Genomic DNA, 72,089 nt, shown 5'->3' with positions numbered 1-72,089 from the left:
TGCTTGGGGATATCCCAGAATCATCTAGTCAGCCAGTCTAGGGAACAGAATGCTGGACTAGATAGATCTTTAGCCTGATCCAGGATGCTTTGTCTTATCTAGTTATGTTATTTATATTTATTTATTTATTAGATTTTTATACCGCCCGACTAGCATAGCTCTCTGGGCGGTGTACAACAAAGTGCAAATATATACAAAAATTCCATAATAAAATACAACAACAATGTAAAAGAATAAAAAACTAAAAGCAATTACAACACATGTTAAAACTAAATTAAGTTAGATTAAAATGCCTTAGAAAAGAGGAAGGTTTTGACTTGGCGCCGGAAAGACAGTAACGTCGGCGGCAAGTGCACCTCATCAGGCAGACTGTTCCAAAGTTTGGGGGCCACCACTGAGAAGGCCCTAGTTCTAGTTATCACCCTCCAAGCTTCTCTATGAGTCGGAACTCGGAGGAGGGCCTTCGATGTAGAACGTAGTGTACGGGCAGGTTCATATCGGGAGAGGCGTTCCAGCAGGTATTGTGGTCCCGCGCCGTATAAGGCTTTATAGGTTAAAACCAGCACTTTGAATCTGGCCCGGAAGCATATTGGAAGCCAATGCAAGTGGGCCAGAACAGGTGTTATGTGTTCGGACCGCTTGGTCCACATTATCAGTCTGGCCGCCGCGTTTTGCACAAGCTGTAGCTTCCGAACTGTCTTCAGAGGCAGCCCTACGTAGAGCGCATTGCAGTAATCCAATCGCGAGGTTACCAGAGCATGTACCACTGATGTTCTTGGATGTATCTCTGATGAAGCAGGAAGGGCCTTGCTTCTCCACCCCACTCTGACTACTAATAGGGTCAAGCTTCCATTAGTTTCAGTGAGATATCTGTTCTGTAACAACAGAGCCACCACCAAGTGGACTCTGCCTTGATTTTCAACAGAAGCAGCTTTTTAATTTCCTTCTCAGATTGTCTTAATAAACAAGGGAAAAACATATGCTCTCTATTCGAAACTTATGTATAGGCTGAACTCTCAGTTTTAGGGGATTAAAATATACTCATGGGGGTTATATTTTTAAAACAATTCCTGTTGAAATGCGCTGTGCATTTTTAGCATTGGCAGAGTTTGTTACTGGAGACGGATCAGGGGGTCAGGGCGATGGAAGCTGGATTCTTTGCACGTCTGACAATAATTGTTTTCTTAAACGATTTTTCTCTTTCCATTTATAAAAATATCCATAAATTGGCTGCCATACAGTTTACATTTCCTGCTGTGGAGACAAATACTTTAATTATATTTTTTTTTCAAAAAGAGAGAGAGAAGGGGGGAGAATATTCTTTACACGCAAAACAAGGGGGATGGGAAAAAAGCCTCTCTGAAAATAAAACTGGATTCCAGCATGAAAAGCTTGAGAAAGAAGAAAAAGGGTAGGGACAAAAATGAAAAAGAGGAAGATTTCACTGCGCAGGAGGGAGCTGGCATCTTACGGTTGGAGATTCAAAATTTCCTCGCCACCGTTTTGATTTCTAAAATGCCAGTCTGATGTAGTGGTAAGAGTGATGGACTAGCACCAGGGTTCAAATCCGCACCCAGCCATGAAGCTTCCTGGGTGACCTTGGGCCAGTCACTGCCACTCAACCTAACCTACCTCACAGGGCTGTTGTGAGGACAAAATGGAGAGGGGGAGTACATCACTTTGAGCTCCTCAGGTAAATGTGGGATATAAAATTATTGTTGTTGTCATTGTTATTATTGTTATTCCAGATGGTCATTTTATCTTTGGCTTTGCCTCTTCCACCTCCCATTTTGGAAAGGGATCTTTCCAGGAAACAGGAGGCTTACACCATCACCTACACCATGGCTGACAGACTGTGATGCTTTCAGTATCCTCTTTAATGCATCTGGGTCCAGGTCTCCTGGGCCCATGGACACTCTGTACCTGGAAGTGGCAGGGAGGAAGGGAGGAGAACATAGTGGTGGTGAAGGCAGCTTGGGAGCTCTTGCAACACTTAAAAATAAAACAAAACAAAAACCATCAGCCACATTATCTGAAAAGAAGATAAGAAGAGACCTTCTGGATCAGGCCAAAGGGCTATCATCCTGTTTCCCAGAGGGCCCAACTCTCTGGGAAGCCCACAAGGAGGACATGATTGCAACAGCCCCCCTCTGCAGTGGTTTCCAGCAACTAGTATTCAAAGGCATTCTGCCTTGGACAGCGGAGGTAGAGCCTAGCCAGAGTAGCTGGTAGTCTTACCCTCCATTAATTTGCATAATGCCCTTTTAAAGCCATCCATTAGCTTCTCCAAAATGGCAATAAACATCCCTTTTGAATCTTTCCAGCCTTGTGAAATGACCAATTGGGCTGCAACCATTAAATAAATTACTAGCTCTTTCCACACAATAGTTACATTACTTCTCTTAAGCACAGACAATGAACACAGTTTGGGGTCCAATATCACATTTCCCCCAATAATAACCCCATCATTTAAAGACTCTTAGAGGCCAATCAGACCCAGAGGATTTTGTTGCAATTTGGCGGGAGTTTATTTGGCACATGAACAAACAACTGTTTCATTCCATCTAAATGTGAGTTTATTTGGTGGAATTTATAATTTTCTGCTTCTTGTCCTCTTGGTCTTTGCATCTCTTAGCCCAGTGGATGCCCCCAGGATTCCTAGATGGACTGGCAGTGCATGGTACAATCATTGTCTTGGTCTACTTGAATTTATTTCTCATTATCTGCTGAATGTATATGACCTTCCTGTCTTTATAAATAAAATTAATTAAAAACAGCTATCCAGGTTGGTGACCATCACTACCTCTTGTGGGAGCAAAATCCATAGTTTAACTATATGTTATACTTTTATTTTGAATGACGCAATTTGTGAGCATGCTCATTGTGTTTTTTTCCTTGATAATCCTATAGTGTATTTGATGTTTATAGTCTGTAGACCAAATAAACACTTGTAAATAGTAGTGTAGTGGCAAATTCAGAAGTGCAGGGCCCCTTCAGGATAGTCACGACACCCCACCTCACAGCCACGCCCCCTATTCCACATTGCCCCATCTCCCTTACTCTCCCTGTCATCTCACGAGTCCACACTCCACTACAACAGAAATCCTTAGAAGCCAATTGCCATGAAAGGGGAGGCTGTGTGTTACCTACTGAGGAGAGTCTGACTCACCTCCTTTCACTCTGATTGGCTCCAATCAGCACAAAAGGACAAGGACTCTTCTCAGTGGCCAACACACTCCCTTTCCATGATGATTGGCTCATACATAGAGACCTACCGGGGACCCTGCTCCCAAAAAAGTAACAGGTCTACAACTCCCTGCGACCCTGAACAACTGCACCCTTGCTTGCAAATGTTTAAGCAACTTTGGGTGATATTCAATACTAGTCCTACTCAGAGCAGGCTGATTGAAGTCAATAGATTGACTAAGTTAGGTTCATTAATTTTAGTGGGTATACTCTGAGTAGGAGCCAGTTGAATACAACCCTTACATTGTTAGACAAAGTTCCTCCTTTCACCTGTTCTGAATCTCTCGCCGTTCAGCTCTATTTGATGGCCCCAAGTTCTTGTATTATGGGAGAAGGGAAAACACCTTTCCTTATCCACTTTCTCCACAACATGCATAATTTTCTACACCTCTAGCATGTTCCCCCTTGTTCACCTTTTTTTTTAAAAAAAATCCACTAGAAATCCACAAATGTTGCAACTTTTCCTCACAGGGGAATTGCTTCAGCCTCTTGATTATTTTGGTTGCTCCTTCCTACATCTCTTCCAGTTCCATCATTATACTATTTATTTATTTAGAGCAAATAAATAATTGTATTTTTTTTAAAAAAAACTAATCAGTTTACAAAGGCTATAAGATATACATTAAGATTGTCACTAAAAATCAACATTAAAAACAAATTTGTAAAAAGCAAAATGAATGAAATCAACAGTATACATTCTAAGCTAAAATTAAAGCTTAAAATACCCAGCAACTTTACAAGTCTGGGTAGGTTTTCCTAAACAAAACAGTTTTTAGCAGGTGCCGAAAAGGATACAGCGAAGGTGTCTGTCTAAGGTCAATGGGCAGGGAGTTCCAGCGGGCAGGAGTTGCCACACTAAAGGATCAATTTCTTGCAATTTCAAAATAAATATTATGTGGCACTTGTAGACGTGCCTGTCCCGCTGATCGCTGTGTGCCTGGCTGAAATATGTCCTTGAACTCTGATAATGCCTCTTGCTTGCCTGGAGAGAAGAGTGTGTGTGTGAGAGAGAGTGTGTGTAGAGTCTAGTCTACTGCACAAAGGTGACATTTACATGTGTTGCCCCACCCACTTTGCCTCTGGCCATGCCCACTTATTGCACGTGGCCCTTGGAGAGTTGTCCAGTAGCACATATGGCCTTTGGGCTGAAGATGGTTTCCCACCTCTGATCTAACTGGAGATGCCAGGGACTGAACCTGGAGGGTCCTTCATGCAAAGTAGGTGCTCTGGCACTGAACTGCAGGCCTGTCCTGCTGGGACAAAGCTCAGGAAATAGGCATTATTCCAGTGGAATTGGGGCAGCTGAAGGGCATGAATGATTAACATGTGCCACCAGACCTGTGCATCCTGTGTATGATCTAGCGGGCCATTGGCTCAGAACATTCCTTGAGCCAAGCCACCTTGCGTGGCTTTTTGGGGCAGCAAAGATGCTTGTGAACGGTGCAAAGTTTTTCTGTTGTCTGAAATCCTCTGGCCTCACCAAAAACACTTGGGAGGCACGGTTTTACGGGGGTCCATTCCTTTCTCTCCGATAGGCGTCAACAGGTAGCATTGGGTGATGAGGTTTCAGACCCTTGGCCTCTCAATTGTGGTGTGCCACAGGGTTCTATCCTCTCTCCCATGCTATTTAACATCTATGTAAAGCCGCTGGGAGCAATCATCAGGAGATTTGGGCTGCAGTGCCACCAATATGCGGATGACACTCAGCTCTATCTCTCATTCAAATCTTCACTGGAGAGGGCTGTGGAGACCGTATCCAAGTGCCTGGAATCCGTGAGTGGATGGATGGGCAGGAACAGGCTGAAGCTGAACCCTGACAAGACCGAGGTACTACTTGTGGGAAACAAGGGAAGGTTGGGAGATGTTGACCTGGTGTTTGGCGGGATGAGGCTGCCCCTACAGGACCAGGTCCATAGCCTTGGGGTCATTCTTGACTCCAGGCTGTCCATGGAGGCTCAGATTTCGGCCGTGAGCCAGGCAGCTTGGTATCAGTTACACCTTATACGTAGGCTGCAACCCTACCTCCCTGTTCAACAGCTCCCACTTGTAATACATGCCTTGGTCACCTCTCGATTGGACTACTGTAATGCGCTCTACGTGGGGTTACCCTTGAAAACGACCCAGAAATTGCAACTTATACAGAATGCAGCGGCGCGCTTACTTACCAACAGCCGCACCGTGATCACATTACACGGTGTTATTTGATCTACACTGGCTGCCGGTTGTTTTCCGGGCCCGATTCAAGGTGTTGGTCTTAGCCTTTAAAACCCTGTATGGTTTCGGTCCAGTTTACCTGAAAGAGCGCCTCCACCGCCACCAATTATGCCTCCCGACCAGATCAGCCACGCAAGGCCTTCTCTCAATCCCACCAACCAAAACAGCTAGGTTGGTGGGTACTAGGGAGAAGGCTTTTTCTGTGGTGGCCCCCACCCTCTGGAACTCCCTCCCGTTTGATCTCCGACATGCCCCTTCCCTGGATGTATTCCACAAGGACCTGAAGACGTGGCTATTTCAACAGGCCTTTGAGATATTTGGGATGGGTTAATCTCCATGATTTTGTCATCTATTATATGCTGTATATGTAAATGTTTTTATAAATGTACTGATGACTGTCCAGTATTTTTTTTATTGAGATTAATGTGACTGCATTTGATACGATTGTATTTTATCCCATTTTAATGTACGTCGCCTAGAGTGGCTATCTGCCAGATAGGCGGCACACAAATTAAATATTATTATTATTATGATTATGATTATATTCTCCGCCTCCGTTGCGAGGTTTCCACCTGCCAAGCTTGACGAAAGCTTCCCTCTTGCTCTCAGGGAATAATTAGATGATCACCTTCAGATGGGCAAGATGAGAGCCTGCTTTCCAGCCTCTTCCCGTCAAAAGAGGAATGGATTATCCTAATGTTCTGAGCTTTGCCAGATTGTGCCTCAGCACTGTCCCCATATAATTAAGCCTGTCAGTCAAGCCTCGCTACCTTTGCAGCTCACCAGGATGGCACAAAGGATTTCACTGCCTTGCAAAGACAATATACCATGCATTCTGTCCCCCCTTGTCCCCCCCATCTATTGTTCAGCTTCTTGGTGGTACTTTCAGAAGCAAACTTCGGAGTAACAGAAGTAAGCAGGGCGGCAGTCTTTTCCAGAGTGGGTTATGGATAGAGATGGGGGAGAAAATTGATTCAGTTAACATTTAAAGGCTAATCTATCTAATTTGCAATTTCCAGAACAATTTAGGAACTGAAACCCAGACCTCCTTTCACATTTGCACTTCTCCCATCAAGTGACATGTACAAAAAGGGGCAAAGTGTGTGTATAAATGCATATTTTAGTGAAAATAACATGAAAAATGCATTATGTTAGGCGAAATGGCTTTGCAAAAATGTGTATATTAGGAGGAATTCGCAGTAAAATGCTGATACATTTTCATGAGGACTTTTTAAAAAATAGCAAACGAATGTAGAAATATGGAAAACTGAATAGACACAGAGAAAGTGGAACAGACAGATTCAACCACCCCTATTCATTCATTCATTCATTCATTCATCCCACCCTTCCTCCCAGTAGGACCCCAGTGTAGCATATCCCTAGTGGAAATGAGGGGTGGCACCAAGATTATGAAATGCCCTCCTAAGGGAGCTCTGCCTGCAGATGTCTTTGTGCACCTTGCAGTGAATTATTATTATTATTATTATTATTATTATTATTATTATTATTATTAATCATCATCATCGTCATCATCATCCCACCCTTTCTCCTGAAGAAACCCAGGGCAGCAAATGTAAACATAACCATTTAACAGAAAGAAGAAAATCATATTAAAAACAGCTAAAAACATTCCTCAGTACAGTTATAGTTAAAAACATTCTAAAACACAGTTAAAAATACATTAAAACACAGCTAAAAGCATTCTTTCATCAGTGATCTTCAGGTTGCCAGGAACAGTTCTCTTCAGCCATGACATGCCCGGATAAATAGGAATGTTTTCAAATTCCTCCAGAAAGTGAATAGTATTGGAAACAGACACACCTCACTGGGGAGGACATTCCAGAGAGTGGGGCAACCACTGAAAAGGCCCTGTCACGAGTCATTGACAACCAGGCAGCATTAAAAATAGATTTACCCAAGTGAGTTTCGAGGTGCCTTTTGATTGACAACTTTCTTGCTGAAGCTTTTTTTTTTTGTAATTGTTCTACACTTATGGTACAGTAAACTGTGCACCATGAGTGTAGAACCTGTGTACTTAGAAGCAAGCTGCATTGAATGGAAAGGAACTTACTCCAGCAAATTGTATCAGGACCAGCTGCAGTGGAGAGTCATTGTTGCCCCCACTGCACTGAACATTGTTGCCCCCACTGCACTGAATGCCTTATTTCTGAGTGCAATTGTAGGCCATTGCATTAACTTCAGTGCACAGTTTGTCAACATGTCCCTGCTGTGTAAGATGTAGTAGACACCAACGTGTGTAGACATCTCCTCTGAATGCAAGAGGTCCTCATATGAATCCTCAGCATCTCCAGGGAGAAGAATCAGGTAGAGGAGGGGCGGGGAACTTCAGGCCCAGAGGCTAAATATTTGGCCCTTGGGACTCTCCCAGGCCTACCACATCTTACAAGGATGTGCTTAAAAGCCGTGCACTGAAGTTAATGAATGACGTTAAGTGCATGGTTTGCAAGTATGTCCCTGCTGCGTACGGTGTGGTAGGCACCAAAGCATGCAGACATCTCCTTTGAATGCAGGGAGAAGAAACAGGTAGCAGAGGGGTGAGGAATCTCAGGTCCGGGGTCCAAATGCAGCCCTCCATGCCAACCCTCTTTGGGTGTTTTTTGCGTGGCTGGAATCTGTCCTTGAACTGTGATGATACTCTTGCCTTGGAAGGAGATTGAGAGATGTGAGATGTGTGATTGCTATAAGAAAAGTTTGCTTCTTTACTTGCAAGTAAGTGCACCTATTTTGGGCAGGAGCCAGGACAACCTAAGTAGATGCATTTTGGGGTACATATTACTTGGTTAAAGAACTGCACTGCAAAATTCAAGGAAGTGCACATTTTGAAGGATGGCTGTGCTTCGGCCTTTAAATGCGATCAGAATTGAATTCCTCTCCATCCCTAAGTGGAGCCCAGTTGGAGCCCCAAATGTCCTTCTTCAGACGCAATCAGAGCAAGTCTGCTTCTTGACTCTAGAATATCCCTAAATCAATGACGACATAGGAAACATGAAGGCCAGAAGGACAAAATTGCCCCCACCCTTTTGGAAAATGAAATCTAACCATAGCCTTAGCACCATTGGATGCATTCTGTTCCAAAAATGAATTAACCATGATCTGCAGGACTGAAATATGACATGAAGGCGCTTAAACCTTATCCCTTGCTCAGGAAATCTAGCAACAAAGGGCAAAGCTAGATGTTAGCTACACAGCTGTGTTTTCATGTGTAAGGGTTTTTCTTACACAAATTGCCAGTTTGGGACCAGAATGTGGGGTGCTCCACACCTAGAATTTGCACTGGAGAAAAAACCCTCCTTTTCACTTCAATGGGAGTGTTATTTTCTGTGTAATTTCACCCAAACACATTCCAATCTGGATCTGTGTTCATAGCGGGGTGAGGAGAGGGAAAGGTTTACAGCGATTTACCAGGGATGGTGACCAGGAAATAGGAAATGATGAACAGGGACAGTTGAGCATATGTATTTCCCCAGTGGTGGCTGGTGTCCATTGGGACTAGTAAGATGGAAAGCAGGGAGCCCAAATCTGGAGCCAGGGCCAATGACAGAGTCAACTAATTCTAGTTTAGCCTCCATCCTCCTCCCTGCTGAGTTCTACAAGGGCAACACTGAGACTGAGGAGGAAGAAGCTGACAGCCAGAGCTATCCCTTGGACTGGTTGCAAGTAAGAAGGCAAGTGAGGGCTGGCTGAGGGCAAGGTGAGGTTGGTGGGGCAGTGCCCCAGTCGCCCCAATGGATCAGCCTCCATTGGGTGTCATAACTCAGTACCTAAATTTATTATTATTATTAGTGTATATATAGAATTTTGATACCGTTGACCACAGTATCCTGTTGGACCTCCTGGAGGGATTAGGCATGGGGGGCACTGTACTGCAGTGGTTCCGTTCCTTCCTCTCTGACAGGCACCAAAGAGTAGCACTGGGGGATGAGGTTTCGGATCCTTGGCCTCTCACTTGTGGGGTGCCGCAGGGCTCCATTCTCTCCCCAATGCTATTTAACATCTGTATAAAGCCACTGGGGGCTATCATTAGGAGATTTGGGCTGCAGTGTCACCAATATGCGGATGACACACAGCTCTATCTCTCATTTAAATCTTCACCAAGGTTGGCTGTAGAAATCCTGTCCGAGTGCCTGGAGTCAGTGAGTGGCTGGATGGGAAGGAACAAGCTGAAGCTGAACCCTGACAAAACCGAAGTACTATTCATGGGAAATAAGAGAGGGTTGGGGGATATTGACCTGGTGCTCAATGGGGTACAACTGCCCTTGAATGACCAGGTCCACAGTCTGAGGGTCATTCTTGACTCCCAGCTATCCATGGAGGCTCAAGTCTCAGCTTTGAGCCGGGCGGCGCTGTATCAACTCCATCTGATACGGAGGCTGCGCCCCTACCTTCCCAATCACCTGCTCCCATCGGTGGTACATGCCCTGGTCTCCTCTCGCCTAGACTACTGTAATGCACTCTACGTGGGGCTACCCATGAAAATGGTCCAGAAGCTGCAAGTGGTACAGAACGTGGCGGTGCGCCTGATCAAAGGCAGCCGCCAGCGAGATCACATAACAGTGCTAAAAGATTTGCACTGGTTACCAGTTGCTTGCCGGGCCCAATTCAAGGTGTTGGTTTTGACCTTTACGGTTTCAGCCCAGTCTATCTGAAGGAGTGCCTCCAGCATCATCAGCTATGCCGTCCAAGATCAGCCTCAAAAGACCTTCTCTCTATCCCATCAGTCAAAACAGCCAGACTGGTGAGGACTAGAGAGAGGGCTTTTTCAATTGTGGCCCCCACCCTGTGGAACTCCCTCCCAAATGATCTCCACAATTCCCCCTCTATAATGAGTTTCCACTGGGCCATGAAGACCTGGCTCTTCAGGCAGGCTTTTGGGGTGGGGTAGATTTTATTCTTGTTTCCAGATTTTTAATGCTTATTGTGTTTGTATGTTTATTTTGTACGTCGCCCAGAGTGGCTGGATAGCCAGCCAGATGGGCGACGAAGAAATTCAGTAAATAAATAAACAAACAGATCACAAATCAACTGTATGCTGCTTTTGGAGGGGTGGAGGTGGGGCAGCGAAGCACACCGTAACAGCGTATTCTGAAAGCGAAGGTGCTAATGAAGCCGTATGGGTGTCCCTGCGATGATTTGCAAATCTTTGAAGACAGGCGGAGCCAACTTATTCTACTTTTGCTCCCATCCTCCTCCCTGCTGAGGTCTACAAGGGCAGCACTGAGACCGAGGAGGAGGAAGGTGGCAGGCAGTTCTATCCCCTGGGCGGAATGTAAGTGAGAATGCAGGCAGGTGAGGGCTGGCTGAGGGCAGATTGAGAGGGGTGGGGCGGTGTCCCATCTGCCCTAGTAAGGCAGCCTCCATGGACACCAGTGTTGCTACAACCTCTAATTTTGCTTGACCAGCATCTGGGTGATCAGGCTCCTGAGCTCTTCACTCAATGGTCATCAGGAAGGAAACAGCCCAGGGGGAGGGCGTAGCTCAGCGGCAGAGCACTGCCCCATTCCTCCAGACCCATGGTAACTCGGGGCTTGTGTGGTTAAGAGAACCGTCAAGACTGTGTGTTGGGGTTGATTCCTCGTGCAAAGGGCACCTGCAGTCTTTCTCCAGATCCTTAGACTCGTCCGTGCAGTAGAAAAAATGCCCTTTGAAAAGCTGCACAGCTGTGATGGCGAAGATTTATTTATTTATTTATTTATTTAAAACATTTCTAACCCGCTCTATTTTCCAGGAAACTCAGAGTGGCGAACAATCTGACAATAACAAACATAGGAAAATAAAACACAATGCAATTTACAATCTCTATAAATAATCAGTATACTAAAAAGTTACAGTCAATAAACTTATACTTACTATCAAAAACAATCAAGTTAAAAAATCTTATTCCGTATTCAATTTAAACGCAACCCGAAATAGAAATGTCTTAACCAGGCGGCGAAATGCAAAAAGCGAAGAGGCGGATCGTATCTCCAAAGGTAAAGCGTTCCAGAGTCTAGGGGTGATGACAGAGAACGCCCTATCTCTGGTCCTAGATAAACAAACTTCTGTAGCAGAGGGGATCCCAAGAAGGAAGTCATCAGATGAACATGTAGAGCATGTAGACAATGTGGATGTTGAGGACATTCTTCAGAGAATTCACCACACAGTCGAAGACTGCCTGCACAAGAGCAAGGGAGATAATTCAGAATTGGAATGCAAGAGAAAGAGAACATCTGGCTCGGACTGTACAATGTATAGGGATCCTGGAGGACAGCCTTCTGCTATACCATGGCAGAGCATCTTCTTTGCATGCAGAAGGTCCCAGGTTCAATCTCTGACATCTCCAAATAGGGCTAGGAGAGATCCCTGTGTGACAGCTGCCAGTCAGTGCAGAATATACTGAGCTAGATGGAACAATGGTCTGACTCAGGACAAAGCAGCTTTTTTTATGCTCCTGTAAATGGTGCATGGGGGGGTTGATTTTGAGAGACAATTCTAGTATGACCACATGTCTCCCTACTCTGCAGACAGGGCCACTTCTGAGAAGACTTTCACCCCCTGTGCTGGTCCTATGTGAGAAGGCAGGCAAGTGGGGGCAGACTGAGATTGGTGGTGCAAGGCCCCATTCACCCAAATGACCCAGCCTCCATTGTCCCCCGTGAGGAACGGTTACAACATTTGGGGCTTTTGAGGGGAAAAAAAATGAGTAAGGAGGAAGGACATAACAGAGGTGTATGAAATTATGCACGTTGTGGAGCAAGTAGATCGAGAGACATTTTTTTCTCCCTCCCCCATAATATCAGGACTCTGAGCCATTCAATTTTATTTTTATTTATTTTATTTTATTTATTATTAAACTTGTATACCTCCCCATAGCTGAAGCTCTCTGGGTGGTTTACAATAACTAAAAACAAATACAATTTAAAATACATCTTTTAAAAAACAATTTAAAACACAATTTAAAACTTTAAAACAATATAGAACACATGCTAAAATGCCTGGGAGAAGAGGAAAGTCTTGACCTGGCACCAAAAAGATGACAGTGTTGGCGCCAGGCGCACTTCGTCAGAAAGATCATTCTATAATTTGGGGGCCACCACTGAGAAGGCCCTCTCCCTTGTTTCAATGAAGCCGAATGTTGGAAGATTCAGGAGAGACAAGAGAAAGTCCTTCTTCACACAGTGCACAGTCGAGCTATGGAATTCACCTCTACAAGAGGTGGTGCTGGCCACCAACTTGGATGGCTTTAAAAGAGGATTAGGCAAATTCATAGAGGACAAGGCTATCAATGGCTACTAGACCCAGCGGCTATGTTCTACTTCTACTGTCGAAGGCTGTGTAACTCTGAATGCCAGTTACTGGGTATCACTAATGGGGAGAGGGCTGTTGTACTGGAGACCACCTTGGGGGCTTCCCATGGGCATCTGGTTGGCCATGGTGAGAACAGTGTGCTGGACTAGACCGTCTGATCCAGCAGGGCTCTTCTTATGTTCTTCCTTGCAAGGTTAAAGTAGGTGTTTTCATGCTCTCCATTGATCTTACAGGGTGAAGAGCAGAGGAGTAGTCATCCGGGGTCTCAGGGGGTCTTAGACCCCTTACTTTTTTGGGAGCAGGGTCCCAGTAGGGCCCTATGTCTCCAGCATCCTGCAAGACAATCAGCTTGAAAGGGGAGTGTGTGAGCCACTGAGAAGAGCCTTCTAAGATGCTTCCTTGTCCTTTCTTGCTGATTGGAGCCAAGCAGAGTGAAAGGAAGAGAGTCAGCCATTGCAAAGACTTTTTTCAGTAGCTAACACTCTCCCCTTTCATGCTTATTGGCTCCTAGGGACATGTGTTGTTGTGGGGGAAAGCATTAACAGGGATCTCATTTTCATCCCAGTAGCAAAGGGGGAGACATGAAGGGACCCTGCACTTCTGAATTTGCCACTGTACTGCTGGTGAAGAGTAAGCAAAGGGTTTTAGTTCACAGTCCTTTCTCTTTTCTTCTACAGTTGGAGGACCCTGTGGAGTGATTCACTCAAGGTAAGACTGGGCCATGCATCAGCACATATTTTGCAAGATGACCAAACTCCGTTTGGGAGCCATAATCTAGATATATTTTGCACCATCTCTAGACTTGGCAGATGATCCAAAGATCCTTGGCGCATCAGCTACAGGAGAACCAGAACGTCCTGTATAGGGATGGTGAAGAAATTCAGTTCAGTTTACATTTCAAGGTGAGCTTACCTAATTCACACTTCCCCAAACAATACATGAATCGAAACATAGCTATCCTTCAAGTGTGCAATTTGCAAAGTTTTCAGTGCAGTTCTCCAGACAAGTAATGTGTACAAAAATGCGTATACATTCATATAGGTTATAGTGTGCATAAAACACATATATTAATTAAAATAATATACACAGATGCATTATGTTGGTGGAAATGACATACAAAATGTGTATATTAGGCAAAATTACATAAAATGTGCATATTGCATTAGGCAAAATTCACACTAAAATGCTGGTGAATTTTTATGAGTACTCTTTTTTAAAAAAAAAAAACTAACTTATTTAATTGTGGAAGTGCGAAGAACTGAATTGAAGATTAGGACTGCTTCCGGCTGGCGCTTCCGGTAAGACGACTTTTACAATCCCTCTCCGGCTCGTAAACTTTAAACACTCTTATTTTTGTCCAAATCTCTATTGGAGCTTATTACCTTGTGCATAAGCCAGACAAGAACTGCTGCCTTATTCTGTCCTATCTCCAGCTTGCCTTAAAAACCAACACGGGCTGAAGTTTATATTACCGTGGGCGGCACCCCCTCCTTTCCCCTTTGAACTGCACAATTTACGGCGGCTGTTGTTGACTAAATGACTCCTAAAATCTCGAATTTGCAATTAAGGAATAACATCACTTGGCACAAGCCTTAAATTCCTTCCTTTGAAAGAAAGGCTTATTGCCACGGAGGTGAGCGAACCCCTCCTAAAAGCAATATAAAGCAACCCAAACATCAACAGCCAGTTTCAAATACAGGGGGCCACTTTGCTTTGTGAGTTTCAAGTTGTTTAAAGCCGAGTAAATGGTATATACAAGGAAGAAATGCCAGGAGCTTGGTATATCCCTTGGGGAGGGGGAATCCTCGCCAGCAAGCAAACAGGCAAAAATTACTCGGTATTTCTCTCCCAAGTCTGACACTTTGCATACTCCACAGCAAAATGCTCCAAAGAACATCTCCCAAATAGAATGCTCACATGAATGGTTGATAGACCATCAACTGCCTTATAAATCTTGCAGAGTCATACCAGATGCTAAAAGCCTGGCTGAAGAACTATTTGATGCTGGCTTTAATTGTTCCTTAAGCCTGGAAACTAATGGCCTCCCTTTGGAGGTGATTACAATCGACTCTCTCCAGGAGTCTCAGGGGCCACTAGCGCCCTCACCCATGAAACCATCGAAGATGAAGCCTACGACTTACTCATCTCTATCTGAAGCCAACCCCTTCCTCCTTGGCTGATGCGCACTGATGATGGAAGAGTTGGGATTAGTTAAAACGTTAATCGCAGTGACAAACAGCCTTTTAACAACATTAGTCCAGGCCATGGGGCCCCTCATAAGAGAGGAAACAAAAGATCTTGGCACATCAGTGGGCTCCTCATCTAACAGTCCACACCACAATCAGCCCCCTAGGGGAAAAGGCAGCGGCAAGGGCCGCACGAAGAACATACCCAACCACAGGAGGCCAAAAAAATCAAAGGTTAAAAACTCGAAATCTGGCCCCATAAGGAAAATGAACTTTAAGCCACTTTTCAAACTGCTGGACTCTCCAACGCATAGGGTCACTCCAGCCCAACAGCCCCGTGCCCAAGCTCACAAAAATGCGATACCAAAAAGGGACCCAACCCAGGCGGAAGGGATTAAAACCCCTCCCCACGCCCATGGAAAATCTCCTTTTAGGGACACCTCTTCATCTCCATCGCCTGTGCAGAGTGTAATCCCTTTTGTTTCAACAGCCTCAACAAGCTTACGCAAACCAACTGCGTGGAAACTCAAGCAGTGCCCAGAAAAGCTTGCGGTTACGTGCCTTCCCTGGGCACCTGGATATTGGCCCTCTTTTCCGAGCATATCACACCTGGACACTTGCCTCAGCACGGCCTTATCTGCTCCATACCGTATGAACTATATCAAGCATATGACCAATTTATCTTCCACCCTAAATCGCTGGCATCTTATAGTTACATTTCAATCTCCGTCCATTGCCAAACAGATCTATCAAGAAAGGACGAAGTTAAGACTCCGTGGCATAGTGGTACAGCATTACTTCATTAATGTAGCCCCTCCTACGCTGCTACTTTACCATCCTCCTGAGCATTCTAGTCAAGCCTGCACCACCCCAGAGATGTTTCTCAATCGCCCACCAAACAGCGAGTCTACTCAGACCAGAGACCTAAAACCACAAAAGTCCTTCAAACTTCTCCGCCTTCCACTCCTGCAAAAGAGAAACCATCTTCACCGCAGGAACTTGAGATAGAAGAAATGCAATTGCTGGACTTGTTCAGCAACCTGTCAAACCCAGAGCGGGCATCTACCATCAATAGACTATGCCAGCTGATAGAACGCTTAGCAGAGGTCCAACCAGACACAAGCCCGTCGAACTTTCCTTCACCTTTAAACACAAATCTAGAGGGGCAAACTGAAATGCCACCACCACATCTAGACAACCTATTCTCTCCAACATTACAACCTTGGCTTCAGGCCAAAAATCGCCCAGCAATGGGTGGCATGGAGGAAATAGATAGACGCACCTCTTGCAAAGCAGCCTCAGCGAAACTGAGAGACCCTACTTGGCTCGAAATGTGCTACCTAGAGCCAGAGGAATTAGGCTCTCCGAATAAGTCAAACCAGGTAATGTTACACCTGCTGAGCTCGTTATTCCCGGCCACCCGGGTCATCTCTAACGTGAGTACTATAACACCTGAAATAAACACCATCTCCCCATGGCCATGCTCAACACTGTCGCCTGTCAATCTGAGTCCCCCCTTACTCAGTGCTGAAGCACAGACAATGGCCCCGATGCAGGCTCTTCCTGAGTCCAACTGACCAAATGTGGCTCTAGCACACTCCAGCCCCAATTCCAGTCTTAGGGAGCCCTCCGTACCTCCTGACCACTGCCCAGGTAGCCAAACATCCTCTACAGTGAATTTACTTTCATGGAACATAGCCGGCTGGAGGAATAAGATGAACAACCAAGAGTTTATAGATTACCTCCACCACTTTGAAATCATCTGTTTACAAGAGACTTGGCTCCTGGACTCTTTCCCTCTTACCCTACAGGGTTACAAGGTATGGGAAAAACGAGCTAAAAAGACCTGTGCCAGAGGCCGAGGGAGCGGCGGCCTAGCAATCATGGTTATTACAACCATGGACAGCCGCATAGCCACGCCGCCTGGCACACCCCCAGATATCTGTTTGCCACTAATTCTCTCTCTCCCTGGGTTACCCACCATTATTTGCCTCAATGTTTATTTTCCTCCTCAACCCTATTGTCGCGCAGCCCCCATGTGGCTGGAAATGGAAAATTACATTGAAGGCCTGCTAAGCCAATATCCCCAATACCAGCTACTCATCTGCGGAGATTTCAAAGCTAGAATGGGCATTTCTGCCCTGGATCCTGGTACCCCCTGTTGGCCCCCTAGTACTCACCCAGTGAGGAAATCCTGGGACAAAACTGCAAATAGGAAGGGGCAAGTGCTAGTGCACTGGTTAGTAAATTTCTAATTGCTGTGCCTGAATGGCTCAGCGCTTGATGTCTCAAGGGGCTTCTATACCGACGTCACCGACAAAGGGGCGAGTGTCGTGGACTATGTCCTGGGATCTCCATCCTTGGCCCCATTGGTCAAGGAATTCTCAGTTGACCCTAGAGCAGACAGCAATCACTTCCTGCTCAGGCTAGCCTTTAACAACAACATCTATCCGCCCCCACATATGTCCCCAAATTCCCAAGTGGGCTCTCTTATTGGCCGAACCTGTCTTAAGTGGTCAATTACAATTGGGTCTAACGTAGCCCAATACCTGCGGTCGCAGCATATGCTAGATATGCGTCTAGCAGCCATGGCCAGCACACAGACCATTTTTGGAATATATGACCAGATCACAGCAGATTTAAAGACCCTCGTAACCACCCATGGCAAAAAAAAAAGTCAGCCAATCCTAGGACATGGTTTGACGTCGAGTGCAGAACAAAGAAAAAAGAAATCCAGGCCCAAATTAGACAGGTAAAACGCAACCCAATACCCGAGACGGTAGATTCCCTGATATTAATTAAAAAACAATATAAAGAGCTGCTCAGGGACAAGAAACAAGCCTTCATCGCCAACAACTGGCGTGCCCTTGGCTTAGCCCTTCTTCAAAATAATGACATAAACTTCTGGAAGATAATCCACGAGGGGCTCTGTCAAAATTCATATGTAAACATCCCCCCCATTCTCCCAGAAGCCTGGGTGGCGCACTTCCACGCCATCTTCGAGACCCTCACTCCTGTTCCCTACAGCCCTTCCGAAGATACGTCTCCCATCCCCCTTCCAACTTGGCCCCCGGTTACCTGCTCTGAGATCGATGAGTTAATTGCAACCCTCCGGACAGGCAAGGCCCCGGGAGAGGATATGCTGCCCCCAGAGATCTTCACATTAGATCCCTCCTGGTGGACCCCCATTCTAGCCACCCTTTTTTCTGCAATTAATTTTACTGCTAACATCCCAAAAGGGTGGCGCACTAGTATCGTAGTCCCGATATACAAAAAGGGTGATCCAACTGACACCCGGAACTACAGGCCAATAAGCCTACTCGACGTAACATCTAAATTATACGCCCACTATCTATTAAATAAACTACTCTCATGGGACACCCACAATAACGTAATCCACGAAGAACAAGCTGGGTTCAGGGAAGGAAGAAGCACAATAGATCAAGCACACATCTTATACCACCTAATTAGGAAGTCAGCATCAGCGCCATCAAATTCCCTTTACGTGGCTTTTGTGGATCTCTCAATGGCCTTCAACTTAATAGATAGAGACCTTCTTTGGTCCAAGCTGGGCCAAACAAATGTGGATAAGAGGCTCCTTTGGTTAATAAAGGCATTTCACCAGGATAACTATCTGCAAGTACGCCTGGGACTTAGTGGAGCTCTCTCCCATCCAATCCCCGTGGGAAGGGGAGTAAAACAGGGATGTGTATTAGCCCCCTTTCTATTTAATTTTTATATGAACGGGATAGTTCCCGCCCTATCTTCCCCAGCCCACTTTCCCCCTGCAGTTGGCACCAGGAAAATTTCCATCCTGTTATATGCAGATGACCTAGTGCTACTGTCCATAACCGAAATCGGCATGAAAAGAGCATTATTGCGGCTGACTGATTATTGCAAGGAACATTCCCTTGTGATAAACCACTCTAAAACCAAAATTTTGGTGTGTGGGAAGAATAGGAAGTCCACCCCTAGATGGCAAATAAATGGACAACGGCTAGAGCAAGTTAGGTCCTTTAAATATCTGGGCCTACATTTTAGCCACAACGCCAATTGGAAGAAGCATTTTGACGAAACCAAACTCCTAAGTGTCAGAACCTGCGCCCAAATTTGCAGATTTTTTTACTCTCGTGGGGGCCAACTGGTTAAACCTATGTTAAAAGTATACCAAGCCAAAGTACTGCCAAAGATTCTCTATGGTGTAGAACTTTGGGGCTCAGCAGTCAAGTCGAAACTTGAGGTTCTCCAAAACTCTGTAGCGAAGCAGATCACCGGGCTTCCGCCTGGAGTGCCCTCAGCCCACGTGAGAGCCGAGCTAGGCCTCCCCTCCTTGTCGTCCAGAGCCGATTTGGCCACATTGAGATTCTGGCGCAAAACCCTTTTAAGGGATGATGCCACCATAGCCAGGCTCTGCTGGCAGGAGCAGCTTAAACTGGAGAGCCAATGCTACCAAGCCCTTTTGGCCGCATATGAACTCAACGGGGAGGATTTACTAACTCTCCCTCCCATTGCGCTCCGGAATCGAGTTTTTGATCTGGATGCAAACCAAGACAGGGCCACAATCGCTACCTCCCCCTTCTCTCCATGGTACCCAGACTTTAAGCCAAACCATGTTCTCTGTCAATATTTTGAGACAATCACGCGCCCCCCCCTCCGGAAAGTTTTTACGGAACTTCGGTTCCAAACAATGCCCTCAGCTTTCCTGGAAGGGCGATACCAGAAGATACCCCACTCTCAGCAGCTTTGTATTTTAGGCTGTGGGGCAGTTGAGGACATCATTCATTATATGCTGCACTGCCCTTTATATGATGACCCCAGAAGAAAATTTTTAGCTTCAATTATAAACTCTCACGGGGGCAGGCACCCCGGGGAATTAGTTAACACCCTTCTGGGTGACACAACTAGCTACGTTACACTGGCCGTAGCTAACTTTGCCTTTGCGGCTAAGAAACTGAGAGCCACATATGCAAAAACCGTTCCGAGATAAAGCAGGAAAGAGTCTTTCTGCTTGCCTTGCGGCCTCTTGTGTAATATACCAAATTTTGTGCATCATGTATCTCCCTAAATCTTGTGTACCATGTACTCTTTTATGTTTAGTTTTAAGTCTTACCTTTTATCTGCATGCCATTGCAATGGCCTATGGCTGTAATGCAATAAACTAATACAATACAATACAGAATTGAAGATTAGAAAAATGAGAAACAGAGATAAACTGAAATTGACATATTCACCCATCCCTAAGTGAGCCAAAAGGTGCCTCCAAAGTGTCACTATTTTGCAGAAGGGATTAAAGCGCGTGTCAGAACTTTGATGGATTAACAGGCTTTGACTCCCTAGTGCAAGAAATCCATTTTAAAAAAACAAACCCAAAAATGGACTTTTTGTGGTTTGGAAAGTGACAGGAAAATGCATTGAAACGTTTAGAATGACCAAATGAAGACATATAAATACCCACAGGCAACTCAGAATGAAATCAGGACAAACGCTCAATAAAGACCAGACACAGTTTAACCGCCTTGTAGGCTTTGTGCAAGGAAATCAGGATGAAGGATGAATAAACAGGTTGAGCCTAAACTTAATTCTTTTTTAAATTGGCCACCAGGAGGCTCTCCTGATCTGGAACAAAAGACAACAACATTCCTTTGCGCTTCTAACAGATTATGGAACTGCTAGGGTGAGCAGCAGTGGGTTTCCTTTAACAAACAGACAAATCTGTATCATTGCGCTGTTTGCAGAAAATTTAACTCTGTGTAATTTGCTTAGTTCCCCTTTAATAGAAACATTTCCAAACCGTGCAGAATATGGTTTCAGGAAGGCCCAGTGGATTTCTGCATTTCACACCTTGTTTGCACCTTTAATTTAATTGCAAAAGGGTAGCCATGTTGGTTTCTTACAGCAAAAACAGTGAAAGGTCTTGTGGAACCTTAGAGACATCCAGATTTATCGTGATGGAGGCTTTCGTGGACCAGTACCCATTGCATCAGATGCATAAAGTGTTATCCTCAGTTGGAGATCCACCAATGGGTAAATTCTGCCCTAGAATTGATGCACAAGTTTGATTCTATTCATTTAGGACTCAGTCACAAGTGGGGGTTCTCTTACTCTACATATATGAAATTTGCCTACCAAAGGTAGGAGGATTGTGTTTTTCCCAATTATGGCTGTCGTTAATTGTCAAAGGAAGGAGCTGAGGCTGAATGGTAGAGCACATGCTTTGCATGAGAAAGGTCTCATGATCAGTCTCTGGTATCTCTAGGAAGGACTGGGTGAGTACCCTGTTTGAAATCCCAGAGAGCCGCTGCTATCAATGTAAACAATATTGAGAGAGATGGACCAGTGGTTGGACTCATCAGAAGGCAACATCCTATACCACCCAGTTTATCTTGCATACATTTGAGCCTTGCACAGAAATGTCCTGGAGCAGACTGCTTGCATTTCATGGGCTTTAAGTCCAACTATCCATACCCTGCCCCACAATATCTATATCTATTAGTGCTCAGCTGATCTTTTGGAATCTCAGGGAGAGCTGTGACTGATTGATTTAAATTTATATCCTACTGAAGGAGCCCAGGGTGGAAAACATATCAACAAAACAATTTAACAAGAAAAAGAATTCTACAAACAGTTAAAAATGTTCTAAAACACAGTTACAGTTCATTAGGATACAAAGCCACCCTGCAAGGTGCTAACTGCAGATGAGCAACTTCAAGGCCCCTTCTGTGACTTCTTTGTTTTTAAACTGGACTTGGACTCGACACCCTTTTGGGCTGAAGAGGCCTTCAAGCAGAGGAATGTTGTTGAATAGCGCTTTCAAGAGATTGTAAAACAGCTCTCACATCCAGTCTGATCAGGGCCTGAGATCTAGGGACCCTTGCCACACCTCCCCAGAGCATATCAGGTGATTGATACATAGAAGGGGTAGACTGCTAGTTTTCTTGAGGTTTTTTTTTTAAAGGTGGAAGGCTGATCCTATTTATAGAGGGTTACATGAGGGGGGGATAAATGGACATTTCTATGATGTTCATTTATTGTAATGCCATGAGTTATGCAGGGTTGGATAGGATAAAATGGAGAGGGAGAAGAATCATGTATGCCACCTTGAACTCCTGGTAGGAAAGTTGGGATACAACAACAACAACAACAATGATTTCAGAGGCTGAGACCCCTACCAGTGTAATAGGAAATGAACAGTCATCAGGGCCATCTAGGATCTATTATTAATATTGTTGTTGTTGTTAAATTTATAACTTACTTAATGCCAAAGTAGGCTTCTAAGCAGTTTACAAAGTGTAAAAACCCATTACACAAACATTACAATATAAGCATCCATAAATAAAATGTGCAATAAAAACACTCAGGTCACTAGTCCCTATTGCAGGCCGTGAGCAACTGCGTCTGCTCTCTGACCAAGTGCTTCTTTTGCTGACATCTTCCTGGATGTGCTGCAATGATGTCAAGCACAGAAAAGGAAGCACCACTGATACTGTGGTTTCCTGCTTACAATGACCAGAAAGTGACACAGCATTTCTGAGATGTTTTGCCCACAAGTCTACAAAGAGAGGCCAAAGAATGATTAGGAATAATTCCTCAGAATTAGGGAACTGGAAGTTCATAGCCCAAAGAAGGCTGCAACCTCACGTGATGATCTAAAATCTGATGATGATGATTACGATTGTTGTTGCTGTTAACTTTGGCCTTAGATGTTCAACACAGATGGTTTATTGATTTATATATATATAAATTTATATATATATATATATATATAATCTAAATTTTCAACAAGAAGAAAACAAAACAAACACAAAGTTGAGACAAAAACTCTTTGGCAGTACATGGCCATACAACAGCGCAAAGTTTCCAAAGGTGGGAATAACAGCACAACCAAGACATCATTGTTGACTGTTGAGATCATCAAATCTAGCCTCATTCGACATTGTCTCCTGGTGCATCCCTCACAATTAGCAAATACTGTTTGGGGGGGGGAGACCATGTAGACAGAAACTTGTCAGTCCTTGTCACCCCCTACATCAGGGGTGGGCAACTTCAGGAGCCAAATGTGGCCCTCCAAGCCTCTCCATCTGGCCCTTGGAACCCTCCCCACGCCATACACCCCTCTAGCCCTGCTTTGCCCGCTCCTTGAGTGTTCTTGCCTGGCCAGAATGTGTCCTTGAACTCTGATCATGCCTCCTCCTTGCCTGGGTGGAGGACCATGTGTGTGTGTGTGTGTGTGTGTGTGTGTGTGTGTGTGTGTGTGTGAGAGAGAGAGAGAGAGAGAGAGAGAGAGAGTGAGAGAGAGAGTGAATATGTGCAGAAGCCAGCCTAGTGTGCAGAAGTAAAATTCCCATTTGTGGCTCTGGCCACTGTTGCTTCTGGCCTTGTCCACCACTGAAATGTGGACCCTCAGAAGGGAATGGGTCCCCTGGGCTGAAAAAGCTCCCCAATTTTGCTCAGTCAGTTTTTTCCCCCATAGAGCCAAATGCCAAAGCATAAAAGGCGAGAAGTAGCATTTTTTACAGTAAATTACAGCTCTTCGCCAGTAAGGAAATGTTGGCTTAAGAGATCATTGTGATGTTCCTATATTATATGGTAAGTGTTGTTGTTTTAGAAGATACATGGTAAGTGGAGTGAAAGAGGGGGAGTGAATGGGCAGTAGAATGCGAGATGATTGGCTGAGTGATTAAAATGGCTGAATGTATAAAAGGAAGAGTGAGAGTGGAATCTGGGGGGGAGAAGAGAAAGAGTGGGTTGCTTGGTGGGGTTTGAGAGAGTTGTTTGCCAGGAGAGCGTGAAGAAGGAGGGAGGTGGAGTTCGGATTAGTATTGAGTAAAACCATATGCTTATGTGCCTTAAGAAGAAATCTTGTTAATCTTGTTAGCTTTGTTATCTTTAATAAATACTTAATTTGGTTTACCAAAGGCCTGATCCTTGGCTGGGGTTTCACAGACCAGAAGGGAGGGTAAGGTAATGACCAAGGCTGAAGGGGAACTGTAACAAATGGTGGCAGCAGTGAAGAGAATAACAATACCAGTATTCAGAGTCTCTGGGAATACTAGTATTGGGACGTTACTGGTGGTTGCCTAGCAGGGGGATCTGTTGAGATCTGTGCTAGAGCGGATAGGTAAACCATAAGAGAGTGCGGTCCGGACTGGTGGAGTCCCTGGTGGTGCCTAGAGACAGGCAGTAACCACGAGCAGGTAGGAACCTGACAGGGAGAGCCAGGGAAGGACGCCTCACAATCATCTGCCTATTAAGTGATTAATTGATTGTGGCACCGCTTTTAAACACTGCCTTAAAAGAGGTGTTTCTCTGTTCATTCTCATGGAGTTCGAAATGTTTCTTCTAAAAAAACCACGGCTTTGTTGTTATTATCGTCATCATCAACAACATCATTATCATTTGTACTCCTCTCTTCAGTGAAAAAAGGCTCCCAGAGCAGCTTACACACAATCAATTAAATCAAGACAGTTCCTGCCCTCAGGCATACAATCTAAAAAACACGACACACAAGGGAAAAGAGACAGGAGGGAAGAGGAAGGAAACTCAGACACCAATTCTTAAATAGCTGCTCTTATAATGACCAGCAGCAGTGGAATCCTATCTATCTATCTATCTATCTATCTATCTATCTATCTATCTATCTATCTATCTATCTATCTATCTATCTATCTATCTATCTATCTATCTATCTATCTATCTATCTATCTATCTATCTATCTACCTATCTATCTATCTATCTATCTATCTATCTATCTATCTATCTATCTATCTATCTATCTATCTATCTATCTATCTATCTATCTATCTATCTATCTAATCACACCGATGAAAGTGTGCTCCTCTTTTTCCTTTAAAACTATTCCAACTTACACGCAGATTTGAGCCAATTCAAGCAATTAATTAACAATCAGTGGAAACTCATATGAGTAACTGACTAAGATTTCTTTGAGTGACAGACTTGCAGTGCAATTCTAGATGTCAACGGGGAGGAGCTCAGTGGGGTTTACTCCAGGATAAATGTGCATAGCAGGGGTGAGGAATCTTTTTCAGCCTGAGGGCCACATTCTCTTCTGGGCAACCTTCCGGGGGCCACACTCCAGTGGTGGGCAGTGCCAGAGGCAAAAGTGAAGCAATGAATGTGAATGTCAGCTTTGTACAGAAGGCTAGTTTCTTCATATTCACACACCCGTCCCTATTCTCCATCCAGGAACAAGCAAAAAGCATGATCAGAGAAGCAGGGCTGGTGAGTGGTGTGGGCTGGGGAGAGTAGGGAAGGCCAAACAGAGAGGCCTGAGGGGCAGCATTTGGCCCCTGGACATAAGGTTACTCATGGCTGTTGAAGGGGGTGACAACGACTGAGAACTTTGACGACCCCATGGCATTTGCTAATTGTGAGGGATGCGCCAGCAGGGATGCACCTCTGGACAGACACACAACTTCTGAACTTCTGTTTTAGAATGACTCAGTTCAGCAATGCTGAATGAGGCTAGGCCTGATTGTCTTGACAGTGTGCAACAATGCCTGGATTGTGCTGTAACTCCAACCAGCATGTGGGTGGGTGGAAGTGCTGGTGGTGGAAAGCCCTGAAACAGGTTCAGTGAGGGAGCAGAGCTGATCTGATCTGGGAACTGTTGGATTCTGAGTCAGCCCCTCTGCCAGCCCCACATGATGGCATCAGGCTCGATCCAGCTCTGCTCTGCTCTTTTTGCGCTGGTCATGTTGCACCAGGGCTGCAGATACAGTGATGGCCTGCCACACTGTTAAGCCCCACCAGGCAGTGCCCAAGGTTTGAACTGCACCCATAATATGTGTTCAAATAAATTTTGTATGGCGTTAAAAACATATGCCATGGAGACATGTGGAAGTGGGAGGCAACAGACTTGTGAAAGAATAGGTGTAAGAGTCAATGTGGTGTTGTGGTTAGAGTGTTGGACTGGACCTGGAAGACCAGGGTTCAAATTCCTGCTTGGCCTCATTGGTCACCTTGGGCCAGTCACTGTCTCTCAGCCTAACCTACCTCACAGGGTTGTTGTGAGGATATATAATGGAGACGGGGATAACCATGTTTGTATGCCACCTTGAGGTCCTTGGAGAAAAGGTGGGATATAAACATAATACAAATAAGCTGACATGGACCGGAAACAGAGAGCTCCATCCATCACTGCTTGAAGGTTCCACAAGACTCTTTGTTGTGTTCATGACCTTACAGATGTGGTTGTGGCTGGGGATGGGTCTACATATAGAGTCATAGATCATTCATCAATGTCCCTTCAAATATAAATCAAGCAGCAGTCCAGTGAGGACACTGATCATCGCTGGTTAGCCAATGTTTAGCCTAAAAGCAGCAAGATATACACAGAGTGCGATGTGCAAAACATTTACAATCCTCTTCTTTCATTCATCTCCACAAGAACCCTGCTTAGCAGGTCATTATTATTCCCCAAAGGCAGTCTTATCACATTTCCTTCTCTTGTTCATCCTCCCCATGGGACTGTGAAACCAACCCTTATTAATCCCATGTAACAGATCAGGGCGGCTGTAAAGCGACGGAGGCCAACCACTTTGAATGGATGGCTCAACAGCCTGTAAATATGCTGCTCGCAAGCTGGCCCAACAACACAACCTGTTGTTGCCCTTGTCGTTGTTGAAGGAAACTATTGTTCTCATCAGAATTAAACTGAGTCCTGCCAGCAGACAGATATATGAGGAATTTGCTGTTGATTCTGTTCAGGAACTTTTGATAGAGTGACTGAAGCTCACAGATATTTGGACCAGGAATCTGTGGCCCTGCAAATGCTGCTGAACTGCAGTTCTCAACATCCATGGCCATTGGTTACACTTGCCTAGGGTTGATGGGAACTATAGTATGTCAGACCCACACCTCCAGTCTGGTCTTGTAACGGATCTCTCACAGTGGCCCCAGCACACAATCTCTCACGATCCCACTACTAGGTGCCACCACCTGACCCGTGTAACGCAATACTGCCCTGAGACTGTGCCTTAGTTTCCCCCTCAGATTGCTACATAGTGTCTGGGTGCATTTACAGGCCACAACCCACCTGTATCTTTCTGCCTTTGAAGATTAGAGCCCTGGGTTGCTTTGGATACCTGCTGCTGTTCCACTATCCCTTCACCACTGCCACCATTGATACTGTTCCCAGCTTTGGTATTTGTTCTGCCCACCCTTCTGACCTATAATATCCCAGCCAAGGATCAGGCGTGTTGTTAAACCAAAACTATTTATTTATTAACACGAGGAATAAACAAGATTACTTTAAGTTCAGTCAAAATGCGTGTGGCTTCATATAATAGTTTGCTCTTTATATCTCTTAGTCCTAAAACCTGCCTCACTACCCGCCTAAACACAAATCCACCCCTCCAAAACCCAGAACAACCAACCAACCCCACTCCACCTGTCATCCTCTCATTTATAGCTTCAACCACCCAGATGCTCAGCCAATCACAACTCAGCATTCCTCAACATTCCAGCACATGTACTTCCTCTCTCACTCACTCTACTTACCAGATTTACCATACAAAACTGACACTTACCATAATTACTGTACATAGTACAGCAGCCTCTGGAAGGCCACAAGTCCCCGAGCCCTGACATGGACCTATTTAACCAAAATGGAGACAATAGTCAAGAAATCAGAAGAAGGCTAGGACTGGGGAGGGCAGCTATGAGAGAACCAGAAAAGGTCCTCAAATGAAAAGATGTATCACTGCACACTAAAGTCAGGATAGTTCAGACCATGGTATTCCCAATCTCAATGTATGGATGTGAAAAGTGGACAGTGAAAAAAGCGAACAAGAGAAAAATCAACTCATTTGAAATGTGGTGTTGGAGGAGCGCTTTGCGCATACTATAGACTGCAAAAAAGACAAATAATTGGGTGTCAGAACAAATTAAACCAGAACTGTCACTAGAAGCTAAAATGATGAAACTGAGGTTATCATACTTTGGACACATAATGAGAAGACATTATTTGCTAGAAAAGGCAACAATGCTGGGAAAAACAGAAGGGAGTAGAAAAAGAGGAAGGCCAAACAAGAGATGGATTGCCGCAGACCTGAACTTACAAGATCTGAGCAGGGTGGTTCATGACAGATGCTCTTGGAGGTCGCTGATACATAGGGTCATCATAAGTCGTAATCGACTTGAAGGCACATAACAACAACAAAGAAGGGTCAGAGATATATCTCTTTGGGTTGCAGATCTAAAACAATGACAGTGAAACAATCCAGTGTAAGGACCTTATAATGTCTTTCCCAGCTCTACCTGGAGATGACAGGGATTGAACCTGGGACCTTCTACATGCAAAGCAGATGCTCTACCACTGAGCTATGGCCCGGGATGACAAAAAATGCATTGCTAGACTTTTAAGATGGTGGCTGGTCACAGTGGGTTATAGCTGGGCACCAGCTCAACTCTCATTCCAAACAGCTCACGACATGTCTGGGGGAAGGGGGAGAGGTGAGTGATTGGCGAGTGACAGGAGCACCAGGTTGGGAATCCCAATGCAGTCACAGGGACAGCAGCTGTGCTGGGCAGGATCCCCAGCTGGAATTGCAGGGATTGGACTTGGGCTAACAGGTGGCCCTTCAGCCCTCTCCGCCTGGCCTTCAGGACTCTCCCCATGCCACACCCCCTTCTTGAGCATTTTTGCCTGGCTGGAATGTGTCCTTCAACTCTGATAAAGCCTCTTGTTTGCCTGGATGGTGAATAGAAAGGAGTGTGTAGAAACTAGCCTACTGTACAATGATAAAATTAACATTCATTGCCTGCTCACTTTTGTCTCCAGCTCCACCCACCACTGGCATGCGGCCTCCTGAAGGCTGCTGAGAGGGGAATGTGGCCCTTGAACTGAAGAAGCTTCCTCACCTTTTCAGTAGGCCCTTATGAGCCCTGAGGCCATCAGCAGGTGCCCGACTATGCTGACCCAGACACTGGCCCTGCCCTTGAGAATCATTTGCCAGGCAGAGTATATTGAGCTAGATGGACCAATGGTCAGACTCAGTATAAGACAGATTTCTTTGAAACATCTGTGAAAACAGCTGCTCCTTTGTGTCTTCCCTATTTCCAAGTGAGCCTCCTTGGTCCCAGGATATGAAGACACACAGCAGACCTGAGTCTGGTCAATGTCTGGATGGAAGACCACATGGCAATCTCACATTCATTGCCTCAACGTCTGTACCAGAAGAAATATCAGCCATATAACTACACGTGCCCTTCATTAAATCCATGCTTACTGCATGCCCAATTATAAATACACATGTTTTAATTATTAATTATAAACTGATGTTTAAAATCTGTTCTGCCATTTTCTGTAATTGATTACTAATAATCGTAGTAATTCATTATACATACATGCAAACTTTAATTAAGGCAATTACATGGATGTTTAATTAAATGCTTCCAAGTAAACTAGTATAGGATTTCCAGAAGGGTAGCCATGTTAACCTGTATTGCGACAAAAACAACACAGGTCTTGTGGCACCTTTTTGGGTGGCGTGAGATTTCATGGGACAGAGTCCACGAAATCTGATGAAGTGGACTCATGTTCTGAAAGCTTGTCATCCATGAGTCACCTCCTCAGACTCAGAATGGAAATAACAGAAATCCAAGCCTCATAACGGGAGCCCTGTAAGTCATAGTGAATGTCCATTGCAAGGTCTCTCCAGGGTCATGAGATTGACCGGCTCCTATTCAAACATGTACGAGATGTGGCAACACTTTCCAAAGTGGTGTGACGTTACTATAAGCCACTCTGTAAGTGCTAAGTGTATTCCAAGACCCTGGAGAGTTTGCAGAAGCTTCCCTGTTAGTTCAACTTTTGCAGTTGTTTTGATGTGCTGTCATCTTTTTAATGGAGGTGTTTTCGATGTTGCTGATAAATGCCCATGTGCCTTCTAAATGTGTTTTCATTGTGTTCCTAAAGCTTTTTGGTTGGTTGGTTTTTTTGATGCTCCTTATGGCCAAACTAGGCATGATGTCATTCACGCCATTAGCATCCACACCATTAAAAAATAAATAAATAGCAGGAATCAGTTTCCCACAACAAGGGATGAAAGGATCTCTCAGTTTCTCATTTTTCTAATCTTAAATTTGGTTCTCCACAGTTCTGCAGCAATTTCTGGTTTTTTTACAAAAAATCCTCATGAAAATTCTTTGGCATTTTAGTGTGAATTTCTCCTGATGCAGTTTTGACTAATGTGCACATTTTTGCAAGCCATTTACCCTGATATAATGCAGTTTGCATGTTACTTTTTATGAATCTATTCGTTTTTATGCACACTTTCCTTTAATATATTCAATTTTGGTTGGAGAACTACATTGCAAAATTCAGAGAAGTGCGAATTTCGAGGTACGGTTGTGTTTTGGTTCTTATACTGTTTCAGAAAGTAGGGCTGTGCTCTGGATTTGGCTGAGGCCCGAGCCAAATTTGGCCTATTTGGACCTCAGCCGAGTTGGACTGAGATAGCCCTAGGTCTCTACATTTCAGGTATGGTGGCTCAGAATGATCCGGGGCCAAAAGAAGAGGCCGGTGTGATGTTCCACACTAGTATGTTAAAATGTATTACGTTATATATGGTGAGTTAGTATATTAGAACGAATAAGGTAAGTAGTGAGTGTTGCGGGGGGAACGAGTGAGATAAAATGTTGGTGAATGCTGTTTGTGATTGAGTTTTGAGAGATTTGTGTATAAGTGTTTGGCAGTTGAACAGCGGACAGGGAATTGACAGATAGGGCACAGACTTGAGAGGGATAGGGTTGGAAGGGTGGTTAGTAGTGGGTAGTGAGGCAGGGTTGTACTTACAGCAGTTAAAGCAACGTAGCGAGTATACTTTATATGAACTGAAGAACAACAATCTGTAACCACACGCTTGAAAAACTGAGTGAAAATATTTGTTGTTTTATTCATATCTTCTCTTGAATAAATCTCTTGGTTTTAAAACAAGACATGCCCGGTTCTTGGCCAGCTAGCACAAAGAATACGAGTGTCGGCAAAACATAAACAAAGATGGAAACAGTATCAAATGGCGGCGACGGAGTTTGCCCTACAGAGTAACTGTAAGAGGTTTCAGGGGATCAATCCAGGGCTGTGACCTTTTAGAGACATTGAGATACACAAGGGGGGGGGTTGAGGCTTGACTCCCTCCCTCTGCTAAAGGCAGAGTGGTGGCAGGTGGGAATGGCACAACAGGCATGCACAGGGAGAAAGAGAAGAAAGGGAAAAAGAGGCACCTCTTCCTGCCTGATCTCTCCTCCTTCCTGCCAGGACTACCCAAGCCCCACATGCCAAATCCCCTTCACAACTGGCTTCCCCACCTGTAAGGAAGCAGTGTGCAAAGGACCAGAGCCCTGCAGTAGGGAATCCTCTTGCTTATTATCTGATAAATGGGCGGAAGAAGAACATTTTATTGTGGCCAACCAACAGTTAAAAATACACAACTGAATAAATGCATAATCATAAAATCAAAAGAGGAAAGGTGAGGATTTAAGAGCTAACAATCATTGAATGTCTAAAAGATATTACTACACTTGGAAATATTGCTACCTGTTCAGTAATAAATTTATTAGATTCCTCAAGGAAAATGCTCAGAAGAGTCTCTAAGAATCGACAGGGAAACTGCCTCATAAGGGGGTAATTATACTTCTCTGACCCCTTGATAAAATGTACAGTAAATAAAAGAAACCACAGATGGGAAACTCCTGCTGCAGGAGGATTCATCCTGTGTGATGCTGTTCGCTGCTCGTTCACAGCTGGCTTCCCTACAGAAGGCTGCTTGCAAAGGAGCAGTGACCTGCAACGTGCAGGATGGAATTGTTTTGCAGAACAATTCCATCCTGCTTGGTGCTGGCTGCACCTGCTTCCACTTAGTCAGGGGGCAGGAGGGGAAGAGATGGAGATGTAGCATCTCCTCATGCTGACCATATGTTAAATTAACCCCCCTTTAGCCCCATCTCTGAATAGCTGCAGGGATAGGTCTGGGATGGGGCGGGTGGTCCCCGCTTTGGGACAGGATGGATTAGCCCTCCCCGGATAGGGAAGTGGATAGGGAGGGCTGTGCACAGCCCTCTTGGAAAGGGCAATTTTGATAGATTCAGCTTTAAATGAGAAAAATTTATTCTCCGTCCCTAATTATGTGTTGTATAGTTTATGTTGGTTTGTTATTATGTAGAATTAAAATGTAATTAAAAATAAATGTATTAAATCATCAGGGGTTCCCAAACTGTGGTTCATGGCCCACCAGTGGACCATAAGCTTCAATCAGGTGATCTGTGACATGTCTACAGATCTGTGGTTGAAGACAGGACAAAGCACATCAATTGCATGAGATATTCATACTGTTTTTTAAAATTGTATTTGCATTGCTTCTTTCATTTCTTATATGTTGTAATACAATCAAATACTATATAAGATTTTTTTTTTAAAAAAAACACAACACAGCATTTCGCACAGCAGAAATAACAGGCAGAAAAATCTTTAAGCAGTTCATCATGAGCCTCAACAATTTTCAAGTGGTCCATGGGATTAAAAAGTTTGGGAACCACTGTATTAAATAATAAGAATGTCAGGAGCCGTGGAGGGCATAATCAAAGAGCCTCACAAAGCATGCAGTTGAACACACAGTCTAACTGAGAAAGGGAAGTCACATGACGAGATGAAGGTTCCTCTCGGCCTGATGTGGTTCACCACACATTGCCTTCTTGGACTTCGTTTACCATCAAGCAACGCGAATTCTGTCTGAGGGTTGTCCATTTCACTTCCTTCCTCCAGTGCTTCTCTCTCTCTCTCTCTCTCTGCCCTCCGTGGATCTTACCAGGCCTCATGTAGTGATGCGACTCTCCCGTCATTTATGTCATTCTTTGTCTTTAAACTTTGTGCTTCTTTCTTTCCACTGAAAGATGTTCAGGAGCAGTTCCCTCTGCCCTCTGACATTTGTTGCCTTCTCTTTCGCTGTCCTTTTCCAGTCTCAGTTGATAACTAGAAGCCTCAACCCCTGCTTGGAGGTAGGTGTGCTTTCAAAAGAAGTGCTGTGGTTTCCTCTGAACAGGGCCGGCCCTACTATTAGGCAGTGAGGCAGCTGATTTGGGGTGTATTATTATTATTATTATTATTATTATTATTATTATTATTATTATTAAATATCCCAACTTTGGAGTTCAAGGTGGCATACATGGTTTTCCTCCCTCTCCATTTTTCCTAACAAAAACACTGTCAGGTAGGTTAGGCTGAAAGACTGTGACTGCCCTAGATCATCCAAAAAGCTCCATGGCCGAGTGGGGATTTGAACCCTGGTTTCCCAGGTCCTAATCCAAAACTCTGACTGCTGTTCCGCTCTGGGATTATTATTTATCATTGTAGCATTCTTACCGCCAGTAGAGGGGAGAGAAGCACTTGTTAGGTTTTCTGGCTCAGGTGCCAAAATTACTTGGCTGCTGTTGGGTATTATAGGCACCAAAACGTGGTGGGAGGAGGGAATCATTTGTTATCTGCCTCTGTGAAATGGGAACATAGAAAGCTGCCTTATAGCAAGTCAGACCTATGCTGGCTGGCTGCAGCTCTCCAAGGATTCAGGTGTGTGTGTGGGTCTCTCCCCATCCTAACTAGGGGTGCTGGGGATTGAATCTGGGTCCTTCTGCATGCAAAGCAGATGCTCTATCACTGTCCTTTCTTGTGGAGCACCTTCTCCTTCTGATCTCTCTGACTCTCCTAGTGATTCAAGAGTGTCTTTTTTTTTTCTTTTCTTTTCTTTTCCACCCTTCCTCCTGGAAGGGTGGCAAACAAAAACACTAAAAGCACTTTAAAACATCTTAAAAACAAAAGACTTTAAAACATATTTAAACGAAAGATCTTTAAAAACATATTAAAACAAAAAATCTTAAAAAATCTTTGAAAAACAGCTTTAAAAACATCTTAATCATCAATTCCAACACAGACGCAGACTGGGATAAGGTCTCTACTTAAAAGGTTTGTTGAGAGAGGAAGGTCTTCAGTGGGTGCCGAAAAGATAACACAGATGGTGCTTGTCTAATATTTAAGGGGAGGGAATTCCAAAGAGTAGGTGCCACAATACTAATGTCCTGATTGCTTTATTGTGCAGAACAAGCCTCCTAAGGGGTTGGACTTGATAGCCTTACAGGCCCCTTCCAACTCTACTATTCTATTATTCTGTGAGGTGGATTTTTTAAAATCCATTTTGTGACAACCTTTCACATACTCGAAGAGTGCTATCATATCTCCCTTCAGTCATCTCTTCTCAAGGCTAAACATGCCCAGTTCTTTCAGTCTCTCCTCACTCTCTTTGTTTCTAGTCTCCTGATCATCTTTATTGCCATCCTTTGAATTGGTTCCAGTTTGTCTACATCCTTCTTAAAGTGCTTTGTCCAGAATTGCATGCATGTGAATATCCACATATGTGGATATCCAGGGACTTTCAGGAGAAAACATAATTTAATTTTTTGGGGGGAGGGGGACATTACTTTTAAGATGAGGTAGCGGAGGGTTTTTTCAAAACAACAACAAGGTTTGTTGCTACTTCAGGTAATGGGTTAATAGCTTTCAGCAGCCTAGCTGTGTTCCTGGAGACAGATTGCCACCTTTCTTTCTCCTTTTCTCTCTCCTCCCCATGAAGGCACCGAGGAACAATGCTTCATGATCCTGGACTGTACCCACAGTATTGCTGGGTGGTCTCTGGGGGCACTGTCCAGCCCTTCCCTCCATCCCCCCATAACATAACAGATAACTCATGGATGTCAAGGATTGCCCCCTGGGGTCCCTTGACCTCAGCACCCCAAGGGTTTTTTTTGCTTCTGAGAACAGTCCCAATTCCTTTGGGTTGCTGCTTCCCAGGCAAACTCTCCCTCTTTCAGGATTAGGTTTATGGTATAGTGGTTAAGGTTTTGGACTATGACCTGGGAGCCCAGGGTTCGAATCCCCACATAGCCATGAAGCTCACTGGGTGACCTTGGGCCTGTCACTGCCTCTCAGCCTCATGAAAACTCTATTCATAGGGTCGCCATAAGTCGGAATCGACTTGAAGGCAGTACATTTACATTTAGAAACTGCCACCCCAGCGGTCCTGATCTGCAGTACCCACTCTCCCTGACTTAGGTCTCAGGAAGCAGATAAGAGGTAACAGATAAGGTTCAGTTGCATCTTCTTGACATTTGTAAATTGCATTGAAGCCTTGGACTTCTCCAGCAGAGTATCCCAGGGACCATCAAGCTCCCTGAATTCCCTCTGATTGAACCACTGTACCTTGACCAAACATAACTCAAAGTTAGCTATTCTTGACAATAGATATCTGATAAAGGTGGAGGTTGGAAGATTCAGGACAGACAAAAGAAAAGTACTTCTTCATACAGTACAGAGTTAAACTAGGGAATTTACTCCCACCAGAGGCCACCAACGTGGACGGCTTTAAAAGTGGATTAGACAAATTCATCTAAGGCTACCAATGGCTACTAGCCACAATGGCTATGTTCTACCTCCAATGTTAGAGACAGTATGGTTCTGAATGCCGGTAGCTTGCAATCATAGGTGAGGAGAGCACTGTTGTGCCCGGGGACTGCTTGTGAGCTTCCCAGAGACATCTGGTTGTCCTCTATGAGAACAGGATGCTGGACTAGATGGGCCCTTGGCCTGATCCAGAAGTCTCTTCTTATGTTGTCGTTACATACGTTTGGTCCTGTGTCAAGAGAACTGGGCCTTTTCAAGCAGCGGATCAAACACTGAAGATCACCTTTATGGGTTTTCAGTGTTCAAGATGGGTACTCAAGGGGACCCCATTCTTTTTTGGGGCCATGCAGATCAAGTAGCAGGTAGTAGGGAGGCAGTGTTTACCTGCCCTCCCATCCCAGCTGTTGCTGTGGCTTACTGGGATGGAGAGGAGAGGAGTGAGGTGGGGATGAGGTCAGATGATGCAAAGGCACCAGTGGAGCCAATCCAGCACTTTTGCCAATGCATTTGCACTGGCCCACCTCACTGAGTCCCTCCTGGAAAGTCACAAGGAAGGTAGTCAGGAGGTTAATGAAGCCCCACCCTGCTAATTGCTGCTGCACAGATTGCTTCTTGGCCACCCTAGCAAACAGGTGTTGCATTTTCATCCTCTGTAGCGTTTATGTATAAACACCGATTTATAGGAATGACCTGTTCTCGTTCCAGGTGACCCCAGGTACCACTTACAAATGCATGGAACTGAACCTCAGTGGAATTCCACCTGACATTCCAACTTCCACCCAGAGCCTGGATTTAAGCTTCAACCCACTGGAAATCCTAACCTCAAATTATTTCTCATCAGTCTCAGCATTGAAGTTTCTGGACCTCACTAGGTAAAATAGTCTGTTTTGATTGCTGAGGCCCCTGTCTTTGTGGCATGCTGATGGAAGACAAATGCACAGCTGATGCAAACATTGCTGCATCTGTTGCATATGGCTGTAGGTTCTAATGCAGGATGGGGAGCCTCCGGGGAGCCCCAAATGCGGCCCTCCAGGCCTCTCTCGCCACACCCCTTACTCACCCTGCTGGAGTGTTTTTGTGCCTGGCTAGAATGTGTCCTTGAGTTCTGATAATGCTTCTTACTTGCTTGGATGGATGGATGGATGGATGGATGGATGGATGGATGGATGGATGGATGGATGGATGACACAGGGTTTGTGAGCCTACCATAGAAAAAGGTAACATTCACATTTGTTTGCTCTGCCAACTTTTGAGTCTGGCTTCACCTGGGAGACCAGGGTTTGAATCCCCACACAGCCATGAAGCTCACTGGGTGACCTTGGGCCAGTCACTGCCTCTCAGCCTCAGAGGAAGGCAGTCTATTTCCATTTTCACCCCCTACCCTGGCATGTGGCCCTTGGAAAACTGGCAAGAAAGGAATGTGGTCCTTGGTCTAGCAAAGAACCCCTGTTCTAATGTGAGGATGTGGAACTTCTGTCCATCCAGATGTTGTTGAACTGAAACTCCCATCATCCCCGATCATTGGCCATGTCAGCTGGGGTTCATGGGAGTTGGAGTCCAACAACATCTAGAGGGCCACAGGTTCCCCATTCCTGGCCTACACAATGCTGAGTGAGATGGACCAATGGTCTGACTCCGTATAAGGCAGATTCCTATGTTCTGAGGGATACTACATGGGTCCAAGCCATTGAGGATTTTAATGGTCAAAAATACTTAAAGCAGGGCCAGATTATTTGCCCACCGTTTTAGACAGGTTGGGACCTATGTGAGAAGCAAAGGCTTTTCATCTTTGGGGTGAGGATGAACTTCCCCAATTTTTGCTGGGGGTGGGAGATCCTCTTCCTCTGCCACCACCTGGCTTTTCTGCCACGACAAGTGGTGGCTGATCTCCAATGATCCGCTTGTCAGTGTTCTTTCAATCCTCTAAGTGCCCCGAGAAGAACAATGCCACGTCATGACCTGGTGGCATTGTTGGAGGGGCACCATAAGGGGGGAATAATGCATGCTCCCACAGACCAGTGGGGACAGCCATATTTCCCCCCAACAGGGCATCTGCAACAGTGCTGGGTCATGATGAGCCCTGCTCCAACATTGCAGGAGAAAATGGTGGCCTGCTTGGGCAGTGCCCCGGTCTCACCTGTGAAAAAGGTTCCCCTTCCAGCTCCTGAGAATCCTCATCTGTCTGTGGAGCTCTGCAACCGGAACCGAATTGGCTGGAAGTGTGGTAGCGGTTGACAGGACTCTGGGTGACTGTATAATTTCCTGACCTTGCAAGATGTTGTAAAGCAGCGGGCTGCCACTCATGGGCCACACATGCTGATATGTGATCCCAAAGGGGTCACACCAAAAGGAATCTTTCCTCTGGAGTCTCCAGAAAGGCAAGAGCGCCACCTCCTCCTTATTGAGGAAGATTGCTTATATTTATTTTTGTCTGTCTGACTGGGATGCTTCCTCTGAGGTGGTGCCAGGTGTACTGCTCCTTGCAGCTGGTTCCCAGCTTCTTTATGGAGAAGAGCTTAATTCCCCTAGGTGGGAGGTGAGGAGAGGGTGACTGTATTGCCCCAGGTGAGAGATGGGTGGAAATAGATGTTTGTTTTGCTGCTGCTGTTGGATGGTTTTTATCAGAGCTTAGAAAAGTTACTTTTTTGAACTACAACTCCCATCAGGCCAATCCAGTGGCCATGCTGGCTGAGGCTGATGGGAGTTGTAGTTCAAAAAAGTAACTTTTCCAAGCTCTGGTTTTTATTCAGCAAACCTATTTTCCCACACATTTGCTTGCTGAATATTTGAGTATTTTACTGAAGTGAGAATTGAAAGGATGGAGTGGTGTGGTGGGTACAATGAGAGTGGGATTGTGTTTTAGATTAGGTTTGTGTGGTGACAATGTGTGTGCGAATGATTTTGGTGATTCATTATTATATGTGGTTTTTTAGAGCGGGGGATTTTCGTGAAGATATATACTGTAATTATGTTGCATTTTGATGTCGTATCTTCATGTATTTTGATTTGTGTATGGATTGCTTTTGTGGTTCTTAGCCATTTTACTTGTGTAGATTACTTAGATATATTGATTGTTATTTGCTGGGAAGAGCAATCAAAGTCATGGGAAGCCGGTGAGGGGGGTGGTTGGTGGAGGAGAAACTGGTGGGAAGCTCTGTGGCATCCACTTGCTTCCTGGGAGACTCTGGCCCAGCTGAATGCTGGGAGCTGCATGTCGGAGCTAGAAGGGAAGAGCTGGCTCCCACAAATAGTACTGCTGTGGATTAAGCAGCCCCCATTGACTCACAGTTCAATTGTTTTCCTCCTCTGACCTTTTTGCTGGCGGAGTTCCCATGCGGATTGGGACCCGCGGGAGTGCTCCAAGGGGAACTGGGATGCCGTGTAAGTTCCCCCCACAGCTCCTCCCCTGCCACACCCCTGGAACACCTCATTTTCAGGGCAACTGCTGGCTTCTGCCAGCTCTCCTTTTGCCAGGCTGGCCATCCCCAGTGGACCCCAGGCAGTGCCAGCAAGCTCCCAGCCCTGCCATGGCTCAGCCAGGAGCCTGTTAGATCAGCCGGGGGTCCACCATATCCAGCTCCCCCCAGCCCAGCACAAAAACAAGTTGGATTGTGCTCTACGTTACTTAAAATGTGGAATTATTACTATTATTAGATTTTAAATGTGGAATTTGTACTACATTTTTTATGTTGATTCCCTTTTTGTTGGAATATGTAAACCACTTAGATATTTCTTTTGAAATATGAAGCAGTACATTAATGAATTAATTAAATAACTTTTTGAAAAGAGAGAGAGAGAAAAACTGAAGACAGATACATCTGCTCCAACTTTAGTGGCAAGTCTCCCTCCCCCCCATTTCAAATATTTTAAAACTTTCACCTTGACCTAGAGAAAGTTGATGAAGAATACTCCCCAGTTTTCATAGCCTGTAGATTGGACTGAGAAAGTGGGAGGACATCCTTCATCCACTGCTAAATTCATCACTGTTAATACCCTAGCACTATGCACAAGTGCGTGCCTGTCTCAGGAGTCACCAATATGGCACTCATGGGCATAATGGCATTCTCAAGGTCTTCCCCTGGTACCTGTGAAGACTCTGCACACACACACACAAGCTGCTCAATGCCTCCTTAGTCATGAGTGGAGATAGTGATTACCTTTTTCTCCCTTGAAAAGTATATAGAGATAAAGGAGGAGGCTGGAAGAGTGACACTCTTTCCCAGTTTCTCTTTAAGCTCTATGAGCTTTTCAAGGCTCAGATTAATTCTACTAGATATGAATTTTACACAGAACTCTTGGGAAAATGAAGTGTACGTGAGGAAGGGGGAGAGAAGGGACCAGAGGGATGGCACCCACAGCACTTCCCCGTAAATCCAAATGTGCCCACGGGCATAAAAAGTTTGGTTACTATCTATATCAGTCACAGATGTGAGGAATCTTTGGCCCTCCAGATGTTGCTGAGCTACAATTCCCATCAGCCCAGCAAGCTAAGGATGATGGAAGTTGTAGTTCAGCCATATCTGGAGGGCGGGGTCAGTGGTTCCTCACATCTTATCTACTGCATGAAACACAAGAGCAAAACCCTCTTTCAGATTCTTATCTTTTGCAATAGGTGCCATATCCAGAAGATTGAAGACAACGCTTTTGTGGGTCTCTGGAAACTTTCTGTCTTGATCCTGACTGCCAATCCTCTCCATTTCTTGGGTCCAAGAGCTTTTCATGATTTGGTATCCTTGCAAAGACTGATAGCTGTAGAAACCAAACTTTCCTCACTGAACAAACTGCCCATTGGACACTTGACATCTCTCCAAGATCTGAATCTGAGCAATAACTACATTGATTCCTTGAAGCTTCCGAAATATTTCTCCCACCTAATATTTCTCAGATTTTTGAGCCTCCAAGCAAACAAGATCTCTTCCATTTCAGTAGGAGATCTGGACGCCTTGTCAAGCTACAACCTCACACTTCTGCTGTCTAAGAATGACATAAAATACATTGAGGTAAATGCCTTTTTAGGCCTTCACATTCAGGAAATATCTCTGAGAGGCTGTTTTGAGAGTAGTACTGTTATGCAGGCCAGCCTCCAGAATCTGACTGGCTTACATGTTAAAAGTTTAGTGTTAGGAGAATATAGGAACATGAAGAAATTGAAGACCTTCAGCAAAAGTATCTTGGATGCCCTGTGTCATATGTACTTGCAGGAGATAACTCTCATCTCCATTGGGGATGTTATCTTCAATACAGGCGACCTCTTTCCTTGCTTGAACAACATCTCCTCTGTAAGGCTGGTGGACACGTACACTGAAGATGTGTCAAATTTCCCAGAGAACTCCAGCATACGCTATCTTGAATTCAAGAACTGTAAATTTAAAGAGGTGCCTTCTGTGAGGCTATCTTCCTTGAAGGAGCTAAGATCGCTCCGTATCACCCGCACCAAAAGGCTTGTTGAATTTGAGGCGGACTTTCAGGGGCTACAGAAGCTTGAGACCCTGGATCTCAGTGAGAACAGACTTACCGCTGACCTTTGCTGGATCTGCCTCAGGAATGGGGTCCCAAATTTGAAGTATATGAATCTTAGCTTCAACTATAGAATCAGTTTAGTTACTGAGTGCCATGCCCTCCCCAAACTGGAAAAACTGGATTTACAACACACCACACTCAGCGGAACTGGTGAATACCCTGTTTTTCTATGCCTTGTAAATCTCATCTACCTCGATATTTCCTACACTGGCACTAATATTAAATCAGAGTGTTCATTCTGTGGGTTGAATAGCCTGCTAGTACTGAAAATGGCTGGCAACACCTTTGAGAACAATAAGTTGGTTAACATCTTAAAAAATCTCACCAATCTGCAAATCCTGGACATTTCCAATTGTCGACTGCAATCTCTCTCTCTCGACAGCCTGGGCAGCCTCCGTGAGCTCCGTGAACTGAACATCAGCCACAACAAGCTCCTGGGCCTCCATTCAGAGGCCTATGCACAGCTCCAAGCCCTCACTATCCTGGATTTCCATAGCAACCAGCTGGCCATCTTTACGGAGAAGGATCTAGAGAACTTCCCCAGAAGCCTGAAGAGCCTGTACCTCTCTCGGAACCCTTTTGATTGCTCTTGTGAGAACCTGAACTTCTTGCAGTGGGCCAAACAGAAGAGAAACCCCCTCCAGCATCCTGAAAGCATGTTCTGCCACAGCCCCATGCACTTAAGAGATGTCCGCCTGATGGATTTTGACCTATCCTCTTGCCATGTCAGTACAACCACCGTGGCCACCTCTGTGAGCATTTCCATGGTTCTAGTCTTGTCTTTGATTCTGGTTTACAAGTACTATTTTCATCTATATTATATGGCAGTGTTGCTCAGTGGACGACGACGCTCTACAGAGAATGACAATGTCTATGATGCCTTTGTCATCTATTCCAGCAAAGACCAGGAGTGGGTGAAACGGGAGCTGGAGGAGACCCTAGAAGCGGGAGTGCCTCGCTTTCGCCTCTGCTTCTTCTATCGCGACTTCATCCCTGGTGTGCCCATCATCACCAACATTGTCCAAGAAGGCTTCCAAAGCAGCCGGAAAGTCATTGCTGTTGTTTCCAGCCACTTCCTGGACAGCCGCTGGTGTAACTTTGAGCTTGAGGTGGCTCAGTCTTGGCAGTTGCTGGACAGCAACGCCAGCATGATCTTGATTGTCCTGGAAGGGGTGGACAAAGCGGTTGTACAGCGGAAGTTGGGGGTGTTCCGTTACTTGCGCAGGAACACCTACTTGGTGTGGAAGGACTTGGAGTTGAACCGGCACATGTTCCTGAGGCATCTGAGGTCAGCTTTGCTTGATGGCAAAACATGGACCGAGGAAGAACTCAGACTGATGTTAACAGGTTAGGGCTACATCTCCGTTTTTCTAGCTCTCTGAGCCAGCCTTCAAGTGGAAGGCAGTGTTGAGAATGGATGCTGTTTAGGATGGCTTTTCTGAACCCTGGGAGAATTTCCATTTGGGAAGCAATGTCATGCACTACAACTGTCCTTATTTACTGGGGACAGTCTCTGTTTCTTGACCCCTTTTCCTAGTGATTTTGTGTTTTTGTCCTCCCCCTTTTGCCTTTTGGGGATGCTTTTCAAAATTTGCAGTGGAGGCTTGCCCATTAGGGCCAGTAGGGCACTGTCCCACTAATATCAGTCTGCCCTCAGCTAGCCCCTGCCTATCTGCCTTTGTACTTAAAACCAGCCCAGGTGGTGGCCCTGGCTGTCAGCTTCCTCCTCCTCAGTCTCAGTGTTGCCCTTGTGGAACACAAGAGGGAGGATGGGGACAAAGCTAGAATTAGTCAGTTCCACTTGCCATTGGCTCTGGCGCCACCTACTGTTGGGCTTCCTGCCTTCTGCCCTGCCAATCCCAATGGGCACCAGTCACCTCTGCCTGGAAGTTGAGGAGTGGCAATTATAGACACTGCGCCTGGGTGCAATAGCCTAAAATGGCCCTGCCATGGACACTCAACCATCTCATCTCAGATGGTGAAGGAGCAGGGAGGAGTATGGGGATGAAGTAAGAATTGGCTGTGGCTTCACCTACTGTTCATCTCATTGCCATTTCCAATGGGCGCCACCCACCACTGTTGCTTATTCTGCATGGCTCAGTACCCTCCCCAGGATCTCTAGGATGTGGGAGGGGGATGGCTGTCTGTCTCTAGTGCAGATATAAAAACAGGAAAATGAAAAGCAAGGTGTCGGAGAGTGGGAAACAGCTATTTTGCATGCCACCGCTGCTAAGGTATATTTCTGAACTGTTGATACCATGCTATGGCTCCCCTCCCCCAATAATCTTTGTTCCAAAGAACAGACGCACTCTTGGCTTTGAAATCCATGAAATACAGCCCATTGCAGAGTACATCAATAAAGGAGGCAGAACAAAGCCTTCAGCAATATTTGTAAAGATGTTTTGGGGTGTGGGGAGGATACCTTGGTATGGCAATAAGAATGCTACCAAGTTTGACTGGAAAGATGCTGGAGGGTAGGGAGGACAGGGCAATGTTCTGGCTGGGAGACTTAATAAAATATTAAAGCCTTTTTCTTCAGGAAGTTTCTGTGTGTACCTCGTATGGAACAGAAAATCTGTAAGGCAAGGATGGGGAATCTGGCTGGGACCATCAGCCCCAGCCAGCATGGTCAGGGATGCTGGGAGTTGTAGTCCAAGAAAACATGGAGAGTCAAAGGTTCCCCATCCCTGCCATAAGGAAATCATTAATTCTGATTCACACAGCACACAGTTAAACTAGGGAATTCGCTCCCACAAGAGGCAGTGATGGCCACCAACTCAGATGGCTTTGAAAGAGGATTAGACACATTCATGGAGGGTAGGGCTATCAATGGCTATGAACCCTGATGGCTCGGTTCTGCCTCAACTGTTGGAGGCAGGATGCCTCTGAATACCGCTACTGGGAGTCACAAACAGGGAGAATGCTGTTGCGCTCAGGTTCTGCTTGTGGGCTTGCCAGTGAGGCATCTCATTGGCCACTGTGAGAACAGGATACTGGACTAGATGGGCCACTGGCCTGATCCATCAGGGCTCTTCCAATGACATTGACCTTCCAGCTTATATTGCATCAAACAAACATGAGTTGATTTCTGTAACATTAACAGAAATATATGAGATACAAACAGAGAGTAAGCCAGGCTCCTTTATTTATACAAGGTCTCAATTTGTTTATGCCTAGAAAAAAGAAAGAGGGAAGATGGGGGGAGATATTTTGTTCAGGAGATCAACCCATAGGCTTGGAGCTTGAATATCCTATTTGGCTTCTCTTGTCTTTTGATAATATAAACACTTTTTATTTGAAGATTGGTTGATTAGACACCCAACTGACTCAGGTAAATATTTTTCTTTCTTTCTTTAATCTGTTTCCTGTTTGTGTATTTTTATAGTTTGTATAGTATTTTTCAAAATAAAGTAAACATAAGTAAAGGAAGAAATCAAAAGTTCGCAAGCAGTTGTTAATTGTCTCGGGAGGCTCAGTTAGGAATTTATAATCCGTGATTAACTGTCATAACCTTGAAACCTTTCAGCCGGTCCCAAAAAAAAGAGGGAAGTTGAAACAATAAAAATGTTTTCAATTGACAGAAGACTACTTCTCCTTATACACCATCTTCACCAGGAGACCTCTATGTGAATACGTTGCGGATTAAATGGTGGCCTGACTGACTTGATTCCCACTACTAAAGGAGTCAGACAGGGCTGCGTACTGGCGCCCCTACTTTTTAATTTCTATTTAAACGACTTAGGGCCCAGGTGCACCTCCTCTAATCTTCATTCGCCCAAATTAGGTGATTACAGATGCCCCATCCTGCTATACGCAGATGATGCAGCCCTTATAGCATTTTCCAAGATAGACCTGAAACGTATTCTCCGTGTCTTTATGAACTACTGTTCTGATAACCAGCTTACTATAAACTATTCCAAGACCAAAATATTAGTCTTCTCAAACTCTCAGTCTGTCGCGGAGTGGACAATAAATGGCCAAAAAATCGAACAGGTTAAAAGTCACAAATACTTAGGTATAATTTTTCATCAATCCCTCTCATGGACCACACACATCCGGGCGGCGGTTGCAACGGCCCACACAACACTGAAATGTATCCTATGATATTACTACACTAAAGGTGGGCAGTTCATCCCAGCAGCCATTCAGATCTTCAAAACAAAGGTAATTCCTCAACTTCTATTTGGCGCTCCAATATGGATTGTTGACTTTAACGCCTCAGTTGAGGCGGTACTCTCCACTTTTATACGAAAACTCTTCGGTTTACCATGGTGCGTACGCAACGCCGCCCTTAGACTTGAAGCCGGTCTAAATTCGACCGAATGCTTTGCATGGTCCAGTGCGTTCAATTTTTGGATTAAATTATCCTATGGTCCTGTAAATGAATACCTAACAGCAATATGGAATGATACATATATCTCCAATTGGATGAAAACCTTTCATTTCAAACTCTTCGAATTAGGATACTCGCTGGAATATTTATCCCAAATAGAACCAGTAATGGCCAAACACATTATTGGTAACAGACTTAGAGATATAGACAGGCAAAGTGCAACTGCAGCTTCTGCTAAAGTATGCTCCCCTCTATATCATAATCTGAGCTTCGACACCAACTCTCACGCCCAATACTTAGACTTCCTAAATATACCTAAATTCTGTTATGCCTTTATTAAGGCAAGATTTAATTCCCTTAACTCAGCTGTACTGGAAGGGAGATACCGGGGTATCCCGCAGACTCAAAGGAACTGCCCTTGTAGTTTGGGAGTGATAGAATCATTGTCTCATGTATTATTTGTATGCCCGCTATACTCTTCCGAACGAGCCAAATTCCTTTATTCTTTTACCAAACGGTTTCCTAACAATTCTTTTGATATGATGCTGAAACAGCTATTGAATGGATCAAATAGGAACCTTACACTATCAGTGGCCAAATTCATCTATGCAGCTCAAACCAAACGAGCCAACCTTGTTCTCTGAAAGGCCAATCCAAAAGATATAGTCTGTTTAGCTGATTAATTATCCTGAACCTTTGTATATAGCATAAAAATTTTAACCATGTATTTTATTATTTTCCTTTGCATTTTATCCGAAATATGGGTCTTTGACCGTAAATAAAGAAATTTAGAATAAAAATGTTAGCTGTAGCCGGAGAATTATCAAAGTTTGTAAGGAACGTGAGCGGGAGGGGATGGCAAATTAAAACAAACTTACTGCTACTGCTATCTTAATCAGACGTCTGCAAAGGTTTAAATAAATAAACTCTATGGAGCTGCGTTTGTCAGAGCCTCTCTGCTCCACCGCCATGTTCCCATATCTTTTTGTATGTATTTTTTTTTAAAATTCAACTTTAAATCCCTTTTGGAATTTTAAAATCAGAAGTTCTATAACTTGCATAAATATTAGCCGTCCTATGATGTTTTAAATTTTTTTATAGAGTTTACTCAATTATAAATTTTAATCTAGTAAGTTTGTTGTATAAGTTTGTGTTGGCCTATGGCCCTGCAATTTAATAAATGATGATGATGATAGGCTTGGAGCATAGGTGACCCCCACCCAATAATTGCAATATGGACATCACGCTTATGTCTCCATGGGAGCTAACAAATATTAGTCCATGTCCAGAAAACTTATTTATTTATTATTACATTCATATCCTACCTATTCAAGAGGCAGCTGGACAGACATCTGTCAGGAATGCTTTGATTTGGATTCCTGCATTGAGCAGGGGGTTGGACTTGATGGCCTTATAGGCCCCTTCCAACTCTACTATTCTATGATTCTATACCTTTCCTCCAAGGAGCATACATGGTAGCATGCATGGTTTCCCTTCTCCCCATTTTTATCCTCCACAACAACCCTGTGAGGTAGGTTTGGCTGAGAGACTATGCCTGGCTCTAGATACCCAGTGGGGTTCATGTCCAACTGGGGATTTGAACCTTGGCCTCCCATGTCATAGTCCAACATTCTAACCACTACATCGCACTGTTTTCCTGGATGTTGGACTACAGCTTCCATCATCCCTGACCATTGGCCACACTAGCTCCAAATCTTTCAAATTGTTTCTGTTGCATCTGGCATTTGAAAACCAATATTACACTGACACAGAGCTGCACCAGCTCTAGAGCTTAAATGGTTAAAAACAGATTTTTTTAAAAGGTAGCCTCCATCTTCTGCCCTGGCCACCATGAGCCTCCCAAATGCCATAGGATTGTTCTGCCCAGATACAACACAGAGTGGGGAGGAAGCACAATTCCCACTGCACACTTTCAAAATGGGGCTGGAAGAATGTCTTGTCAATTGTGAGGAATCTATGGCCACCTTCAACAAATCTCTGCATATAAACACACCCTACAGACCCTCTCAAGTGTTACAACTGACCGAAGGGGCCCTTTGGCAGTTCTGCCACTTTGGAAGCGTGGGAGAGAGGATTTTGTGTGGCAGCCACTAAGCTGGAGACCTTCATTGCATACCTCCCACCTCAGGCTGGAGACACATCTCTGTAACCTGGCCTCTGGCACCTGAGATGTGTTTTTTTTAGGACCAACCCAACTATTCTGATTGTAAATTGTTTTAATTGATTTTAATAATTTTTCTCCTGTTGTAGCCCACCCTGGGATCTTAAGGTGAAATGATGATGATGATGATGATGATGATGATGATGATGATGATGATGGGTTGTTTCCAACTAAATTCTACTCAGAGCAGACCATGGAAATTAATGAACCTAAATTAGTCATGTACGATAATTTTAATGGGTCTATTCTGCGCAAGATTAACACTGGATACAACCCAATCATCATAATAATATCAGTAGTAGTAATGTCAAGGAGTTTTGGGTGAGTTGACCCCTTGAGTCAAGAGACGGATGCTTCTGCTATGAAAGGGGAATGCCTCTTCCAAAATGACTATTGCCACTCTCAGCCTTTTGTTTCCTTTTATAGTTACTTGTGGTGTTAAAATATATACAGTATTAAAAAAAGTTCTTTAAAAATGCTTCTAATTTTTTAAAAAAATGCTTCTAATCTGCTGACCAATTTAATAAAGGGCACCTTTTTAGTTGTGGATTAATATAACCGATTAATTGAGTCAACATTTTACCCCTCATGATCTGGCATGTAGTGCTGTCACATTCATGACTTGCTCCATGAGTTTCTGGGAAGAGGCATCCGCTTGGCCACTGTGAGAACGCGTTGCTAGCCTAGACGGGCCTTTGATCTGATCCAGCGGGGCTCTTTTTATGTTTAAATTGAAGTAAACAAGGACATTGCTCAAGGTCCTTATGGCTGAGGCTGGGAGAAGTATCTTAGGGCAATGTCAATATTAGCTTAGATTGCAGAAGCTACAGTTTTAAATTAAGGGACAAAAGCAAGGCAAGGAGAAATAGTTTGCTCCCGAATATGACTGCACAAGAGCAGTATGTTTCTCCCCCTCTCCTCCTCCCCCTCCCCCTCTTCTATCTGTGGGTCCTTGACAAACAATTCACAGTGTAAATATATTTCTGCCTCAAATCACACTGTCCTAAGATTTTTTTTTGTATTATCATTATCATAATGGGTTTCTGAAAGCCTGTGAGCAGCTGGCAGAATGATAATCAGAGTTTACGATGGATGTGTTGTTTATAGGGTAAGTGTTTGTTGAATACAGAACCAGGCAACGGCAACTCACTTGGGACCAGATTATGTAAAGGAATACACGACGGGCACATCTGCAAATTCAGAAGAGCCTCTTGGTACAACTTTCCCGGGACAGTGCTGCATCACAAGAAGGGCAGGTGGGTGGCAGACAGGGATGGGTGGGTGGATGGAGGGAATTACATGACTGAATGCTCTTCAGATCAAAAGTCTTCTGCCTATGAAAAGCTACCAAGGTAGGGAGATGGGCTGCTAGGGATGGATAAATCTGTCAATTCCAGTTCCTCCTAGTTCCTCATTTTTCCAATCCTAAATTCAGTCTTCCACATTTATGCAGTAGTTTCCAATTTTTTAAAACTCCTCATGAAAGTCTGTCCGTGAGGATTCTATCTGTCATCAAACAATCTGTCTGTGGTGGTTTACCAGGTAGTCCCTCTCTTCCTGACCTGAACATTGATATTGCTCCTAGATTTGATCTAAGAGTCTATGGATGCTTCCACAGAAAGGTTGCTCTTTGCCCAAGGCCAAGGCAGTTGGAAGAGGCATCATGTGCAGGATGAGATAGACCACAACCACACCATACATTTATTCCACTATTATTCTGCCTTAAACAGTTCCCCAAAGTATCCTGGGAAGGGTAGCTTGTGAAGGGTGCCAAGAGTTGTTAGGAGACTCCTATTCTCCTCATAGAGCTACAGTTCTCAGAGCAGTTTAACAATCAATCCCTCTTCCCAGGTAGCTCTGGCAATTGTCACTCTCTGAGGGGTACAGAAGTCTCATAACAACTCCCAGCATCTTTCACAGACTACACTTCCCAGGATTCTTTGGGAGAAGCCATGACTGTTTAAATTGGAATAATAGTGGAATAAATTATGGTGTTAATGTGACCATAATCTGCTCCTTTGTTTGAGGATGGAAGATCTATTGACACCCGAGATATATGTTTTAGGACCTACACTATTATTTTGATTGTAGATTGCTTTAACTGATTTTAATATTGTATTTTTACATTGTTGTGTCCCACCTTGGGGCCTTACGGTGAAAGGCAGAAATCTCAGTGATGAAGAAGTTATGCTCAGTGTAGCCCCAATGAAATTAATGCATGACGCTAACTTTTTTAAAATGGAAAGCAATATATGAATATTCTAAATAAGATTTGCTGGGACTCAATGGACCAGAAAAAAAAAGGCTACAGGGTGGTGAGGCATAGCTGGATTACTGCAATGTGCTCTATGTGGGGCTGCCCTTGGGCCTGGTTTCGAAACTCCAGCTGGTGCAGATTGCAGAGGTTACACTGCTGATGGGAGCAGACAGCATGCGGCACCTCTGCTAAAACATCTGCACTGGCTGCCAGACCAGGTTCAAATCCATTGTGTTGATATATAAAGCCCTGAACAACCACCTGAGTCCTTATATCCCAACCTGATCACTGAGATCATTCAGAGGACCGCTGCTAGTTATCCCCATGTTACAGAAGCCTAACTGGCCTCAACCAGAAGTCAGGCTTTCAGCATCACGGGTCTGATGCTGTAGAACATTCTTCTGGAAGAGATTCAGCAGGCATCTTTGTTTTTGACTTCCAGGTGTTAAAGACTTCTTGCAGTTGTTTAATTTTAATTTCGATTAGCCTGTCACTTTAATGATTATCTTTGTTTTTCTTTTTTAAACTCTGTTCTATGTTTTAACATTGTACACTGCCCAGATATTTTATGAAATGGCGATATAGAAATACCTTTATAAATATAAATAGTAAATAAAAATTGTAGCTAGCCAGGGGGCTTTCCTGTGCTACCTACTCAGGCCAGAGGTAAACCTTTTCAGCCAGTGAGAAGCAACCTACAGTTTTTCTCCATCTGTTCTGGAAGAGAAGGCCCCTCTCTTTATTTCAAACATTCTTTAAGTCCTTTGGAATGATGGGCCCTGAATGCAGGAGATTAGACATAATTCCCCTGTCAATGCTTCCTTCTGGCTAGCTGACAACTTATGCCTTCAGAGATCCCCTAAACTCACAGCTGAATATATTAGACAAGGGACAAAGGACGGGTACCAATTAGGATGGGAGAGAAGCAGATACATTTTCTGTTTGCTGGATATTCAGTTGACTGTAATCACAAGGAACAGTGGTTAATGTATTCCCCCTTTCTTGTCAACCTGAAATGGAGAAGCCAAGCACAGGCTTGACTTTGGATGCAACAGAATGATATATTATGATGGTACTGATGCCCCAATGGAAGATGATCAGGTCTTCCAAGCACCTTGGAAGCTCCTTGAAAGTTCGGACTAAAACCTGGAGCAGATTCGACTGCCCCACTGGCTTGCTGCCACCAGCTGCCACCAAGTCTAACCTCTACTCTGGTAGATTGAAGATATCTTCCCCCAAGGCCAGCTATGTCCTGATGTTGTGCTGGCCTTAGGGATGTAAGAAGACATAGTTTTCTGTTCCACCCTGTATTCATCGCATGCGGCACTGTTTTCCTTCCGCTGCAATTCACCTTTTGCCCAAACCCACATTATTTGTCTCACTTGCAGCTGTGGCAATCTTATGTAAGTTATGTAAATGATCGACTAAATTATGAAATTGTGTTGTCATTATGTTATTCCACCCCATTCATTTCAATGCAAAGGGAACACAATGCAAACGGGAGCAAAAAAGTAATCAATTGCATAATCATTTGCAGATTGAATCGTATTTGCTGGCTTCATTTCTGTTCCAGACGCAGGATGAAGAAGCGAACATCGGCAATTTCCTCTCCCATTTCTACTTTCATTGGAATTCTCTGGCATCCCTAGTGGGCCTGTGACAGGGCTGGGGAACATGTAGCCCTCCAGACTTTGTTGAAGGACAGCATGGACAATGGTCAAAGAGTTGAAATCCAACAACACCTGGAGGACCAGATGGGGAGGATGGATCAAAAGCTGCATCCTGTAGCTCAGGGGTAGAGTTCGAGATTTGGATGCAAGGTCCAAGGTTCAATCCTTGGCATCTCAAGTAGCAATGATGGGAAAGCCCCTTCTCTGCCTGAGACTTTTGAGAGGCATATGGGGCAGGAAGACATAGCGTAAGAGACACACTTACTGTTGTGCCGGTTCCAGTGCATCTCCACTTCTGTCTGCTGAAAACGGGGTCACACGACACTAGTTAAACTTTGCCCCTTTTCACTCTGAAACATGGTTGGATCAGCTTGAGTGCAGTTGGCTTCAGACAGATTTCACCTCCGACTGGTAGATCAAACCTTTGCCGCTCCAGATGTGGTCAATGGAAACACTTTGCTTCAGGCTGAGGCAGAGACAGTGATTGGCCCAACACTTTGCGTCCTGAAAGGTCTGAAGTCAGCAGTGGGGAAGGGAGGTGTGGCCAGCAGAGGGTAGGGTCACTTCAAAATGCAGCCAGAAAACCAGTTCTTGCTGCTTTTGAAGTGACTAGTGTGCCCACAGCCATACAATAACTTGGGAAGAATGCTGATGCTTTTTTACAGGCAGAAGGTTCTAGATTTAACCTCTGGCATCCCAGTAGTCCATTTGGCTGGTCCTTTAGTGCAACGGGGGCATTGCCCCACCAACCTCAGTCTGCTCCCAGCCATTGCACAACTTGTTTATAGCCCTCTTGTTTATAGCACTGCCTATCACCTTCCTTCTCTTAAGTCTCAATATTGCCCTTTACAGAACTCAGTAGGGAGAAGGATGGGGGTAAAACTAGAACTGGTGGGCTCTGTCTATCACTGGCTCTGGCTCCACTTACTGCTCGGGCTCCCTGCCTTCTGCCCCACCAGTCCCAAGGGGCAGCAGCCACCACTGGTCAAACCTGAGCCACAGGCAGACCCACAACCTAGAAATAATGAGTTAAGAAGTCAGACCCAAAGTATAGGAAGGGAACCTGTTGACTGATTGATTCAGACGGCAACCTTGCAACACCCCAATGGATTTACTTCTGAGTAGGCAAATATAGGCTTGCACTATAAATTTTTCTGTTTTAGCAAAAAGCACTGAAAGGGTCTTAACGAGGTGCAGAAAATGTTTACTTGAAACAAGAGCCAATCTCCAGAAGAAACCAAATAACTAAAACTGTGCACATATCTATAGAAAAGCCAAGAGGTTATAAAATAAGGGGGAACCCCCTCATCCCAAACATATCTGAGTAGCAACAGTTTAGGATGAAGACCTCCAACTTAAATGTTTTCTGAATTTTTTTAAAGCTCTTCACACAATACTAGGGGCAGTGGAGGCTGCTCTGTTAGGGTGAATGGGGCACTGCCCTACCAACCACACTGTCCCCTTGGCTAGCCACCACCTGCCTGCCCAGAGGGCAGTCCTGGTTGCCAGTGTCCTCCTCCTTAGTCTCAGTGTTGCCCTTGTAGAACTCAACAGGGAGGAGGAGGGGGACAAAACTAGAATGAGGCAGTTCCGCCTACCATTGGTTCTGACGCCACCTACCCTGGGGCTCCCTGCCTTCTGCCCCAGCGGTGCCAATGGGCACCAGCCATCATTGCCAAGAAGTTAAGTGGTGGGGAAAAATATAGACACTGAGCCTGGATGCAAGAGCCCTGTCCTGGGAACTCACCCATTTCATCTCTGATGGTGAAGGAACAGAACATCAGAGTAGCTTCCAGATGGCCCATTTATCAAACATTCACCCTGATTTGTTTGTAGGGAGGTTACATGACGTTGGCTATTTATCGAGCATTCATCCTGGTTTGTTTGTAGGGAGGTTAGATGACATTGCACCAAGCAAGCATCATACCACATTTTCCAGTGCATTGTCCCATCATTTTCCTTATTGCAAAAAGTTCTTGGATCACAGCCACACCATACATTTAAAGCTCTCTTATACCACTCTAACAGTCATGGCTTCCCCTACAGAATCTTGGGATCTGTCATTTGTTAAGGGTGCTGGGAATTGTAGCTTTGTGACAAACTACAGTCCCCAGGATTCTCTGAGGGAAGCCCTGACTGTTAAAGTGGTATAAGTGTGCTTTAAATGCATGATGTGGACATGACCTAATTTTGGGGGAGAAGTAGATTTGTTGCGCAAGAGCTCCCAATCAACTTTAATTATGCACCCTGAATTTGCTGGTAAGTGTTTGAATTCCACCCCAAACTAGCAACTGTCTGGAAACGCCCCAGAATACGGGAGAGAATGGGGGGGGGGAAGGCTCATTTCAATGCTGTTATAGTTGGAAAAGTTGCACGGGCAATCTATTGAAATATATTTTTGTCACATGCATCTGCTGACAGGGTATTTTTTTTAAAAAAAAACCCTCCTCACTGTATAGATAGCCAGCACAATGTTATAATTGTTCCCTAGATCAGCCAGGGTAAATTATCTTGGGACAGGAGCTACCAAACTCAATATTCCGAAGTCCAGTCAAAAGGCAGGGAGCACTGCCTCCTCTCCTCTCAAAAGCATGATGTTAAAACTAGCTGGCAGGCATCTATGGAGGCTTTTTGTTGAGGGCAGGCTTTTTTTTAACCTGGAGAGCTTCCCTCGCTGACCCAGTTTCAATAAACACACACGCTCAGCGCCACAATCCCCAACTTTAATAAGTCTATGGCATCGAAAGCAGATTTTGATGCAAAGTGGAGCTGGCAGGGGAGTCGAGCAACCTCTCTGCTTCTTCTCAGGCAGTGCCAAGATTGCACTCAAGGTGGCTTCAACCTTCAGCTAGACGTGTCATTATTTTTATCTGTGTGCACAGGTATTCTCCAAGTGCCCAGGGCTTATGTAGCCCAAACACCACTATCCATGCACAAGAGGGATAAAGCACCAGGCTTGAGGAAACCCCAATATTTGAAGAAGTAAAAACCAAAAAACCAACCTGTGAGGGGACTCTGCACCTAATAATAGCCCAATGATGACTGAAAATGTCCTGTGGTCATGGAATACAGTCTGACTGTTGAGGGGTGGAGGCTGAAAACCAGGGGGGAGGGGAATGGAGTATGTTAGAAAATGTCATGGCTGGCTGGCAGGCTGTGACACTGAAGAAGAGCGCTCCACGCTGCAACATTTTGTTGCAGGTCCAACTTTCTCACTCTCTTGTCTCCTTTTAACAGCTTTGCGGGAAGGGCCGTAGTTCAGTGGCAGAACACTTGCTTTGCATGCCAAAGGTCCTAGGTTCAATCCCCAGCATCTCCAGGTAGCCAGGGAGAGATTCCCTTCCTGAAAGCTAGGAGAACCACTGCCAACCAGTGTAGGCAATACTGAGCTACATCGAGTAATGGTCTGATTCAGTATAAAGTGGCTTCCTGTGTTCTTTGGGAGAAGAGCCATACCTGGAATGGAATGGCATATCCCAGTAAATGTCATGGCTGGCTGGCCGGCTGTGACACCGAAGAGGAGCACTCTTGTTTGCAGCAGGTCCCACTTTCTAGTTGCGCTGTGTGTAGTTGTGTTGCTTAATTTCGTTTAAAAGCAACACCGCAGCAGCAGAGAGTAACAGCGGATGCTGAAATGCGAGTGTGCCAGCATGTGCGTGTGTTTGCCTAAGAAAGCAGGCTTTTACCCTGCATCAGCATCACTGAGACTGGAGACTTAGTAAAATAAGAAAAGCTACTTTATGTATAGAAATACATAGTAGACAGAAAAGGCATACCTAGTTCTAACTACGTAGCTAAGTTGGAGGCGTAACGCCCAGATGTAGGAGTTAGACTCATGCTTGGAGAGAGCAGAGACAAAGGGATGTCTCCTCTCTCCCGGACAGCCGGAGAAGAAAGGAATGGGAAAGGGCAGAAGGAGGAGGGGCAGGTAAGCTTCCCTAAAGGCGTCACAGTCTAGCGACAGAAGGAAGTCAGTCAGAGCATCACAGGTAAAAGGTAAACAAGCCTATCCATCTGGAGGACCTTAGCTCTATCTTCCTTCTGGAGCACAAACAAAAGAACAAAACAGGAGTTGCTCTTGCCCCACTTCCAACATTTCTCACTCTCTTGTCTCCTTTTTATAGCATGGCAGCTTTGGGGGAAGGGCCATATCCCTGGCATCTCCTGGTATGGCTGATAAAGGCCCCTACCTGAAACCCTGTAGAGCTGCTGCTGCTGCCAGTCAGTGTTGACAATAGTGAGATAGATGGACCAATGGTCGAACTCAGTATTCCTATGTTCCTATGACATTATTCATCAGTGAGTGGTTTGTTTGTACAGGTGCAGAGCAGGTAACAGGTTCCATCTGGCCATGGAAATTTCTTCATTAAATGAAACTGTACTTGAATGCACCATGAGTTGTTGCGAGTAAAGCATCAATACATGTTACAAGGGACCCGAACCAGGGAGGGGGGATAGACAGAAAGGCAATCTATTCTTCCCTCTGCTGATTCCTCCTCTAAAAGTGTTAGTTGCTTTTGCAGGCTTTGCTCCTCCTCTCCCTCCCATCTCTTCTTGTCTTTGCTCTCAGTTAGTTAGTAATGGCTTTCTGAATGGAAGACACATGGTTGCTTCAGCATATATGACTTTACCTATTTGTAGTAATAAACCTTAAGTTTCTTTATTCTTTCAACTATCAGTCTAAACAGACCAGTTATTTCTGCACTCGGCTGCGATACCAAAAACGCTAACAAGAGTGAGGTGTGGGTATCAGGCAGCAGATATCATGATGAGGTGTTGGGAGAATAAAACTGTGCCTGCCATGTGGCCCATCCTGCATCCCTTAAGCTAGCTTGGTGCCTCCAGGTGTGATGGGGGACACTGCCTCACCAGTGCAGAACTAGGATTCAACTGCCTGTCTTGTTGGCTTCAGCACATGGAAGGTGAGGAGGGAGCACTATCTTGTCCTCTGTCCAGGAGGCATAACAACAACATAAAAATCTTTGGGAAACTTTTAGGAGGTGCACCTTTGTTGTCTATGAAGAGTTAACAGCACAATGGGAAAACAATATGAGGCAAAGGGTATGAGAAGGGCTGTAGATCACTGCTGCTGTTTGGGCACTGGAGAATTGCAGTCAGTGCTATTGGCATGTACGATATGGATCTCTAGCTGCATATCTGTGCATCACAAACATGAGGGAAGGGCCGTAGCTCCATGGCAGAGCACCTGCTTGGCATGCAGAAAGTCCTAGGTTCAATCCCTGGCATCTCCAGGTAAGGCTGGGAGGGAACTGTGTCTGAAACCCTGGATTGCTGCTGCCAGGCAGTGTAGGCAATACTGAGCTGGGTGGACCAATGGTGGACCAATTCAGAATAAGGCAGCGTCTTATGCTCCTGCTTTTTGTTGTTGTTGTTGGTCTGCTGTTAGGAAAGAGATTTTTAACATTGGTCAGGCATAGCTCAGCTTCTGCGTTATGTTTCTTCAACAGGAATAACAACAACAGAAGTTCCACAAAAGCCTCTGAATGGTAACCTTAAAGGCCAGGAGGCATGACTGCATGAATGCAATGAACAGTAATTAGTGGAGGTGTGGAAGAATGAACTTGGGAGCCTCTGGGGCAGTGTGAAGCCAAACGTGATTGGCCTGGCTAGTATGCAGGACTAAAACAGGAGCCAGCTAGAAATCAGACTAAAAAAACAACCAAGGATACAGGCACACACCAGTGCTCAGGAAGACCATGTTGCTCAAGCAAGGCTCAACTGCACCAAGAAGCTCTCTAATATCCCTTCCTGTTCAGGAGAATCCAATGGCAAGCCTGGGTGGGCAGAGTCGGTCCAGGACTGAAGGTACTTCACTGAGAAGTCACAACCTGCAATTCAGTGGTTTACCACATGGGGCAACTACACACAAACCCAGCAGCTCCTGAGAGTCAGGTTGTGGGCACGCCAGTCACCTCAAAAGCAGCCAGAATGCTTTTTCTGGTTGTGTTTTGGAATGACACTGCCCTCTGCTGGCCACACCTCCCTTCCCCACTGCTAACTTCAGACCTTTCAGGACCACCCACAGCAAAATGTTAGGCCAATTGCTGTGTCTGCCTGAGCCTGCAGCAAAATGTTTCCATTGGTCACGCCTGGAAGGCAAATGGGTTGATCTACCAATCAGGGTTGATTCACACGGGAGGTAAACTTCAGATTAAAGGTGCAGCTTTTCCCTTCATGATAGATTTGCAAGGTTCACACTACCTTCCAATCCACTGTTTTCCATCCACATTTAGTATCGCTGTTTCCTTGTGGCCCCACCCCCAAATTTACATGTTTACTCCCTCAGGAGTATTGCTAATGGAGAAGGGGAGGGTTTTTTTGTTTCATTGTTTCTTGTCAGTTGCATGCTGAAACCCAGAGAGTGGCCTGTGTATGCAATTGACATGGAAAACTTTTTTCTGTCAGTTTCATTTCCTTCCGACATATTCATAGCGAAACCTCTTTTTTATTAAATACTTATGAAATGCAATTTTTAGTGAAAGTGTGTGTGTATGTGTGCGTGCGCACCTTCTGTCACATTGATGATTGGGTGATACAAAGATATTTATTTATTAATTGCTTGCTTGCATTTTTATACCTCCCCATAGCCGAAGCTCTCTGGGCAGTTCTGGGGGGGGGTGTCCATCGACCATGGACTGTTAAATAACACACACACCCTCATGGTGTGGTTGGAAGAAGAGACTATAGAACTCAGAATGGAGAGGGGGGGTGCAATCCCCATGACTGTTCCAGCTTCAAGGCTGAAACTGGGAGAGTTCCTCGGTGTGAAATTGACATGACACTGACTATACCCCCCCCCAGTCCTAGTAAAACCCTTTTTTTTCTTTTTAAAAATTAGGTAGTCGGAGATAGGTTTTGTGTGCATGTGTGTGTGAGAGAGACTAAAACAATGCTGCAATCAAAGGTAGTCGCTGACGCCACCCCACATGCTTCACAGCCCAATATTCTCTTCCTTCCTGTGGATTGGCGGCACCGTGCAGGAATGTTGCGGGGGTGGGGTTAGCTTTGCTTTTGCAAACCCGAGGGAGTTTGGGTGGAAAGTGTTCAAACTGTGCTGAAGTTTTAAAAAGAAAGACAGAACAGGAGTGAAGGAAGGCAGTTTACTGGGCGAGAAAGAGGCAAAATAAAGGAGGGCTGCAGCAGTCCAGGAGCAGTCAGTTGGAAGTTGCTTGTTGAGCCACTGGAAATAACATGGAGAGTTTAGTGGGCGGAGAAAGGGGAATATCTGAAAGTGACGATCCAACCAGGTTTTAGAGTAAAAGAGGGTGGAGTTTGACTAGTGTTGTGTGGCCACATTTTTAGAAAAGAGGGTTGGAGACACACTGGAACAAGCACAACAGTAAATGGAGTTAAGCACAAGCTAAATAACCTACAGTTTAGGGTCTCAAATGATATGGTCTCTCTCCCCCTCTCTGATAGTTTAAAGGTTTACCTAATTGGTTAAAAAGAACAGAAAAAAGGAAAACAGCATTATTGGAGCATTTTCCCTATGAGAAAAGATTGCTCACCTTTTTTCTACAAGAAAAAGCCCCCCAAATAGTAATCAGGACATAATAGACATGATAGAAATGTATGAAATTACGCATGTTGTGGAGAAAGCGGATAGAGAAAAGCTTTTCTCCCTCTCTCCATGAAGCTGAATGTTGGAAGATTCAGGACAGATTAAAGAAAGTACTTCTTAAACTATGGAATTCGTTCTCACGAGATGGAGTGATGGCTACCAACTTGGATGGCTTTAAAAAGAGGATTAGACAAATTCATGAAGGATCAGGTCATCAATGGATACCAGCCATGATGGCTATGTCTCTCCTTATACTGTCCGAGGCAGTATTTGGCTTTGATTACCAGTTGCTGGGAACTGCAGGGGGGGGGGAGAGTGCTGTTGCGCTCTGGTCCTGCTTGGACGCTTCCCACTGGCATCTGGGTGGCCACTGTGAGAACAGGATGCTGGACTAGATGGGCTTTTGGCTTGATCTGTCAGGGTTCTTCTTTTGTTACATTTTGTCCATCCTGAATCTCTGCAGCTCCATTTAAAATAGGCAGAAAACCATCTCCTTGGATCATTGGACTTTCCATGAGAAGAACCTCTGTCTTGACTGGATTGAACATCACTTTATAGAATTGTAGAATCACAGAGTTGGAAGGGGCCTATAAGGCCATTGAGTCCAACCCCCTGCTCAATGCAGGAATCCAAATAAAAGCATACCCAACAGGTGGCTGTCCAGCTGCCTCTTGAATGCCTCCAGTGTTGGAGAGCCCACCACCTCCCTAGGTCATTGGTTCCATTGTCATACTGCTGTAACACTTAGGAATGTTAGTTCCTGTTGTTCAGTTGAAATCTGGCTTCCTGCAACTTGAGCCCAGTATTCTGTGTCCTGCACTCTGGGACAATCAAGAAGAGATCCTGGCCCTCTTCTGTGTCCTTGAAGAGTGCTATTATATCTCCCCTCACTCTTCTCTTCTCAAGGCTAATTATGATCAGTCCTTTCAGTCTCTCCCCATTGGGCTTTGTTTCCAGTCCCCTGATCATCCTCATTGCCCTCCTCTGAACCTGTTCCAGTTTGTCTGCATCCTTCTTAAAGGGCGGTGTCCAGAACTGAACTTCATTGATTCTCACCCGGCCGATTACAGTTCCCTCAGGCTGATTTAGAAAGTCAGATGGGACTCTGGCAATCATATTTAAGCCTCCTTCAAGGCAAGGACACCCCCCCCCAGTTCTTGTTCAATGGGAAAAGTCTGTGCATAGGCAGAAATACTCAAGTGGCTGTCAGAGAGCAGAAATGCCCTCCTTGACTTGGAGGAAAATAGCATCTCCTTCTGGCTTGCAAGCAAAGCAGATTGGAATTCTGTTCCCCTAAAAATCCAATCTTCCCTCCAAACTTTTTTAGACCTGATTGAAAGAAGGCTGAACAAAAGGGTTGATGCTTGCAAAATGTCTAGTTTAGGTGTAAAAACAGCATTGTTTCAATATTTCAAAAAACAACTCTAACCTCTCCTAGATGACTTAGCCCTTCAGTGGCTTTGCCAGTTGCTTTGCACTGTTTCCCTGGCAACTCCAACCATTTATTTATATGCTTGTTCATGTCCCCCTCCCCCCTTCGAATTAGTAGTGGATTGGTGGCAGATTGAGCGGCATCAAAGGGTTAAAAGAAAACTCACCCCTGGAAATTGAGAGATTTCCAGGCAACCATTTCCTTTATTTATTTATTTTAAAGGCTAAACAGCAATTGTTTGTGTGTGTGGTTTAATGGAAATTGTCTCAGGAATATTTGCCCTGGAGGATGCTCCAGGAGAAATGAAGTGCCTGTCCCAAGTTTGTCAGCCTTGCCCGGTTCCCTCCCAGTTCCTCTCATTACCACGGCCATCATTCTAACACAGCATTGGAACTGACAGCCACTGGGCCTGTAACTATGGTGATAAAACACCATTTCCCCCCTCGCAATATTCACTTTCCTTATGAAAGGGGGATTGTTTTCACAGCAATTTCCTGTGCATTAGGTACCCCTTAACTTTGTTCAGCTCCACTTTCCTTTCCTCTAACATATCCTGCCTCTCCACGGTGTTTCTGGCCCAAATGGCTCTTTCGAAAAGGTGTGGGTAGAAAAAGGCTTCTAATAAATCTAGTGATTGTTGTGAGTTTGGGTAACAAGGGTGGGTGTGCTGGAGGCGTACAATGACATGAAGTTCTTAATGGCTTAAGGCAGGGGGTGGGGGGAAATCTGTGCTCCTCCAGTTGTTATGGTCTGTAGCATCCTTCATTCTTGACTGCTGCCCATGCAGACTGGGAGTTCAGGCCCCAGCATTCCAAGAAGAGAGAGCTGCTGGTCAGAAACCAAGCCCTATGAAGAGAGACTGAAAGAAAAGGGCACCTCCGGGTGCCTACTCAGAGGGAGGCTCGGAGGGTGGCGACAAGAAAGAGGGCCTACTCAGTGGCGGCCCCCGAATTATGGAATAGTCTTCCTGATGAGGTACGCCTGGCGCCGACATTACTATCTTTTCGGCGCCGGGTTAAAACTTTCCTCTTTTCCCAGGCATTTTAGTATGTGTAAAAATGTTTATGTTTTTAAATTTAAATTTTAAGCTTTAAAAAAAACTGTTTTAAATATGTGTTTCATTGTATTTTATGCTGATTGTTGTGAACCGCCCAGGGAGCTTCGGCAATGGGCGGTATATAAATTTAATAAAATGAAAAATGAAAAAAATGAAATGTTTAGCCTGGAGAAGAGAAGACTGAGGGGAGATACGATAGCACTCTTCAAGTACATGAAAGGTTGTCACACAGAGGAGGGCTGGGATCTCTTCTTGATCGTCCCAGAGTGCAGGACACGGAATAATGGGCTCAAGTGACAGGAAGCCAGATTTCGACTGGACATCAGGAAAAACTTCCTGTTAGAGCCATACAACAATGGAACCAATTACCTAGAGAGGTAGTGGGCTCTCCAACACTGGAGGCATTCAAGAGGCAGCTGGACAGCCATCTGTCAGAAATGCTTTGATTTGGATTCCTGCATTGAGCAGGGGGTTGGTCTTGATGGCCTTACAGGCCCCTTCCAACTCTGCTATTCTACAATTCTATGAGTGTAGACAATACACTGTAGACAAAATGCACAATGTAGACAAAAATTAAGGATGAGGGGCCTGTGGCCCTCCAACTCCCATAAGCTCCACCCAGCATGGCCCGTAGTTAGGAGTGATTTCATTTATTTATTTGATTTATATCCTGCCCTTCTTCCCAAGGGGTGCTGAGAGTTGCAGTCCAGCAACATATGGAGGGCCAGGCATCACCCATCCCTGCTTTAGGAGGATGATAGGCTGCATCCAGACGTGGGGCTTACTGCATTAGTTTAACAGATTAAAATGGAAGGGCTTCTGTCCCGGCTTCTAAAATTTCTTTCAAACTGCAGCACCTGTTGTGTTAAAGGTACCATGGTTTGTTCGGTCAATATCCTGGCATTCCGCACAACTGCCGTTCACAATGTTGCAATGAACAGCATCTTGTTTCTATCCCTCAAAGGTTATATACATGCGCACTGCAGTTCTCTCATAATTCACTGCTTGAAATTAGTGTCTGGACACAGGGGGGGGGGTTGATGGAAAAAGAAGGAAGTGAATGCTGTTACCCGTGCCTGTGCCAGAATAATGGTACAATTTTCATCAGGCCAAACAAAAAAAATTGCATGAGGCTAAAGGGCGGGAACGCATTGCATGCTGGGATGGCTGTCACATGAGCAGCTGCAGCTAGCGCAAACCTTCCGCCATCTTCCAGGTTCCTAGGCTTGCAAACGGACTGTTTCTGGTATAATTTATCATGAAAATTAGCGCTAAACCTCCACTAAATTTTTGGAACTATCTTTTACATCATGTGAAAGGTCAAATATAATGCACAAATTATCAGGTAAGAAATGGTCAAAATAACAGAATAAAGTGCCATGTGAAAGCAACCCTGGTCTCAAGAGCCAACGGGCTGGGGAACCTGTGGGACTGATTAAAGTTGGAGTCCTACAGCTTCATCCCGATTACAAAACCTTGAAGCATAACAGCACAGTGGTGTCCATCAGATGGGCCGATGAAGATGACCTGGGAAATTAAGCTAGTCAGTGGCGGCTGGTGCCCTTTGGGACTGGTGGGGTGCCCAAACAGCAGCCCAAACAGCAGCTGGAGCCAGAGCCAATGGCAGGCAGAGCTAACCCATTCTAGTTTTGTCCCCAATCCTCCTCCCTCCTGAGTTCTACAAGGGCAACGCTGACACTAAAGTGGAGGAAGCTGACAGCTAGTGCCACCCCCTGGACTGGTTGTAAATAAGGAGGGAGGGAGGTGGGGTCAGGGCTGCCCCTTGGATTGGATGTAACTTAAGTAACAAGGCAGGCAGGTGGTGGCGAACTGAGGGCAGACTGAGGTTGGTGGGGCAATGCCCCACTTGCCTGAATGGAGCAGCCTCCACTGACGTTAGCGTTAAACCAAATAATTTAAAAGCCCTCTCAGAAGACTGGTAGTGGGATTTGATGTTTGGGAAATAACGTTTTGGAGGGGGTGCTTACAATCCTGCAAGGTGGTGATGAGGGTGGTGTTTTTTCTTCTCTGCCTTTTTCAAAACTGTAAGCCACTGTAGCGTCATTCCCAGAGGCATTCCAGACCTCATTTACAAAGCATTTGGCAGCCAGACTGCCAAATGCAGCCAAGGGGCAGCTTCGCTTTGTGTATATTTTTTAAAAAGGAAAGCACACATACAAAGGAGAGGGCCCCCTACATACACACAAAACACAGGCAAAGGCTGCAAGCCAATGCACACTTACCTGGGAGGAAGTCCCATTGAACCCAATAGGGTTTCCTTCTGTGTAGACATTTGTTGGATTGCAGTCAAAGTAAATGGGTTGCACCCAGCTCTATGCTGAGTAGACACATTAAAATAAATGGTCTTAAGTTAATCATACCCATTAAATTCAATGGGTCTACTCAGAGTAGGACTAACACTGGATGTGACCCTCATTCTCCAAGCATGAATTTTTTTGTAGCCACTGCCCACACACAAAAGGGAGGATCAGTTAATTGACCTGAGTTAATCATGTCAATTAATTAATGGATACAATTAACTTAGGTCAATTAATTCCAGTGGGTTGACTCTGAGGAAAATCTAGCTGGATACAACCCAAAACCTGCTGTTTAAATCTGCCTGAATAGTGCCTCTGTCAAAACTGGGCTAGGTGTGCCAATGGTTTGACCCATAAGGACACAGGAAGCTGCCCTATGCTGAACAAGACCATCGGTCCCTCTTCTCTGGCCAGCAGAGGTTCTCCAGGGTTTCAGAAAGCAACTTTTCCCAGCCTGCCTGGAAGATGAAGGGGTTTGAATTCGGGATCTTCTGTACGCTCTACTGCTGAGCCGCAGTCCTTCCCCCTAATAGACTTAGCAGGCCTATTCTGTCATTCCCTCCCTGTGGTTAGACTGTGCACAGAGGGGAAAGCAAGGCGGCACCTCTTTGACCCGCCTCCAACATCTGTATCTTCAGAGGGATGTCTGAAAAAGGGACATGTCTGTGCATAGTTGCTCCATGTGTTTGGGAACTCTCAACTGCACAGTGTTTTCTCAATCATGTAGAGCACCTACACTTGTGTACATTAGGGATGGAAAGTTCTGTCAATTTCGGTTCTCTCAGTTTCTCATTTTCCCCCCAATCTTAAACTCAGTTCTCCACATTTCTGCAGCAATTTTTGATTTAGAAAAAAAAATATCCTCATGAAAATTCTCCAGGATTTTAGTGTGAATTTCTTCACATGCCTACATATTTTGGAAGGCAGTTTTGACTAATTTACACATTTTGCCAGCAATGTCTTGTCACATAATGCACTTCTGTATATTATATTCATTCATATATTCATTTTTTATGCACGCTTTCCCTTAACATACGCATTTTTGTAAACATTGGCTGGTGGGCAAACTGCATTGCAAAATTCAGATAAATGTAAATTTCGAAGGATGGCTGAGTTTTGGTTCTCATATTGTTTCAGAAAGTGCAAATTTAATAAATTTGGCTTGAAATGTGAACTGAACCAAATTTATTGCCCATCCCTAATGTAAGGCCACATTCACACCATATATTTATTCCGCTATTATTCCACTTAAAATAATCACGGCTTCTCCCAAAGAATCCTGGTAAATGTAGTTTGTTAAGGGGGGGCTGAGAGTTGTTGGGAGACTCCTATTCTCCTCAGACAGCTACAATTCCCAGAGTGGTTTAACGCTCAATCCCTCTTCCCAGGGAACTCTGAAAACTGTAGCTCTGTGAGGGGAACAGGGTCTCCTCACAACTCTCAGCACCCATCAGAAACTACAGTTCCCAGCATACTTTGGGAAAAGCCATGACTGTTTAAAGTGGAATAACAGTGGAATAAATGTACAGTGTGAATGCAGCCTAAGTGTATAGCTGCCCTCATTAGAATCCTGCTGCACGTATGGATGTTGGGGTATGGGGCCAGTGGGCTCAGTCCTGATTTCCTCTTGATGCATAAAGGGAACTATTGAATAGACCTATACAAAGAGCATTCTCATGTGGAATAGCACAGTGGGTGGATTTAGGGTTTCTGCAAATATCCTTTTATTAATCCACCTTTTCCTGGATCCTTTCCATCCAAAGCAGTGGTGTAGCCTGTCCCGAGTTTGGGGAGATCAGCAGAAGAGAAAAACAGTGTGTGTGTGTGTGTGAGAGAGAGAGACATCAGACCACTGGAATGGATCCAGCAAAGATGATTTAAGGGCTTAGAGAAGGGGGTTGACCTATGCAGAAGGATTAAAAGAACTAATTATGTAGTGCTCAGATAAAGGATGACTAAAGAGGTGATTTAATAACGGCCTGTAAATACTTGGAAGGCGTCAGCATGAAAGACAGATGCGGAATCCTTTAGGAGAGTTCACGGAAGAGTAACTCAAATGGGTGGTATAAAACAGAGCAAGGAACACTTAATCCAGCCATTAGGTCAATCAGTTTGAAGATAAACAGATGGAAGAAGACTGAGTGATTGTGAGGACTCAAAGTGAGGCACAACTAGCAATGGGGAAGACATTTGTTCAGATCACGTTTTACAGCTTGGGACCAGAATGCCTAAAAGAGCATCACACCATCTTACCCAACCAGAAGGTCCATTCTGTACTATATAGAAATTGGGCCTTTAGTGTGCGGTAGGAATGGAAGGATCTGTCAGTTTCGGTTCCCTCAATTTCTCATTTTTCTAATCTTAAATTCCACATTTCTGCAGCAATTTGCATTTTAAATTTCCCCCCAGCATTTTAGCGTGAATTTCTCCTAATGAATACCCTTTTCGATGACGTTTTGACTAATGCAAAGCTTGGAAAAGTTACTTTTTTGAACTACAACTCCCATCAGCCCCAGCAAGCGTGGCCACTGGATTGGGCTGATGGGAGTTGTAGTTCAAAAAAAAGTAACTTTTCCAAGCTCTGGACTAATGTACATATATTTTGCAAGCAATTCATCCTAACATAATGCATTTGTGTATGTTATTTTCACTCGTGTTCATTGTTTGCACACTTTCCCCTAATATATGCCTTTTTGCAAACGTTGCTTGGTTGATGAACTGCATCGTGAAATCCGGGTAAGTGAGAATTTGGAAGGATGCCTGTATTTCATTTCGCATATTTTTTCAGAAAGTGTGATTTTGATAAATTCAGCTTTAAATGCAAACTGAATCGAACTTCTCAACCTAGTGTGGCTGCCAGTAATGTAGTAGCAAATTCAGAAGTGCAGGGTCCCTCCCCCCTTTTTTTTCTTTTGCTGCTGGGTTAAGAATGGGCTCCTACTGGGAGGAAGGGCGGGATATAAATTTAACAATAAATAAACAAACAAATAAACAGTTTTTACACATGCATGTGTTTTTTTAATTGTGTGTTTTAAAAACGTGATAATTGTTTTTATATATGAAATTGTGTAACTTTTTCTTGCAGATATTTTTATTGTGAAATTGCTTTGAGATATTTTATGGGACGTCATTCATAAATGGAATCAATCAAACAAGTAACTTTGGCATGAACCGACCTAGGACAGTATTCAACTAAACAGTTGTGCAATCACAAGGATTACTTCTAGCACAATGGGACTTTCCCCCCCTTCTCCCCCTCCCCTTGGGCCCTCCACACCCTTCCCAAATCTTCTCCAGAGAGTTGGGGGAACAGATCTAAGGGCTGTGCAGGGGGAGGAGTGGCGGAGAACACTCTACTGTGCAAGGAGAAATCCTTGTGATGATGGAATGATCAACATCGCACTAGACTGAATACATCCCCTAAAACTGCACTTCTCAAACCTATACGTGAACCAGCTATCCTTTAAAAATCCACACTTCCCTGAATGTTGCGATGCAATTCTCCAATAAACACAAAATGCCTACAAAAATTGGTATATTAAAGGAAATTGCTTGCCAAAATGTGCATATTAGGCAAAATTGCATGCAAAATGCATATATTAGGAGAAACACGCCTGAAAAGGCCTATAGTTTTCATGTGGGCTTTAAATAAAATCACAAAATGACACAGCAGTGGGGTTACTTGGAAAACTTAGAAACTTAGAAACAGAGATAAATAAAACTGGACAGAGTTGTCCACCTGAGGTGCAAGGTTGAGAACTGAAAGACACATCCCGGACAATACATTAAAACTGGTCTTAAAGTGGTGTAATTGCCACATATTTGTTCTTCCCCTCCCCAACAAATGACAGGGTTCACAAGTGGAGAGAGTGCTGATGCATTCAAGTATTGCTTGTGGTTGGCCACTGTGAGAACAGGATGCTGGATGTCCTAGAGTGGCGAAATTGGGAATGGAGAGACTGAGTGAGCCTTTGTGTGTTTGAATCTTTGCTAAAGATGACACCTTCCATGCACATTAGTCAGACAGATACTTTAAGCTTTAAAATAAGAAATAACTACTTTATTCTGGAAGTACATACTTGATAGGAAAGAGTTCTACATCTAGCTAAATTGGGGATGCAAACACTGAGCCTAGTGTTTGCCCTCATGCTTGGAGGAGAGGGAGAGACAAAGAGAAGATGTCTGCTCTCCCTCTCAAGAGAAATAAGAAAAAGGAAGGAGGAAGGAGATGTGGTCAACATCCTATGCATATCAGTCTAGCAGGAAGGGAGAGACAGCAGGAGATCAAAGGATAGGTATTAGCCTAGCAATCAGGAGGTCTCCTCTCTAGCTACCCGCATTTGGAATACTGTGTACAGTTCTGGTCGCCTCATCTCAAAAAGGATATTATAGAGTTGGAAAAGGTTCAGAAGAGGGCAACCAGAATGATCAAGGGGATGGAGCGACTCCCTTACGAGGAAAGGTTGCAGCATTTGGGGCTTTTTAGTTTAGAGAAAAGGCGGGTCAGAGGAGACATGATAGAAGTGTATAAAATTATGCATGGCATTGAGAAAGTGGATAGAGAAAAGTTCTTCTCCCTCTCTCATAATACTAGAACTCATGGACATTCAAAGAAGCTGAATGTTGGAAGATTCAGGACAGACAAAAGGAAGTACTTCTTTACTCAGCGCATAGTTAAACTATGGAATTTGCTCCCACAAGATGCAGTAATGGCCACCAGCTTGGACGGCTTTAAAAGAAGATTAGACAAATTCATGGAGGACAGGGCTATCAATGGCTACTAGCCGTGATGGCTGTGCTGTGCCACCCTAGTCAGAGGCAGCATGCTTCTGAAAACCAGTTGCCGGAAGCCTCAGGAGGGGAGAGTGTTCTTGCACTCGGGTCCTGCTTGCGGGCTTCCCCCAGGCACCTGGTTGGCCACTGTGAGAACAGGATGCTGGACTAGATGGGCCACTGGCCTGATCCAGCAGGCTCTTCTTATGTTCTTATGTTCTTATGTTCTTAACCCCATGCAACCTCAACCCACAAGTTGGAGTTGAACCACATATTCCAACACTGGACTAGATGGACTTTGGCCTAATGCAGTAGGGCTTTACTTATGTTCTTAACACAAGCTGAAGAGAGATGGGTTCATCACCAGCCCCCCTGGGTCACATGGGATCCTGTTGGATTGTCCCATGCTATCAATGATGACCAGCTTTGATGGCTGTGTTTCATCTGCATTGCTGGAGTCAGTATGCTTCTGAATGCCAGTTGCTGCGCATTATAAGTAGGGAGAGAGCTGTTGCACTCATGTCCTGCTTGCAGGGCTCCCACTGGGACATCTGGTTGGCCACTGTGAGAAGACTAGATGGACCTTTGGCTTGATCCAGCCAGGCTCTTAAATTCCAACAAAGAGAATTTGCTTAAGAATTATTTTCTCCTCCATTTTCCTCTCAATTCTATTGTTGCCTCATCCCATAGAAGAGAGAAAATTTGTTGTGTGATTCAATTCCAAGACTTTATGAAGGACAAATTCAGAATCATGGGAAGAGATATTCCACTCTGTCATGTGTGACACAAAGCCATCCGCCGTCGTTCACAATCGGATAGCGAATCAGCGTTAGAAATTGCCTTGGGATCCACTCTAATCTTCCATAGCAAAATTCTTTAAAAAATAACAATAATACTAATAATAGTGTTGTTGTTTTTTTTAAAAAAGGAAATAAAGAAATGGGAAGCAGAAAGTTTTAAAGATCTGATAAGAATTTGTCTGCCCACTGTTACCACCATTGATGTGCACATAGCACCAGGGACTGGGAGTTTGCACCACATTGCGCTGCTTCTCCTGAAACGTCACATAACCATAATAAGAAGAGCTGAAGGAAACTCTGTAGGGAGGGTGGCATTTACAGATCTCATTGTCTAACTCTCCCATACGAGCAAATTACATTTGAGTTGGGCTTTCAAGCCGCCAGTCCCTTTCAAAACAGGGCTTTGAAAAACTGAATCTCCCTCGGCTCTTTGGTGTCTTAGTGCCTTTGAGAAGATGGATTATAAAATGTATTTCATTCTTTAAAAAATGGGGGGGGATAGAGAAGGAGGGAAATCCTAAAAGCATAAAGGCTATTTTGTTATTTTTTCTTTCCCCCCCTTTCCTTTATTTACTAAAAGAACCTCCAGGGCTAATGCCGATGCCTTTGGCCACTGGGAGCAGATGAAGATTGAAGACTGATGCTTGAAAGGCTGCAGTCATGGCTAGTTTTGTACTATGTGGCTTTTAATAAAAAAAAAGTTGGTTCGGATCATGCTAGCTAAATCTCCGTTGGGGCACAAAGCAAACACAGGGAGCAAAGGAAGAGTTTGACAGCTCTTTTGGAAAGATGGAGAATAGGATGTGCATGGGAGAGATGAACCCAAAATGAAGGTTACATCTATCAATGGCTACTAGTAAGGCTGGCAATATGGATGAGGACCATAGCTCAGTTTTAGGGCAATTGCTTTGGATGCAGAAGGTCCCAGGATCTCCAAGTTGGACTGGTAAAGACCTCTAGGTTGAAAACCTGGAGAGCTGCTGCCAGTTGGTGTGGGCAATACAGAGACAGATGGACCAAGGGTCTAACGTGGTATAAGGCAGCTTCCTGTGTTCCTATTTAATTCAACCCTTTTTTCAGAACCATGAGGACTAGAATCTTACTTTATATTTAGTGGAAGGCCATAGTTCAGTGACAGGGCAGCTGCTTTGCATGCAGAAGGTCCCAGGTTCCATCCCTGGCATCTCCAAGTAGAGCTGGGAGAGATGGTTTGAAATCCTGGAGGGCTGCTCCCAGTCAGTACAGAGAAGACTGAACTAAATGGGGAGAGGGGAGGAAATAGAAGTTCCAGAAAAGCTTTTGTAGGGCAGGGAGGGGTGTGTGCAGAAAGTAACCTACTGTACAGAGGTAAAATCTGCACTCATTGCTCTGCTCTCTTTTGCTTCTGAGCCCACCTGTCACTGGCATGTAGCCCCTGGAAGGTCATCCAGAAGGGGATGTGGCCTTTGGACTGAAAAAGGTTTCCTGTTTCTTTGTTACAGGGTGCTCTCACAGGGAAGGTCCTCTAGCCCCTTGATCCTTCAGGTTGCCCTTTACTGCACCAGATTGCGTCCCCAGCGCCTTCCAGTGGTTCAATGTCACTTTAACTACAACAACAAAAACAAACCACGAGAGCAATGCCTTCTCTTTTCCTGTACCCCATTCGTTTTCTTTGTTCCAACGCCAACCTCCCTCCCCCACCCCCTTTCAACCTTATCAGGGTTTTCCAGGTGGTTCCTGGCACTGCTCCATATGGTGAGGAAAGCAGTTTCTTTCTTTCCTAGCTGTTAAACGAAGGCAACATTCCAGGCCGGCATTATTATTCTCCTTAATGGGAAGGAAATGTTGACGAGAGAAACATATGTGCTAGCCTTTTCAGATTAGACGGTGGCATCGATTTCCTGCTTTTGACCAAGCATGACTTAGTCGGCCTAAAGCGGTTTTTAAAAGCCGGCAGGGATGGAACTCTTAATTGAAGCATTCCCCCCATACATACACATACAAAATCAGAGCCATTCAGTCCTGCCAAGAGTCATAGTTCTCTTATTAACCATGTCCAGTTGGGAATTCACCAGGAAAAAAGGGACCTCCTTTGGGCAAATGCTAGGGTGAGGCCCCATCTGCTCTATACACCGAAAGCGGTATCATACCACTTTAAACGGTCATGGCTTCCCCCCAAAAATCCTTACTTCTCCCACTCTCCCAAGGGACAATATTGATAGGTGGGTGGGTGCCTACCGGTCAATTACCTCAATCAGGTGACAACTTCAAAGCAGTTCCCTCTCAGCGACTATCAGCTGATCGCCACCGAGTGTGAGCTCCATTGAAGGTGTGCTGTCGTCAGTGCTGATCAGCTGACAAATCACTTCAAAAGAAACTCACTTAGTACCCATCAGCTGATTTGCACTGAGTACAACCCCATCAGTTTTCCAACTGGGAGCTCCCTAGTGCAGCCACCACTTTGCCTCCCCCACACCTGATGTCACATTTGATGTCAGGCATTGGGCAGGTGGGTCTGAGGAAAACTGCTTCTCAGGCCTAATTAGGACTCCTGCCAGACCTAATTGGACTCATCACCCAGAGGTTCCTCACAACTGATTTACTGGACACATTGCTAACATTTGTGATTTCTTGGTTTGGAATATGGAGTTGGACCAGATTATGGGTTATGAATTGAGTATTACCATCCCCCCCAACTCACAAACAGTTTTTCTCAGGCATGAGATGTAAAATGATATTTTGCAGATTTCAGCTGAACATTAGGAAA

At 44.7% G+C, this 72,089-nt stretch overlaps 1 protein-coding gene across 2 annotated transcripts; it reads left to right on the top strand.

Moving 5' to 3' along the window:
- Positions 1–32,776: 32,776 nt before the first annotated feature.
- TLR4 (toll like receptor 4) lies at positions 32,777–48,638 on the top strand. Of its 2 annotated transcripts, XR_009759767.1 has the most exons (4): positions 32,777–32,967; positions 36,125–36,291; positions 40,032–44,270; positions 48,562–48,638. XR_009759767.1 is itself a non-coding variant. In XM_061604271.1 (3 exons), exons 1-3 carry the CDS (start codon positions 32,863–32,865, stop codon positions 42,289–42,291), a joined length of 2,532 nt encoding a protein of 843 aa, XP_061460255.1. In that variant the 5' UTR covers positions 32,777–32,862; the 3' UTR covers positions 42,292–44,987. The 2 variants fall into 2 exon arrangements, 1 of the variants encoding a protein (XP_061460255.1); XM_061604271.1 differs by lacking the exon at positions 48,562–48,638 and having other exon boundaries at positions 40,032–44,987.
- The last annotated feature ends 23,451 nt before the right edge of the window (positions 48,639–72,089 follow it).

Source organism: Rhineura floridana, chromosome 20 (assembly GCF_030035675.1).
Source record: "Rhineura floridana isolate rRhiFlo1 chromosome 20, rRhiFlo1.hap2, whole genome shotgun sequence".
In the NCBI taxonomy this organism is placed as follows: Eukaryota; Metazoa; Chordata; class Lepidosauria; order Squamata; family Rhineuridae; genus Rhineura; species Rhineura floridana.
This window is presented reverse-complemented; position numbering and strand designations above follow the sequence as displayed.

Coding starts and splice junctions, on each gene's coding strand:
- TLR4 (XM_061604271.1), top strand. CDS start 32,863: ATGTTCAGGAGCAGTTCCCTCTGCCCTCTGACATTTGTTGCCTTCTCT. Junction 32,968..36,124: donor GCCTCAACCCCTGCTTGGAG/GTAGGTGTGCTT, acceptor TTCTCGTTCCAG/GTGACCCCAGGTACCACTTA. Junction 36,292..40,031: donor AAGTTTCTGGACCTCACTAG/GTAAAATAGTCT, acceptor CTTTTGCAATAG/GTGCCATATCCAGAAGATTG.